General features: G+C 33.6%; 7 protein-coding genes across 15 annotated transcripts in view; 2 read left to right on the forward strand and 5 right to left on the reverse strand.

Moving 5' to 3' along the window:
- Positions 1-3,124: 3,124 nt before the first annotated feature.
- On the forward strand, positions 3,125-12,322 carry LOC132708723 (uncharacterized). Of its 2 annotated transcripts, XM_060681267.1 has the most exons (16): positions 3,125-3,623; positions 3,681-3,816; positions 3,947-4,270; positions 4,327-4,560; positions 4,702-4,866; positions 5,353-5,526; positions 5,605-5,741; positions 5,800-5,994; positions 6,048-6,408; positions 7,825-8,448; positions 8,704-8,857; positions 8,955-9,399; positions 9,845-10,043; positions 10,847-11,050; positions 11,101-11,587; positions 11,865-12,322. In XM_060681267.1, the coding sequence occupies exons 1-16, from the start codon at positions 3,310-3,312 to the stop codon at positions 12,143-12,145; spliced, it is 4,434 nt and encodes a 1,477-aa protein (XP_060537250.1). In that variant the 5' UTR covers positions 3,125-3,309; the 3' UTR covers positions 12,146-12,322. The 2 variants fall into 2 exon arrangements, with proteins under 2 accessions (XP_060537250.1, XP_060537241.1); XM_060681258.1 differs by having other exon boundaries at positions 5,353-5,741.
- LOC132708752 (dnaJ homolog subfamily C member 17) lies at positions 6,421-7,730 on the reverse strand. The gene has a single exon (XM_060681312.1). The coding sequence runs from the start codon at positions 7,472-7,474 to the stop codon at positions 6,629-6,631; it is 846 nt and encodes a 281-aa protein (XP_060537295.1). The 5' UTR covers positions 7,475-7,730; the 3' UTR covers positions 6,421-6,628.
- A 137-nt stretch (positions 12,323-12,459) lies between the features above and the next one.
- On the reverse strand, positions 12,460-16,129 carry LOC132708732 (translation initiation factor IF-2, mitochondrial). Of its 2 annotated transcripts, none has more exons than XM_060681281.1 (8): positions 15,969-16,129; positions 15,792-15,906; positions 15,129-15,741; positions 14,749-15,042; positions 14,288-14,487; positions 14,071-14,239; positions 13,034-13,513; positions 12,460-12,716 (listed from the first exon to the last, which is right to left on the reverse strand). In XM_060681281.1, the coding sequence occupies exons 1-8, from the start codon at positions 16,046-16,048 to the stop codon at positions 12,544-12,546; spliced, it is 2,124 nt and encodes a 707-aa protein (XP_060537264.1). In that variant the 5' UTR covers positions 16,049-16,129; the 3' UTR covers positions 12,460-12,543. The 2 variants fall into 2 exon arrangements, with proteins under 2 accessions (XP_060537264.1, XP_060537272.1); XM_060681289.1 differs by having other exon boundaries at positions 12,555-12,716; positions 13,066-13,513.
- A 232-nt stretch (positions 16,130-16,361) lies between these two features.
- Positions 16,362-18,759, forward strand: LOC132708744 (NSFL1 cofactor p47). Its single transcript, XM_060681302.1, has 5 exons — positions 16,362-16,534; positions 17,148-17,440; positions 17,739-18,021; positions 18,220-18,419; positions 18,468-18,759. Exons 1-5 carry the CDS (start codon positions 16,433-16,435, stop codon positions 18,685-18,687), a joined length of 1,098 nt encoding a protein of 365 aa, XP_060537285.1. The 5' UTR covers positions 16,362-16,432; the 3' UTR covers positions 18,688-18,759.
- Positions 18,760-20,456: 1,697 nt separating this feature from the next.
- On the reverse strand, positions 20,457-23,435 carry LOC132708344 (homocysteine-responsive endoplasmic reticulum-resident ubiquitin-like domain member 2 protein). Its single transcript, XM_060680633.1, has 3 exons — positions 23,147-23,435; positions 22,665-23,077; positions 20,457-21,859 (listed from the first exon to the last, which is right to left on the reverse strand). The coding sequence occupies exons 1-3, from the start codon at positions 23,279-23,281 to the stop codon at positions 21,406-21,408; spliced, it is 1,002 nt and encodes a 333-aa protein (XP_060536616.1). The 5' UTR covers positions 23,282-23,435; the 3' UTR covers positions 20,457-21,405.
- Positions 23,436-30,857: 7,422 nt separating this feature from the next.
- LOC132708343 (facilitated trehalose transporter Tret1-2 homolog) lies at positions 30,858-56,452 on the reverse strand. 4 transcript variants are annotated; one of them, XM_060680630.1, is made up of 4 exons: positions 56,186-56,452; positions 55,109-55,175; positions 39,596-39,786; positions 30,858-32,043 (listed from the first exon to the last, which is right to left on the reverse strand). In XM_060680630.1, the coding sequence occupies exons 2-4, from the start codon at positions 55,115-55,117 to the stop codon at positions 30,870-30,872; spliced, it is 1,374 nt and encodes a 457-aa protein (XP_060536613.1). In that variant the 5' UTR covers positions 55,118-55,175; positions 56,186-56,452; the 3' UTR covers positions 30,858-30,869. The 4 variants fall into 4 exon arrangements, with proteins under 4 accessions (XP_060536613.1, XP_060536614.1, XP_060536612.1 ...); XM_060680631.1 differs by lacking the exons at positions 39,596-39,786; positions 55,109-55,175; positions 56,186-56,452 and adding exons at positions 32,115-32,432; positions 32,488-32,606; positions 32,829-34,253; XM_060680629.1 differs by lacking the exon at positions 55,109-55,175.
- Positions 56,453-67,112: 10,660 nt separating this feature from the next.
- LOC132702169 (putative phosphatidate phosphatase) overlaps positions 67,113-71,140 on the reverse strand; it is a 17,690-nt gene continuing 13,662 nt past the window's right edge. For all 4 annotated transcript variants that reach the window (XM_060670648.1, XM_060670665.1, XM_060670656.1 and 1 more), the window contains exon 4: positions 67,113-67,539. In XM_060670648.1, coding sequence (XP_060526631.1) covers positions 67,273-67,539 — 267 coding nt within the window. In that variant the 3' untranslated portion in view covers positions 67,113-67,272. The remainder of the gene's footprint in view (positions 67,540-71,140) is intronic.

The raw sequence follows: 71,140 nt of genomic DNA on the forward strand, positions 1-71,140 counted from the left end.
ATATAGGCATAAATAACAACTATTTATAGGTGGTAGGTAAATAATAATATGTATATTATATATATATATATATATATATATATATATATATATATATATATATATATATATATATATATATATATATATATATATCTATTATTATATATTATATATACCCTTGTATGTACATAATTTAAAATATACACATTACTACATATACTTAAATTTTTATTTTACAATTTTACCATAGTTTTTAATTTTTTTTCTGCGGGTATCATCTTGCAAAGATTTTCTTTTTAGACTAACGTTATATTTTGCTTTTAAATTTCTGAAGTTCATATGAATTATGGTTCTCAGCTTACAAAAATCTTTAACTAAACTAAATGGTAATTCTTTTTCTGTTTTTAATATTCTTTTTGCTAAGTTTTTTTTACCATTCCTTACCTTTTTCGAAACGAATCACCATGATGAGATTCAAAATAAAAGTTCCATTTTTTATTTTTTATTTCAAAAAATGATCAGAAGGCTTTATAAGGCCCCCATATGATAAAGGTAAAAGAAATGTATTTTTTTGCTTTACCTATATTATTACGTGTAATATTTTGAGCTTACCTCCTAACTAATAACACCGCTAATAAGCAGCACGAACACAAAACTTTTAAGTCTTTATTTAATGTTAATAATACTGTTTCTCTCAGTTCTCGCCACTCAAGCGCATACAATTTTAAAGTATTTGTTAAAGCTTAAAAACACTGTTTTGTCGAAGTTTTTTTTACAGAAATACAACTAACACAAACATAAGCGCACTACTCACTAGTTTAAATTCTTTAATTGTTCAAAGAACACGAAATACAACGGTTTAATACGCCTTCAAACGCATTGACAGAATACACAAGAACCATTAGAGGACTTCGCTTACGTCACAAGCGACCACGTGCGATCGATAATTTTGGCGAACGTATGTCTTATGGGATTGGGCAATCCTATTAGGTTTACGATTCTTGGTTTATCCTATTAAAAGAAAAACAAATTTCGTAACAAAGATAAGCAATTAAAAATTGTAAAATTTAAAGCCTCTTTGAAACGCGCTGTCATTGGCTGTGATCGGTTGTGGCGTCAGTTCGCCCGTTAGACTACACACCAATCGGACGGAAGTATAGAGAAGCCAATAGAGAACGACAATGCGTTTTTTTGGTGAATTAAATTTTAATTATAGTCTTTATCCTGTCGCTTGCGTTTGCTATCATGTGTTTGGTTTCCAAAAGGAAGTTTGGAAAATGACCGAATCCGATTTTTTAAATGGTCAATCTGATAATGAACTTTTCGTGGATGACATCTTACCAACAAAACACCGAAAGTTTTTTTTTTGTTGAGGTTCATGGTGTTAAAGCTAGAAGGTTTGTTCATAGAAAATTTAGCCACTAGTTTTAAACCAATAAAATATTGTTAATGATAAAAATACTGTTTTTCTCAGTTCTCGCCACTCAAGCACATACAATTTTAAAGTATTTGTTAAAGCTTAAAAACATTGTTTTGTCCAAGTTATTTTTACAGAAATACAATTAATACAAACATAAGCGCACTACTCACTAGTTTAAATTATTTTAATTCAATTCAATTATGCGTTTCACAAAAAAAAAATGTTGGGCTCGACTGCTAGGATCATTCGCCCATTGCCGACTTCCGTCGAGGATTTTCGCTTCTGGTCAATGACCACCACGTGCAAAGAAGAAAAATAACCAATAATTTGCTCAGCTAGCAAAAAACGATTCTGACCGATACCAAAAAAATCGGCTTCCCCCCGCTTACACCGAGGACCATCCGGGCCCATCCGGCCTCCATACCGGCGTGAACAGGGAAAAACGACGGGGCCGACGACGATTATCACTTTAAAACATGCACTGAACACTAAAAACACTAAGTCCACACAGTGGAAACCGATATCAAACTTTTGAGGACGAATACAAGGGATTCTGTCGGGAGCGAACGGAGGTTAAACCGCCGCGTGCAATACTCCACCACAGAAATTATTTTAATTGTTCAGAGAACACAATTCAATTCAATTATGCGTTTTACAGAAAACTATTGGGCTCGTCTACCAGGATCATTCGCCCATTGCTGACTTCCGTCGAGGATCTTCGGTATTCTCCAGAGAAGGAGACTAAATTTTAAAGTTCTAAATGTCGAGGATTTTCGGATCTTCTCTAGCAAAGGAGACTGATTTTTGAAGTTCCAAATGTCGAGGATTTTCGGATCTTCTCCAGCGAAGGAGACTAAACTTTGAAGTTCTAAATGTTGAAGTTTTTCAGATTTTCTTTAGCGAAGGAGACTGATCTGTGAAGTTCCAAATGTCGAGGATTTTCGGATCTTCTCCAGCGAAGGAATTCTTTGAAGTTCTAGCTGTTATACATAATGATTAAAACAAACCCAAAGACCATGAGCTAGCAAATCCAAAAGCGGTTAAGCAGATGCCACATGCATCAAGGAATCTAACCACAAGTCGTGCAACAAAATCCATACATCCAGGGTGAAAAAGGCGTGAACAAGGAAAAACAATAGGGGCCGACGACGATTACCACTTTAAAACATACACTGAACACTCAAATCACTAAATCCACACAGTGGAAACCGATATGAAACTTTTGGGGACGAATACAAGGGATTCTGTCGGGAGCGAACGGAGGTTAAACCGCCGCGTGCAATGCTCCACCACAGGTTCAGAGAACACAAAATACAACGGTTTAATACACCTTCAAATGGATTGACCGAATACACAAAAACCGTTAGAGGACTTCGCTTACGTCACTAGCGACCACTTGCCAACAATAATTTTACGATTCTTGCAACTCGTCACGTAAAATGCTTCTCACAGAATCATCATATTCCTCCATTCATACTGGCCACCTGGATAAGGGATTAAAAGGGATAGTTAAGGGTTGTTCTTGTTCATCTACACTTTATTTGGCCAAAGCAATACAACGCAATTCGCCCAGCTTACAATTATGTTCTAACTTTAATACAAATGAGGTTAATGATTCGTGAATATTTTTAACCGATACCATAAAAAACACCGCTTCTTTCAAAATACGCTATTTTTTTATATGTTAAAAAACTTGGATTCTGTGGGCAGAATCGACCTGTCTCTTACAATGCCACCCACAGAATGGAAACGAACGGTTTACTTATTCTACTTCATATAAACAATTATATTTTTGTATTAGAAAACATAGTGGAAATTTTAATAATTTGTTGTAAAAGAATGCAAATATGTTTCAGCTGTATGCAGGATGCATATATTTTATCGAAGTACATTAAATAACATAAAAAATGGATTGTAATAAACTCTCTAAAACCATAATAAATAATGAATCCGAGGACGATAATTCGGACAATAACTTGGAAATTGACTTAGATATCAATCAAGGTGTTTCTCAAAATAACGACTTTCAGCTTATTGAAACTATTGAAGACGAAATTGGCAAAAAGCTCAATGAAAAGGCAGAAAAAACCAATTTAACTGTAACCAATGTGAAAACTATAATTAGACAGGTTCTTACAAATGAGCATGTTATGGCATTACTGAATAAGGATAAAAAGTTTGATTGTTTTTATGAACCCAAATTAACACGAGCAAAAGCCAAGTATGTTTCTTAAATTGTTGACATGAGCATTATTACGAATCTTGCTTTGTTTATCAGACAACTACTTTGTTCGACCACTGCTGCACCAGTTCCATGGGTTCCTCAACCAGCGCCATCTGAAACTCATGTTTTGGTAGCCGATGATTTACAAGATGATTCTTCAGGAGATGAATATATTCCAGGAGAAGAAGAAGTAAGGCTTGTTTGTCAATATATGTTGGGACCCAACTGAATTTAAAGGCTGTCTGTTGAATTTAAACAAAAATATTTTACATCCTTTATCCCAATTCCTAAGCTAAACAGTTTTCAATTGCATATTTTAGAGTGAAGAAGATCGGGATGATTCTATTGCCAGTGAATTGGATACAAGTTCCTTACCTCCTCCAACACCTCCTGCTGTTGTGTCCATGGAAGATAGCTCCACTCAAACTACACACTGGTCAGGTGATGGGGTTTTCAAAGTACCTAAATCAAAAACTGTAACTGACGAGGCAGAAACGGCAAATATAGCACTGAGAACAAGATCTAAAATAAATTTAAGCTCAACTCCTTTGGAGGTCATTGAAAAATCCTTCATTCCTCCCGATATTACTACAGATATGTATGACATGGACTGTGATGATGATGACTGGAAAGAATTTTTAAAGGTGTTGAAATACAACTAAAGCAATGTAACATTTATTGAATACATTTTTGTGTATAGGGTTTTACAGAACCTTTGGATGAAATAGCAAAACCAACAGAAGATGAGGAACAGGATCCAGAGTATAATATTTTGGCAGATGATGAAATTGATAACATTGAACGAGAAGAATTCAGAGAAGATAGGGCAGTAAAGATTTCAAAGAAAGAAATAAAGGAATTATGGGAGGAACTGTTTGAATACATTCAAAACATATCTGAAGAAATTGGTGAAACTGGGCAAAACACTACACAAGTAACTTACTTTTTTAACTGAGCCACAAGGAAATTATTTTTAACTACTACCAAAATGTTCTTTGGCTAATTTTTTTTTGAGTATAATTACAATAAATGTTATATTATTGCTTGTTAAAACAAAACAATGGGTAAATTCTAGGAGACCACACCTGTATTTTCTCAGGTAAAAGTGGAGTTGGAAATTGACAGTTTTAAACAAAATATACCTAGTGAGATATCCCAGCAAACTATCTCTGAGCAAAAAGTTATTAGTGGAATTATCAAAGATAATGAGGCTAACCAAAATTTTGAGTGTTATAGAGATGTGAGTATGATTTTATTGTCACAGATATTAAATATTATTAAATTAGTGAATATTAGAGAGTTAAATGATTATCAAACAAAAATAATTAATATGAGACCTAATAAAAATTCATTTCATTTGTTATATTCTATATAATTGCCGATTTACTGTCAATTAAGTTTGTATCAATTGATAACAATAATTTAACGGTGCCACTGCTTCTGTTTACTAACTTCTTTGGGTGCACTTGTGTAATATTTCATGTTCATACAAAAAATTAGTCAATGCAATATTCATTACCATTTTGATATTTGCAGAACATCTATTGCATTAAAAATAAAGAATTTGACTTGAATGCACTCTGTGTATTGTGAAATATTTTTAAATACTCCCAAAGTAATTGGTAAACATGCAATGAAATTTTTCTTATTATGCGGTTTTAATGTGCAGCCTCGATATTTCAAAATTGCCATAGGACTCTAAAATTTCAATTTTGCAATACTTTAGGAAAGTTCTGTTTTGGAGGCAAGAAACAACTTTGAAATAGTTGTTACTCACGAACAGCTCTGTATTATAGAACAGCAAATGCGTCAGCATGTGCAAATTCTGACGCAAAATTTTCTCCTTATGTATGATCATCCTGAACTTCATGAAAACTGTGCCCAATTAAAGGAGTATCTCGTATGTTATCATTATTATCTATATATTTTGAAATTAAGCTTTTTTAATAACAACACTTTAATTTACCCAATATTTCAGTTAAGTTTAAAATTCCTAAGCGATGGGAAATCATTTTCCCTATTCAGGCCGGTGAACTTAGAGCCTGCTTTAAAGTTAATCGAGTACTGGGTGGAACTGTTTGCTTCTAACGGAAATGAAGTAAAACAAGCGAAAGCGTAAGCTGCCTTACTCCTGATTTACTACTGTTGTCTAATTAAATTTGATGTATTTCAGTCATGTACGAGTTGAACTTTCAAAATCACTAAATTACAAATCGGCTGGCAATTATCATTATGTTAGTTCTTTTCCTAAGTTAATTGTGCAGACCATTTTAAATAGTGAAGTATTCCTTTATCCCTTTCTACTGCCAAAAATTCCTTTCAAATCGTTACAATTTATTGAAAAAGGATTTACAAATTCAGAAGATGAGTGAGTTCTATTTGGATTTAGGTTGATGATATATTTAATCATATTTTTTTTAGATTGATTGTTATGGGTTTGGAGCAATTTAGTGCATTATTAAAAAGTCAGTGCAAAAAACTGATCAATAAAAATGGACAAATTCCTATCAAAACCTTGGTTTCATACATTCGTGAATATATGATGCCACATCGTAATGAAGTGACAATATTGAAACATATTATGCAAAGCAAATGTCCAAGAAATGCTAACAATCCCATAAGAACATATTTCTTGTACAAAAAAGTTATATCCCCGGTTCACTATATTTATCCATTGCATCAAATTTTGCCCCTGTACATGCGAAACCCCGATGAGATGCCATTGCAGTGGAGAATTTTTTTAAAGGGGGAACACAATGGTCGAAAACAAAAATGTGAAATAGTAAGTTTTTTTTTTTATTTGGAAGTCCCTTCCAAAAAATAATTGCAAATTACAATTACAATTTTATAAAATAGTCATTTAAAAAACTTTTATTAAAAACAGATTAAATATAAGGCTATCTAGCTTTTAACCTCCAACATCTAGGTAAAGTACTGTGTCTCAGTAATGAAAACTACACTATTAACAAATTGTTCTTGTTCATTTCTAGTTTTTTAAATTCTTAGCTTTCCCTGTCTGCCTCCATCATTTGCGCTATTAGTCTCTTTCTTTCTTCTGCTTGCCTCAATTTCATTAATGTTACACTTTCAAAATCAGAGTCTTTTACCAAATTGCTTGACTTGCTCGTTGGCGGTAAGTTGACCCACTCAAGCTTAAGGGGATTTTGTGACAATCCCAGTTCAAAATCAACTGCCATTTGAGCAGCATTTTTATCTCTAAACTCAACCAGGGCACTTCCATTTCTTTTAGAAGAAACAACTAATCCTTGAATATCTCCATACTTGGACAGAAATCTATGCAACATTTCTTGTGTGTATCCTCCATTATTTGTATCACTTTTAAGAGCTGACCATTTAATTTTAACTCTGTGATTAGAACCATCACATTTTTTTGCATTACATTCTTCATTAATAGTATTTAGAACATTAAGAATTTCTTCTTCTACTTCCCTTGAACCTTCTTTCCTGAGTCTCTCAATTTCTTCTTTTAACTTTTGATCTGCTGTTTTTGCATCAAATACTTTTTTTTGAGCTTGTCTCTCTCTTGCCTCTAGATCCTCTTTGAGCTTTCGTCTCTTACCATCTAGTTCTTTATGTCGTACGGCAGCTTCTTTTCTCCCTTTTAGAACTTTATCATATGCCGCGCGAGCCCCTTGATCAGTTAAAATTTCCAATATTTTAGATAACTGATGAAACTTTTTAGCAGCACCAGGGTCATTAGGATTTTTATCTGGATGGCACTGTAATGCTTTTTTCCTGTAAGCCTTTTTTATATCGACATTTTCTGCACCGGGGGATATGTCTAATATTTCATATAAATCCATTTCTTCAACGTTTATTTCCTCCATTTTATAATATTTTTACTTAACATAAACTAAACCAACCTAACAATTTGAATTGATTATTATCTGTCAAATGTATATGTTCTTCTTCGTTTTATAGTGATTGCAATAGTCTCTAACCCTGGCCAAAATTGATACTTTGTGTTTAGTACTTTGTTTTTCTGCGTTAATAGAACAATTTATCATAGATAAAAAAAATCTTGGTTATAAAACGTATTTATTTTTGAACAAAAGCAAGACTTTATATTTCTCCAACCGGCAGGATTACACAAAAATAAACGAAGGTAGCATAGACGAGTTTTTGCGCATTGTGTAGGTTTTGTTGTGATTTTTTCTGGTATAGTATTTCTTTTTAGGATTCCTCGGCAAGAAAATTTTGGAGCTGTTGGTTGCCGCATCTTATTTTGGTCAATAATACCCTAGATGTCGCCAATTGTCCAGCTAGATCAGTCATTAATGGCACCATTCTCCGAAACAACAAAACTTCCACAAGAACCAGTCGGAACAATAAATTGATTTCTAAAAAACTCCAGAATTATTCTAAGCTAAAAAACTGCATCACTAGTATAGAAAAAATTACAATCATCTTAGTGGTTCCAATTAATGTGAGAAAATTAGTTCATTTTTTTGCACAAATCTCGGGGGATAGAGAACATTTACCTGATTTGGCTAATGATTTGAAGCCTTTGCAAAATATGCCCCTTTTAAGCACTCCTGCAAGTAAACTTGGTGAACCACAAAGTGCATTGCAAGATGGATGTGTTTCTTCGACATTTAACCTACCAAATACTGAATCCCTTAAAACTAAGAAAATAAGGCCATTGGACTTTTCAAATATCAGCTTTCATCAGGATGATTCAAGCACTGAAGTTGAATTTAGTACATCTTCAAGCAACTTTCAGATAAGTCAGACTTCACAAAGTACGAATTCTAATCTTCCTAGTCATGGTCTAGCAGTAAAAGATTTGGTTAGCGAAAAGGTAAAAATCTTGAAATTTGTTGAAAAATGGGTTTGTTCTTTTCTTGACATTCCAAGTAAATAGAGTAAAAAGGACAAATTTCTTAAAACGCAAAAAACCCTGGAACAAAATATTAATTGGCATTATAAAGATTCAGTATTTCCTTTGCAGAATATTTTCCCACATATTTCAAGTTAGTAAATAGAAAATGTTTTGATATATGCCCGATATTAATACAATTAAAGAGTCTTAATTTATTTCCATGTTGACTTTCAGGACACTTCTATAGCTTGCTCTACCCCAAAACCTATTCCAAGGAAAGAGCCCTCGGGTGCAGAAAAAAAAAAAGCTAGGATCCAACGTGAATTCCTAGCTAATTTATCAATAGCAACTCCTGAAGATCCTCAAAGTGTAAAAAATAAAGATGAATGTGAGTAAATATCATATTACATGACTTTGTTACTATTAATTTAAAAATATTAAAGAAAAAAGGTATAAAAAGTAACTATAGGTTTATTACTTTTTAGTGTTTGCCATCGCGTACTATGACAAATTAAGAGAAACTTTGGATCTTGAAGATTACCACAAAATCTTGCAGATTTTAAATGAATTTAAAAATGGGGATGCCGTTGATTTGTATCGTAAAGTTGAGCCTATATTGCAACCAAAATATATGGAGCTGGCAGAAGAATTTTTACTCTTTCTAAAGGAGAAAGAAGCGGCATTGGTAGGCCAATTGATACCATGGTTTACAGTAACAACGAGGGTGAAATTTTTGAGAAAATTAGAAATTTACTTTAAAGAGCAACCCGCTCAGTTAAAGAAGATTTACAATATGTTAACTGAGTTAAGTGAAAGTGAAAATTTAGACATGGAGACAATCAAACGTAGTCTATTGCCTTTGCTAAAAGGTAATGGGATTTTGACAGATTTATTTCTTCAGAATTTTGTAGAGGAACGACCTCCTGCAAGGTAAGAAAAGTAAAAACCTGATAGGTGTGTTTTTTTATAATCCATTATATTGTTATTAAAAGGACTATTAGGACATGAAGAGAGGTTTGTGTATCCTTGTATATATTGAAGATAAGAAGGCACATCATAAGGATCTTATGTAATAAAGGGAAAACAACATTTTGGAAAATTGTTTTATGTTTGACTCTTCGAAGGCAGGACACAAAATACAATAAAATTTACAAATATTTGACTCATTTTCTGCTTTATCTCTCTTCTACAATCTCTTCAATCACCATCTCAAATGATTTTAATTTTACATTTATATTTCACTGTTTTAATGCTACCTTGTTGGTAAAAGATTATATTATAATATAAAATAATGTGGTTGTTAATTTAATTTTAAAATTTATTTCAGTATTTTTTTTACCTCCAAAAAGAATTACTTTTAGAATTTTGGTTGTAGTTTATTACAAGGGCCTTATGAAACCATAAACATTAACAAAGAACTTACACGCGGAGATGATGAGGAATTATATGAAAAAATAGTGGTTCCTAATACAGAAGAAAAATATGGGGGGATATCATGTGACTGTCATTGTCACAAAATTGAAGATAATGAATATAAGTGTAGATACAAGCATTGTATATCCTGTGGTCTAAGGGTAAGTCATATTGTCTAAAGTAAGGTAGATTTGCGGTTTCCAGACAATGTCACTAAACCCCCCCCTGACCAAAATTACCCCACCTGAATCACAATCAGTAAACCCTTCATTCTTCACCCCTGGAATCAATGAACTTCCAACTCACCTCAAACTTTTCCAAAGTTACCAATGATTATTATATACACGTTCAACTAACCAAAAGTAATATATCATAATACTTTCCAAAATAATCAATAAAACAATTATTTTGTAAATTAATGATTGTTGAATAAGACCGCTACGTTTTAGTAAAGTTGAGATCTGAAAATAATAAGAAAATTGTTATGTGCATTACTATTCAATAAAACCTATATGCAAGAAAGGAGGAAAGGATATTAATAAAACATTGGTTTTACCCTATGCATTTAACTTTATTAATTATTAATTAATATAATATGCATGTTTATTCTATTTCAATTTACCTATTTTAAACACTATTTGGGGGTATTTATTAATGATGCTTTTTTTTTCTATTTCACACACAACTATGTTTCGGTTAGTTCAATGTGTTTATAATAATAATCAAGAATTGTCGTCCGTCTCTAAGTGGGGTGAAAAACGCGGAGTGAGAGTCAGAGTTAGGGGGTTCACTTTTGAGGAGCGGAAGGGTTTACTGGTTTGGATTCGAGTGGGGGCGGGGCGTAAGGTGAGCTTGGTCAATGGGGGGTGCAGTGAAGGCGTGAACATGGTCGAGAATATATCCTACTGTCCACAACAAGTAGCTGAATTTTTTTTTTATGACGCGTCATCTCTTTTCACAACAGTTTGTTCAGGGAAAAGTATTCATTCAAACTGGTCGAGGTATGCAGCCGGCATGTATCACTTTTAAAACGAACCCAAAAGCAAATCATGTTGCACGGCTAATGGGTAAACAACCTGCGACCGTAACACCGAATCGAAGAAAAAGACGTGCAGATTCTAGTCCAAATAAAAATACTGGTTCGAGCGGGAAAGAAAATTTGGATGAGGTAAGTGTTTCATAAGCTGCTTTCAAAAAATTGAAATGTAACGAGCACAGGATACAGAGGATGAAGAAGTAGGAAAAAGAAGAATAAAGAATCGGTCAAAACCATCAAGGAAAAGGATAAAAGTGTCTGACACTCAAAGCGGGATCCAAAAAGTTACCTCCTCAAAGAAGTCTCTCAGCAAAGGTTGCGATACATCAGAAATTCCCAAAAATCCCAACCTTCGAAGAAGATCAAATTCTGTAAAAAAAGGAAAAAGGGAGACAAAAAAAACTTCTAAAAAATCTGAGAACTTGATAGACAACGCAGATAAAGATTTGCGTTTGACAAGTGAAGATAAAACTGTGGTTAAACTGCGCGAGGAATCAGTTGAAGTGAAGAATCTTGAACCTGTTGAAACTGAAATTAAACAAACAGTTAGAGAACTGGAGTTTGTTAGACATGAATCCGGAACATCATATTCATTAGTTGTTGATTGTAATAAACAGCTCACAGAAAAGTCACTTACACCTATGCGACTCACTACTGAATCAGAAAGTGGTGAGTTCTCTGCGTTATTTTTTCTAAAACCTAAGTGTGAGAATTTATCTATTATTTTAAAATTCATAAACAGAGATTAACAAAGTTATATTTTTAATAAGTTATATATTTTAATAAGGAAGGGTTAGTCTTACTCCTAGGTTTTGATTTTTATTCATTGTCCTAAAACTTCGCTGAAGGAAAATAATTAATGTAACCACACTTGGGGTCTTTCCCAAAAGCTTAAGTAATCATCTTTTACATTACCCATAGTTCGCATAGTTTTGCTTATTTGCAGAATTTTGCGAGGAATCATCACAGGACAACTATGAATCAGACAGTTCTTGTTCATCAATGGCTAGTAATAATCAATCCCAGAGTGATAGTAATACAAATGATGAGCCACTATGGGGAAGAGAAGAGGACACCATTATATTAGAGACATTCCAAAGGGAAGATGATAAAGACTATGCGCTGCAAATAATCTGTGACAAATTGCCAAACAAAACCATAAGTCAGATTAGAAGTAGATTTTCAACACTTATGACATTGCTAATTGAAAGTTTAAAAAGTTCCTAGCTTGTATATTATCCTCGGGTTAGGTTTTATTTTATAAAGGGAAGTGGTTAAAATATGATTTTACAAATTTATTAGAATTTGTTTTTTATTATATATGTTTTGTATTAGTAAGTATATTTATTTGTTAAAGAAATTACTTCACTTATTTAACTTATAATAAATTATTTGTTGATTTTATCGCTTCATTTTCCAATTACCGAGTGGCATTTTTTCTAAGAAAAAGTTTATCCACATACTCTTTGGCGTGTTAAACAACTCCATCAAAAAATATATAAATGTTACCTGCCAAATCATATCCAACTTGCCTCAATTGTGGTCAGACTTATTATATTACAATTAATTTGCGGATCAAGAGTGAACAAAAGCAAAAACAAATTTAGTCCGCAAAAACTATATTATTAAAATCCCGGATCCCAATCGGTTTCTTGCGGTACCATTTTGCTCTCAAAACATATCAAAATATCGCCTTTTTCAAAAGTTACGGTTGTGTCAGCTAACCTAATGCCACATTCTGTATCGGATTTTATAACTGCAACTTCATCCTTTAGGTGTCGCATGGAAGAAAGCGGCCCTAAAAGAAATAGGTTCCTTAGATAAATAATTGAGGCAATTTAAAACTTCAAAACTAGCGAATAAAAGCAATGCTAAACCAATTTTCAAAGTGTTTAATTTTAAAGCGTTTTTGTGTTTTTGTATAGCCATTATTAATCAAATGTTTTTAAATTACGATCATATCGTGCATAAAAAGATGGAACATATATATATATATACATATATATATATATATATATATATATATATATATATATATATATATATATATATATATATATATATAATATTTAGTCAGTCACGTTTAAAATCAATGCAAAACGGAATATTTCTTACCCTCATATACAACGCAACCATTTCGTTCTAACCTGAATCTAGCACTTTTTTTTAATATTCCCTCAATGCAAATGCACCCCGCAATAGGAACCTTTTTTCTGCGCTCGTTTATTTCGATCTGCTGTAGCACCTCTGCCTTTCCAACAACTTCCTCAACCTCTTTCTCCGGCAGTCTACTGTTTATTTCTCTTTTAAAATCGTCAATTAATTTATAAATCACATTGAAATGCCTAATCTCTATGTCCAACTCTTTGCCAAGGTTTTTTATATTGTCATTTATATCAACATTGAATGCGTATATAATACAATTAAAAGTCTGGGCCAGTTCGAGTTCATTTTGGGATATTGCACCTACACCGTAATGAACGATATCCAGTTTGCATTCATCAGATTCATAAGTGTCCAGAATTTCTAATATGGCTTCTAAGGTGCCATCCACATCAGATTTGACAATAATATTTAGGGATGGTGGCCCATTTTCTGCAATACGTAGAGAAACATAAGTAAAGCAGAAAAAATAAAAATATATATTAATAAGTTTATTCAATTTTTTATAAAATTAGAAAAAAAAGAACAAAAAAAATAGCATCCAAAGGCTTTCACTGATCACTGAAACAGACGTTTTCGCCCAATTATTTAATTTGATTTGAAAAATACCATTTAAGACTTGTTTTATTCCTTTTTTGATAATGAACTTTTGAAAGTTGTTGGATTATCTTTAACACCATAGCTATAAAGTATAGAATTCTTGAAATGTTATTTATGCTTCATTGGTTTCTGATAATAACCATTCATTACTTCAAATACCCAAATTGCAATTACATAATTACTAATATTCAGCGTTCCTGCAAGGGGGTACCTGGTACCTTGAATACCTTTTTACTTTTTTTTTATAAACTCATGTAATTGAGTTTTTCAAAATCTTTACACCAATTTGATTTTCTATTTATTTGATTCATTGTTAGATATTTCCTTATTGACTTGATGTAACTAATTAATTAATTATTAACTCAAGTTATTAAGAGTTTAAACATTACCTTTAATGAATTCAGGTTGTCGGGGTCCTTCCCTCTTAAGACGTCTTCTCCCCAATTTCCTTTTCTTTTCCAATTGTTCTCTATAAGCAAGATCGTGCTCTTCTCGCTTTTGTTTAATTATTTTTTCATCTTCCTCAAGTTTTTTCTGTTCTAATAGCTTTTCTCTGAACTGTAATCATACTTTTAAACAAAGCAAAACTATTTATACAATCGCTACCTTTATAACATCTTTTGCAAGTCCCTCATTTTCAACCTCCAAAATCAACTCTCCAGCTGGAGGTAAATCTCTCCAACCTTCGATTTCCACGGGGTTTCCTGGAGTCACACTTTGTAAAACTTGACCACTAGCATCTCTCAATAGTCTCACTCTTGCGAAAGCTGTCCCAGCAACTAATATGTTGCCCCTCTTAAGAGTACCTTTTTAATGAAAATTCTAGATAAGAAAATGTTAACATCAACAATAAATAATGAAATGCAATTTATAGTTTATTTTGTTTGGCAACTGCATTATTTAAGCAATGGCTTTTACTTAAATATATATCTACATGAACCAAAATATGTAAAATTACTAAATAAACTAATAAACATTTGACAGTAGTAGAGAACATTTTTAAAGATTGCTAAAAAAAATTCTAAGACAATTAAAACATATTTTAATTAAAAAAAAAATAGACATACCCCTTTGTATTACAGCAGTACATAATTTCCCTCTCTGATGATGGACAATACTTTCAACAACAACTGCTTCAACAGGACCTGTAGGATCACCACCTACTTCAAGTAATTCTGCTTGTAAAATTAGAGCCTCAGTTAATTTATCTAAATTTTGCCTTTTTAAAGCTGAGATGGGAACTGCTTGAGTATCTCCTCCAAGTCGTTCCACTTGAATTCCCTGCTCCAATAACATTTTTTCTGCTCTCTCCACATTTGCCTTTGGGGCATCGATTTTGTTAATTGCCACCAATATAGGTACTAAGATTAATCATGTTAAAATTTAGTTTGAATTAATACAATAAAATAATCTTTCTTTTTATTACTTCCATTATCAAATTATTCACCTTTTGCCCTTTGTGCCATATTAATTGATTCTATTGTTTGTTCCATAACACCATCATCAGCAGCTACTACCAAAACAACAATATCGGTAACATTTGCCCCTCTAGCTCGCATTGAAGTAAAAGCAGCATGTCCAGGAGTATCCAAAAATGTTATTCTAGAACCTGAATCTAACACAACAGAAAAGGCACCAATGTGTTGAGTAATACCACCAAATTCCTGATCTACAACACTAGAATGTCTTAGAGCATCAAGAAGTGTTGTTTTCCCATGATCTACATGTCCCATCACTGTTACAACTGGTGGTCGAGGTCTTAACATTTCTTTTGTTGGTGGAGGCCTAGCAGCAATATCTTTCACAATTTTTTCCTCTGCCTGGTCAGTTGGCTTTGCAATCAAGCGCATTCTCTTGCCAGCTCGTTTCAATGCATTTTGTAAAATAGCAGTGTCATTTACGGGAAAATTTGGATATTTAATTTCATTCATAAAGAGTTTCTGAACATATGCAAAATCTTTGTTTAATACTGATGCTATTTCCTTTAAAGTTATACCTTTCCATATATCCACTACTTCCCATTTTGGTTGAGGTTTATATTCAATTACTTTTGGCGCTTTCTGGAATGTTAGTAAACTGAGAAACCACCTGCCTATTGTATTATTTTTACCTTCTCTTCTGCAGCTTGTCGCCTTTTAAATGCTGTTATACTGGTATGAAAGCATTTTGTTCTGCTACTAATAAAAGCTCGAACTTGACAGAACTGCAATAACAGGCGAATGGAACTGAAATCGAGAACATAAAATAATAAATCTAAAACAATTTAATTTTTTGCATTTCCATTTACCTGTAGGAACCTATTTGTTTTTTTTGATTTGTTACATTTAAACAGTTAAAAAGCGTTAAATATTTTATATAGCGAGCCATAGATTAAAAAATTCTATTAAAACATTAAACATTAAATAAAAGTTTTAGGTTAAAATAAAAGCATCTTTGCACTATTGCACATGTGAACTACAGGAATTGCAGATTTGTAAAAACAGAGAATATAGTTACAGAGACCATTATCGAAATATATTATTTTTTAACATTTATTATTTTATGTTTGTAGTTAAAAGTGGACTGTCACACAATTTTGAATTCAATTCTGCAATCGTACTAAAATTATTAATTATATTTATTGTCAGTTATATTTTGTCTTTACCGTTACCAATTATCCGAATATATTTTTTTAAACTATGCGTTTCATCCTGAGTTGACAGTTTCATTTGTTGTCGAACCTTGAATCGTTAAACAAGAAATACAAAGGCGATGTCGGAAAAAGAAGAAAAATTACAACAATTTGCTGCTATTACAGGTGCCAGTTCTGATAGGGCTAACTTTTTCCTGGAATCTGCTGCTTGGGATGTGGAGGTACAAATTGATATGCGTTTATTTTTTAATGAATAACATTTTTAAATATTCTTGGTGGTTCTGTCTTTTAAAGCAGGAAAACAAAAGCTAGAAAATCGATTATTTTAGCAATAACGAGGTGTGCTATTACTGCTGAAATACATTACATGAAAAATGTTTGGAGAAAGGCAAACTTGGCCGTTTATTTTATCATTTGTTCTTTTTTATGGTAATTTGTTTTAGACACTTCATACTACGTGGTGTTATGCATAGCGAGTAAGTTTTTAACCGCAGTTGAGGATGGAAATAAATGACCGTCCCCAAAATTAATGAAATCTAAAATAAAGCAGTTCAAAATTTCAATTTATCTTTACTTATAGGTTCTAGAAGTATAGAAGTCTAGAATTTTTTACATTTAATTTTTACATTATAATTTAGTATCTGTTAACAAAATGGTATATTATTGTCCCAAAACCTAAATCATGCATCTGCTTTGGAAAGATGCTGTTTTCAAAATGTGTTTAATTCAAATAAGATTTAAGTAATTAGTATACAAATTTGTGCTTTTTCGGTAATAACCAAATTGAGAATTCTATTATAATACATGTTAATTTCACATTTTTTACTGTGTTAGATGGCTATAGCCAGATACTACGAAAATGATGGTGAAGATGTAGAGTTTGTGGAAAACAATACCCTACCACTTTCAACAGATCATCCCAAATTAGAAACACCCCACAGTAAAACAAAGCCAAAGAAATCATCCAATTTTGCAACTATTAATACCTTAACCACATCTAGTGATGAGGATGAAGAGGGACAAGCTTACTATGCTGGTGGGTCTGAACATAGCGGCCAACAAGTGTTGGGACCTCCCCGTAAGAAACGGGATGATATTGTTGCTGATATGTTTAAATCTGTGCAGGAGTAAGTAACCCATATGGGCATTCTATTTTAAACTAAAACTTTTATTGCTATATGGAGTCTACTACATAACCTTTCACAGTTTCCTAATAGTACATCATTTGCACTTTAATAATTTTTGCTTTTAATTGCACTGCATAGATGCATAATTTTAACAATGCTATTTATTTATAATATAATTTTATCCAACTTTAAAAAATAAAATAATTATGAAGAGCTTTTTTATTAAGAAGATAAAGTATCTTTGGTAATGTCTGAAGTAATTTATATTACCTCCCATTTTATTATTGTTATGCTTCAGGCACGGTGTTGAAATTTTGGAGCCAGGTGCTGCAGCTTCTAGTTCAGCACGTGTATTTGGAGGTACTGGTTATAAGTTAGGCCAAGATGACTCGACCTCAGAAATAGTTCCGGGGGTACAAACAGCTCCACAACCACAGGAGGTGACTTTAAGATTGTGGCAAAATGGATTTAGCATCAATGATAATGATTTGCGGTCATATACAGATCCTGCTAATAAAGATTTTCTTGACAGCATAAGGAGGGGAGAAATTCCACATGAATTGAGGCAGGGAAACACTGAGGTAATATTCTTAGTTTCTATCATTATTAAAATGGAGTACTGTGAGTTACTTAAAGCAATTTATTAGTATTTATGAGAATATTTGAAATATCCTTTGTTTTACTAAGACATAATGGTTTATATCGAATGTATGCTGTATTGAAGTCTTGTTTATGTTTTTGACAATAATATCCAATCTAAAAAAGTTATGAAATGCTAGATACATTTGGCTATGGAAGACCATAGAATGGAAAATTATCAACCTCCGAAAGGTAAAGTCAAACCATTTCAAGGACATGGATATACATTGGGAAGTCCTGCTCCAGTGGTTGTTGGTGCATGCAGTGATGAAAATAAACCAGCGAATGAGGAACGAGCCAAAGAAGTTATCAAGTTGGATAACTCAAAGCCAACTACTAGGTAGGCTTCCAGAAATGAATTTTTTTAATAAAATTCAATTTTTTTTAGTTTGCAGATCCGTTTAGCTGATGGATCGCGTCTAATTGGACATTTTAACCAGGAACATACTGTGGGGACCATCAGAACTTATATTACAACAGCCAGACCTCAATATGAGAGGCAGCCTTTTAACCTAATGTCATCGTACCCTTCCAAAGTTTTAGATGAAACATTAACTATTAAAGCTGCTGGACTGTTAAATGCTGCGATTATGCAAAAGTTAACCTAATAAATAGTTACTAAACTTAGTTTTTGTTTGTTATGTAATTTAAAATGAATATTAAAATCTTCATATGTTGGTATATCATCTGGTATTTTATTATATTAACATATATATGAGAATCGTTGAGCCATATAGGTACTATATAAATTGAATATGAACTCATTTATCTAGGCCATATAAAGCAAGGAACTTTTAAAACAAAATCAAACTTTTTAGGGTCGACATTCTATTTGCGCATGCGCGATCCATTTCTGACCTCGTTTCAACCATGTACCTATTACTAGTAGTAGTAAAAAAGAGAAAAATATGTCGAAAAGATGATAGAAAATTATTTTAGCGATAAATGTTACTTTATGGGCGAATGGACCAATTCAATTTGTTACCCCTATTCTATGGTTATTCGTCTGAAGTTTATCATTGAGGTGCGTATAAAACTTGTATGAACAGTTAAAAAAGATATTAGATAAAGTTTTTAGAAATGCCTATTGAAAATATCGAAACAGTACCGCAGGATTTACCAAATAGTGACGAAGAAAGAGTGACAGCGGAGCCTCAGGTCGAGGTGGCAAGAGAAATTACTTTAACAGATAAATTAAATAAGCGTCTTTTGCAATCCTTTCTTTTAAGAATTAACCAGACCGCTCCCTTTGAGTCCACAGAATATCAGAGCGTGCCCGTGGAAGACACAAATGATTTTCAAAATAATTAAAAAGACATGGCTATACAGCATAACCTTAAATTCCGAGCATAAGTTTTTGGGAATTGAGGCTTATTAACAAATAGCCCTCTTTTTAGTTTATTATTAGATAATGTCCGACGAAGAGTCTTTGATAGGAGATATAATAGAACAATCTGAACGGGAGCAAAATGAAATTGAAGATGTAATTCAATATAATGAGGTAGAGATTGAAGATCCAGATGCTCAATCTGAAGGTCAGAATGAGGATGCCAAATCTGTGAAACCTAAAAGAGTTATAAAGAATCCACAACCAAAGTTGAATGAACAGACCTTGAAAACCGCAAAAGGTCTTGGTGCTATAGAAAAATGTTTTGAGAGAGTTAAGTTTAAGGGTCGAGAATATGAAGAACAAGATTTAAATGTAATAATGAAGACCTATGAATATTGGTGTCACAGAATGTTTCCAAAATTTCCGTTTGATGACTGCATTAATAGACTTGAAAAATTGGGTAGCAAACGTGCCACACAAGTAATTAATAAAAGTCTTGGTGTGTACTCAATCTATATTTCTGTTTTTTAGACATATGTCAAGCGAATACGTCATAATCTAATTTTTGATGAAAGTGAAATAATCCGGGAAGATGACGAAATTGGTGAGGAAGGTATCACGGATGTAGTAACACTACACAGTGAAGAAAATGAGACAATTGCTCCTCTTTCTAATCCAGATTCATAAAAAAAATGCTTGTTTTAACAAAGTTTCTAATTTTCTTTTTCGAATTACTTGTGTATTTTATTAATAAAAAAAAATAAAAATATATTTAAAACCAATAATAAAAATCAGTGATTTATTTGAACCAAATACATTTTCAATCAAGGCTGATGACTTGTCATTTTCTATTGATTTTCTTTCTGCGAAGCTTAGGTTTATTGAGGAGCAGACTCAGGCAAACAAAGTGACAAATGTTATATCCTAATTAAAGGAAGTAATTAAAATCAAATGAAATTTTATTTTGAATATTGGTAACAGAAAACAAAAGTGTATACAGAAAGGTACACTGGGCATTTTACAAAAGCAAGGTTATGGCAGTTTGTTCTTAAAAACAGATCTTGATGTTATTTAATAAATAATTGAAATTATACAGGCAGCTCAGAACTTCGTTCCCAGATTGTATAAACAATACAGATCAAGTGACTCCCATAGAGAAACAGAAAGTACTATTGAATGATAAAAAAAAAACAATTTTTCTCTATTAATGTAAGTGTTTATTTTTTCATGATAAATCACATTTGTTTTTAAAGCTGTTTTAAAATATATATACACACTACAATCTACACAGATTTTTTTTTAAATAAACATACTAAAAATACTTTTAATACAGATCTGGAAGAAAATTCTGAGAAACTACAGTCACATCCATGTGGACATACAACGAGTGAGTAAAATAACAAGAAATCTAATCACGACTATTAACAAATATGAAAATTTACCAAAGAGATAAAAGTTCCAAACATGAAAACAAAAGTGAATGGTTCAAATAATATAAACCCCAGTATAGGAATAAATGCAAGTGGTTAACATTTTGATAAAATTTTAGGGCCACCACCTTTGGTTACTTATTGGAAACAAAATAATGCAGCGTGTAAGGTCCCATTGAATATATCATGTTAAGATAATAAGGCAGGAAACTTAATCATTTCAGGCATTTAATTCATTACTCAAATCAACTGTGACAGAACCTCGTTTGTTTAGTACTTGAAAAATAACCCTTTCACTCCAGTGGGAATGAATCTCACGTCCTATAGTACTGTAAACTAATATCAATTCCAAATAGTGGAACTTCTGCTGTGTATTATTTGTTGGTACTGTCTCATATCAGGTACTAACAAGTTTTCTATCGATAAAGCTTTGAATACAAACTTTCAAGTATATTAAAATACCAAAAATTCCCATATCAAAAAAACCACTTTGTTATTGTGGAACAAGAAAGGAGTAAATTAATGTCTATAAACTTTTATACCATCACACACGCAGTAGTTACATCTCACATGGCATTTGGTATTTCTGGAATGAGTGATGCAAAGAATGTTGTAAAAAATGTCCACGCTACTGTGAATCGTGTGGGTGCTTGTTCTTCTTGAGGTGCTGGATTTGGTGGTCCATTAATATTATTGTTATTGTTATTGATGTTTCTGAAGAAGCCGACTTGATACAAATACAAACTTATACCAAGGAAAAGAACGGCAACAAAACGCAGTGGACTGGAATAGAAGTATACAACGCTGAACAGTACCATTGCCCGACTTAACATGTAAAATATGTCCAACCAATCGCGGTCGTGATTGTCCTCGGCCATGGCTGCTGGGACACGCGGCACCCCAACGGGTGGTTGTTGCGGTTGTTCTGCTTGATTGAGTCCTTCATTTGGATTAGGATTAATATCGGGTACTGTCTGAGTTGGAGGCACAGGTATTGCAGCGGGTATATTACCACTAACACTGTAAAGTGAAACGCCAGTTTCAGATTTAACAAACACAAATTCTACTTTTTACATGATGGATAGCAAAAAAATGCACAATTGAAAATACCTTATTTAAAATTTAATGTGAAACAAAGTTTTTTTGAAATTTATATAAATATATATATATAAATATATATATATATATATATATATATATATATATATATATATATATATATATATATATATATATATATATATATATATATATATATATATATATATATACTCTTAAAATGGTTTATTACTTTTATTTAAAAAAAAGCGAATTGTTAATCTTAAGTGGTAATTCAAAAACATACGAACGATTTGTTAAAATTCTATTGGTTACTATTTTTAAACTAGTTAGATAAGCAGAAAACCTGATAAGAGCCTATGGATATGTTTGCCAACGATATTACTAAACAATGAACAACTAAAACATAATTTTTTTATTCTAGTTTAAAAAAAATAACTTCCCTCTTGAATCCTGCTTGTGATAAAATAAAAAGAGTATATATTTATTTGAATCAAAGAATGATGCAACAATTAACAATACCAATATTTTAATTGTGTTATATGTAAGTAACCAGTAGTACTTCTCTTTTAAATAAATACATAAATCAATTTACAATAACAGAGCTAAATTAATTTAAAGGTCTTTAAATTAAGCTATTCAAAGTTATGTACAGACTAACCCCTGGATAAATATTATGAAATTAAAATTCAATTCTCATCCGCACACCTTAGTTAATACTATTAATCATATTTGAATTTTTTAGATAATTTGAAGGTAGACTTACACTTGCATATATTGGGTCATATACTGCATATATGCCTGCTGCATCCATGCCAACTGCATTTGATATTGTGTTAAATCCATTTGAGGAATTTGTTGAGCATTCAAATTCATCCAGGGTAGATTAGGAACTCTGTTATCCCGCATATCCGATGATGCTGTTGATTCAGGGGATATATTGTTACTTGTGCTATTAGCACCACTTGCCATATTATTTGCTCTATCATTACATTGGTGCTCAGTAGTTGAACTGTTAACTGGCACTTGCTTTGGTGTAGACATTCCTGTGTAGTTCGATGTACAAACTAAATGCACTGTGTGTGTATCTTGTCCTTCGTACTGTCTCAGAATGTCTTTTAAAACTAACGAGTCACATAAGAGTTGTCCCGAATATATAAGTTTCTGCTCGTGCTGTGGCTAAAAGTGATAAAAAAAACACAATGATTGATAAACATACAGGCCAATAATTGGAGGTAGATAACTTACAGGCTTATTCGGGTAAACTTCTGATAAGTGTTGTTTTAATTTGTTAATAGTCCATGACAGCTCGCACTGAATTTTTTGATCTTCTATTTGTTGATTTGGAGCTTTCACTATTAAGGTGACGGGTAGAGATTCCATTTCTTTGGAACTGCTTCCTAATGACAAAACTAACTATTGTAAAATGACTGACGACCTTACACTTTTTGTTTTTGACTGTTGCGTAGTTAGCAAATTAATTGTGTATCCTAGACCTTCCTACTTATATTGCCACCAACGACAAGGAGCAAGTGATGACAAACCACGATAACCAATATTTGGCGAAGTTCTATTGGACGTTGATCATCATTACCTCACGTGACATGTGGCGACATAATTACTCGATAACATATTCTCTAATCGCTTAACGTTATTTCGTTGCAGGTAAGTAGACAATAATTATACTTTTAGTTAAATTTTATTCAATTAAATATGTTTTATTTACATTTTCAAACCTTAGCGTAGGCAACCAACAATTTAGGTGTGGAACCTAGATAAACAGCACTAATTTCGAAAATGTCAGAGATATTTTGACTTATTCGAAAGTAATAGATTGTTAGAGAAGACCAACAACTGTTTCTTTAATCTCTTACATTTCAGATTGGTGAATAATAATAAGTGTCTATACCACGAACAATGTGAAAAAAAAAATTTTAGCAGTTTTTTTTAATGAAAATTTGTATGACTTCGTGTGTGGTTGTCAAATTTAATATAAAAACTTTTCTTGTAGAAAAAATTTAAAATAAATTAAAAGCATTAAACTTATTTGCAACTTATAAATATATTTTGCTAATGTAAAATAATAAGAGATTGCCGATATTTACTTGAGATATATTTCTAATTAAATATAAGTGAAAGAAGAAACTAAAAGAAAACTGAAAAAATGCTATGTGTGCGGAGACTTTTTTGACCGACTGTACTTCTGACCAAGGATTAATTTCACAAAATTTACTTCTTTTTTAGAACATTCTCATCGAAAAACAGAGGGATTTATTCAACGCCAGATTTTGATAAATAATACCGAAGGTTTTAACAACATTCCATTAATACACAAACAAAAAAATACACGGGTATTCCAAATAAAAAACCAGTAAACACTTGTAGTAACTTTATTTTCATAAATTTCTAGTATAAACTATACAAAAGATAGCGTAAAAATTATTGTCCAAGCAATGCTCTACTTCTATTTAAAAATTTTCTGGAGACATTGTAAGAACATCACAATTACACACTGACCCATCGCAATTAAAACATTGGAATGAGTATTTTGAATCATCTAACGTCCATGTAAGTATAGTAGGTATTATTGTTTGCTTCGAAAAACATTTTAATAATGTAGAAACTGCACCTTCGATGAAATTACAACTGTAAGTACATAACATTTTTTATTTATTTTCTCTTATTTGGTCGATTCGGCATTTAAGCAAGACACCATATGATAGTAGCGCTTGCTTTGTTTCGCTCATATAGATACCAGATAAATTTTATGGTGATAACAAAGGTACTTCCTGTACTGTCAGTTGGCTTCCGCTTCGGCTGTGGCATTTTTAAGTTAAGTGCGTGTGTGAGATCACTGTTAAAACAATGTGTTACAATTTTACTATATTTGCGGTCTTTATATTCAATTTATCTAGTACCTATATTGTTTCGCTAATAAAACGCTTTTACTCTTACCTATATATTATTCGAAACTTTTAGGTTGTTGTAAAAAAGTATAATAAACTATATTACTATTTATTGTCTATGCATTCGAAATTGAGCAATGTATATTTTTTTAAAGTTTACTGGAACTAAATCCTTATGTTTTTTAAGTAAATTATATCTATTTGATTTAAGAATTGAAAAGGATTAAAATTCCATTTTACTGTTTTAGTATGTTTTTCTTTGGTATAACTTCCCAATTTAAAAAGAACATTTTTGCGAATGAGTGATGTGATTTTACACGGATTTTACTACTACTTTACTACTGCTGGTCTAGCCTAAACAACCAGTTTCCCAACTTCAAAAGAATTTGATCTGTGAGTTCCCAACCTTTTTGTCTCTAATGGGCGTTTTACAGCAAACCGACAGAACGACAACTTGAAAAAAAAAAAAACGAAACGGCAACTTTTTTCAGATTTTTTGAAGTTTTTTCGGCAACTTCCAATTTTCAAACAGTGTGCCTGTTTTGTTTTTCGCTTAAAGTATGCCATTTCAAAGAGTTGCCGCATGTATTATAACTCAGTCAGTTTAGTTTAAACAGCAATTTGTACGATTATTTGGTTTCTGTCAAGACTCCGAGTCATGGGGAGTAATTGCGCAGTGAAGAGATTTTTAATTTGTTTGTCGCCAAACAAATTAAAAATTAAAAAATCAACACCATTAAAACTGTTTGCCTAGTGTCACTGACAGAAAACAACAGCACAACAGCAACTTATAATTGTATTTTGGTCTAAAGCATGTAGCGACTAGAGATACAGAGGCTATGCCGGTAGGTATTATAAAGCAACTATGAACAAATTTTTGAGAAGGTCCATTTAAGATGCTCATCCGCGAAACTTCAAACCTCGTTTTTAAGCAATGATCTTGCAGCTACAACAACCAACATGGCCGCTGACAGATCGTGAATTAGTTTGGATGCAGCATTAATACGACAGTATTTTTTCAAAATATGTATAAAATTCTGAGAAAACGAGTTGAAATATGTCTAGCCGCTGTTTAGAAATAAAATGACGCTGATGATGGGTGAAATGCAGAGGGATGCGCAGAAAATCATAGCTTCCCTACGAAAATATCAATGGCGCCTGCTGCGCAACAATTTTTAACGTAGTAAGGCCACTATATTATCTAATTGCTATATGGTCTAAACAGTCATTTCATTCTATGGAGGTGTAACTAAACAGCAACTAGTCGGTTTGGTGTAAATCCGCCATAAGACTAACACTGATCTCATATGATTCCTGCAGTGTTAACATCGGGAACCCCAGACCTATTCTAGTCGAGTGGACTACTCAATTACATAATAGAAACCGTTGTAAGAGAAAAGATCTGCAGATCATTCTATCTTCTTTCGAATTCGCGCAGACTCAGAATACAGTTTTAGTTCCGTTCTCGTGTGCACCGGCGTGTTGAGGGGGGTTACGCGGCGCGTGATGCGCCGAACGTGTCTGGACAAATTCCAAATCGCACAGAGTCTGGCCTGGGAGGTTTCTTATGGGTCCCGGTTTGTGTTTTTTGTTGTATAATGGCAACGGTGACATTTTAATTACCTATTTCAATTTTAGTTCCGTATAAACCTTTTCTTCATATTTATTTGCACCTAAGAGATTGTCGTTACTTTTATAAACCATAATTAAGTTTTATAACGGCAAGCAACATATTTTCGTTGCCCCTAAAAAAGCTATCTACAGTGTCGATAAACAACAAACAGAAAAAGTCCTTTTATTTTAGCGTTTTATTCCCCGTCCTTGTCATTGTGTTTTGCTTTTACTATAAAGTTCACAGCAACTTTGATATCTATTAATATAACATATAACTCAAAAACTTTCAAATTTTTCTACCAACGAATCAATTTTATTTAACACAAACAAATTATCGAATCATTTTAGATTTTACTCTTCGTAAATCTATAGCGGCGTGATATAAAAATATGATATAAAAAAATAAAATGGAGAACAGTTTTTAATCCATTATTTTTGAAGGAATATGTCTTCAAGTTTTAGGAACAGTGCTTAAAGTAATTATTCTTTCTCTTTTATAAAGATATTTATGTCAATTCGAAAGCGTTACAAAACCTTTTTATAAAATGTTAGTAAGCAATACCAAAGGTTTTATATTTTTATAGGTATTTGTTGGACGCTTTACAAACTTGTTTTTCTTGTAAATCTATAAAAACTGTTATTAAAGCTTAAAAACCCCTTATAAATATCCGTTATAATAAAACCTTAACCTGTGACAAATGTTAGTTGCCAAAACATGTCTTGCCCAGCAGACAAAAATTTAGATTGTATTGAAGCACTTCAATTAGAAAAAGTTATATGGAACCCTAAACATTTAGACCAAAAGGAAAGAACTATCGTGCGCAACTCATGATCTGGTGATTTCTATCCATGGCAGATTATGGGAAACTAGTCACCATCCGGGTCAGAGATGGTTTAGGAAAGGTTTTGAGTTATGAATTTGAACGAAGCACGTGCTGTATTGACACTTTTGGCTTTTAAAATTGCGAACTGAAGCAAATCACCAACCAAGCTCTTGGTTTGACAAAGCACGTGTCGTGTAACCGCCTCTACTGTCATTGTTAATGACATTGATATAGTGCCCCATGCGTCTGCGTGAATACAAAAGTCAAAATTTAGGTGGGATCTGCATATTCTCCATGCTGCAAATGGTAAAGATTTAAAAAATCTAGTTGGATATCGAATTATAAAAACCTCGCGACATACGCTTCAACAATCTGGCCCGACGTGTACGTCCACACACGCGTCGGTCCAAATATTGATATGGATAATAATAAATATTTAAAACAATAGTAGTTAAAACAGCAAAATGATATCAAAAAACGTCATTTTTATTAAATAAATCAATTATATAGGTATTACGAGAATATGGAAAGCTCCAATCACCTGCAATCATTTACTAATTCCTACAGATTTTTTTTATGATGAAATAGGAAAGCTGATTTTCGAAACTGATTATGGTTTGGGCGTCGCTACGTACTACGTCGTAGTAAATTGGTGATAAGAGATGTTGTAAGTCGATTTACGTAGTATTTGAGGAAAACGCAATTTTTCAGAATATGTATATGAAATGAAACATCAGTTAGAAAACTGTTGATAATTAAGTAGTAAGTGCCACTCTTTTTGGAAAGGAGTCCTTTACTTTTTCCAAAAATTTAATATATTAAGAACTACATATATCGAAACGTTGGTTGCAATTTTGTACCCGCTTTTGCCTGATTGATTTAGTCATAAATTTCTTTTAACCTAAACTGAAATCGTAGCATAAATGTCTCGATATAGTTACGAAATTTACTTATTTAACTATTGTGCTATTCTATCACAGATTACAGTACAAAGAAAGTTTCCACAAATTGAAGAACAAGGACAGATTTCGTACTCGATCGTATATGATACAATTGGGAACTACAAAAAATATAGTCTGCAATGATTCAAATTCCTTAGAAATTATCCAAATTCTAGTCCTATGCGGAAAATAATTTTAATTGCTAAGCCGCATTTAATTGACTTTTTAGTTTTTTGTAGCTCAAAACATGATAAAACACCTAAACCTATTGAGCAAGCGTGAACAATTCTACACACTATAGTACATAAGCAGTTTTTTTTGAGGTATAAATTCACAATGTACGACTAGTGATTGGCTGAGAAACACCAAATTGCCACAATTCTTAGACTTGTCTTAATATAGCTCTCCTCGATTTTATCGCTATTTATTAACCGATAAATCATAACTCTAAAATATTTGATTTGAACTTATTGTCGTATTTTGATATATTTTAGTGGATATGCTATTAGGTCAAAAATAAGTTCGCAACGAACTATTTTGGGTTTGTTCTACGGTCTATGGATTATACCCAAATCCTCTCTTGTATACTTTGTCATGGCAGTAGTCGAGTTTTATTGGTAAGTCTCAATATGCAATGTCTAATGTGGATTTCGTTTAATTTAAGTACATATTTTCTAATACAGCAATTTTTGATATTTACAAAAGTAATGTAAACGCAGCGAATAATCTTTGAACTATTAAAAATAATATAATTTAAACATATAGTCATAGTTATAGTTTTGGAATTTTTACATAAAAAGCACCCATCGACTCCACTGCCTTAAACATATAATAAAAAATGCACTAGCAACAGTAAAATATGCATTGCAGGTATTTTTGATCGATTATTAGGTACAGTCTTTTGATGGTTGGTGGATGTTTAAAAACAAGTGAAATTTTGTTTTGGTTCTTTCAATTTCAATTTGGCATTCTAAAGAACTTTTATATTGAAACAAACAAAATGATAGTGGGAACATTCAATAACCTTTATACATCCATATCATCAAAGTTTTTTTATATTGTTTTGATTTTTTTAGTTGATGACAGTCGTGATCACGCCATAAAAAATTTTGAAATGAAACTTGACATTTAATATTTCGTAACTTTTTTTCTAAGTCGATTTTTTTTGTAACATATGCACTCTTTTTGTACAATTTGACACCGATATTTTCACTAAAAACAATTTATGGCAATCATACATATATTAAATTATCCAAATTCTCACTTGAAATCGTTTAAAACTTATTGAATGTTTCCATTTGCTAGTCCATTTATTTAAAATGCAATAACTATCTCGACTCAGTTTTAAACATTTTGAATAGTTCATAGGTAGCAATTTTAGACCTGTTCAAGGTAAATAAAGTAAGGTAAGATAAAAATCCATTCCAAATTCGAAAATTATGCATCCAATACCTATCTAAATGTGGTCTGGTTCGCAAAATCGAAGTAACTATTTTACACAATTGCGTTATGTTTACGAAATTTTATAAAAAATCTTTATTTTATTAATAACAATTACAAACCTGTGATATTGGGCAGTAAATTTAGAGAGATAATGTATGTAAAAATAAAAAATAAACCAAATCCAACCAAACAATAGTATTTGCCTGATTTATCCCCACATTCAATTAAGTATTTTTTAGATAATAATTTTTCAACTATATTGTAATTTATTGCTTTTTTTTTGGCTATTATACTTGCTTAGTTTTGAATTTTTATTTTTTTAAGCTTTTTGCCCACCACTATTAAATCTATGGTAGAGTGGGTTTTACCATAAAATATTCCTAAAGAATCGTAACAGTTCGTTTATTCCTACACAGCGTAAAACAAACAACCAGAACCTAGAATTTTCAGAAGCAATGCAACTTTAGGACGCTGATTAGTTTAGTACTGTTCTGTACTGTGTTTATCTTTTCTGATTTTTTGACGACACCTTTTGTTCTTTCCTTTTTGTCTGTTGATTTTTGTAATAATATATTTTAAGTAATATCCTTAAGTCATCAACTTCGAGTTCGTCATCGACGTGAGAAAATGAAGATTGTGTAGAGGTGGATTTAGACATTATTTTAACTGAATCTTTGCAATTATCATGGTAAAACAGACTTGTGGACAGTTTTTATCACCTTCATAAGCCAGCACCGAAAATGTTGAATTGCAGGAGAGTTGATAATAAAAGTATTCAAATAATAGTGGTAAAATATAGTCCAATTTTACAAACCCGAATATACCTATGCCCATGCTTCACTGAGATTTGTGGTGGTTATATAGATATCACAGATGGATGCCAGAGGCTTGTAATTGTTAATCAGAAACAAAGTTTTCGACATACTGTTTTTTTTTGTACCTACGAAGAGATATATATTTTTTAAATCGCTTAAAATACGCAGCGAAATCGGTCTTTTAAGTTGAGTTATATCTATTCTACGTACTTGAGCGATAACTACCCTAGAAAATCCTTCGGAAAAATCTATAACATCTTATATTGTCAGTGATTTACGCTACAATTCCCAATTTCGAAAAATTATCACTCTAAATATTGTCGGACAGCGGCTTATTGTCAAATATCAGATCACCTGCGGATCGGCTAGCAATATCTTTCTACCACGTTAACGGACACCTTACTCGGCCGCTTGCAGGCCGCCTGCTGTCATCTTCCAGTGTCAATTTCCGTCAGATTTCGACCTTTGGTCTCTGGTACGCAGCAAACGATAAAACACAGACCACATACGGATATGAAAGCGTATAGCCAAAACGCGCCGTACAGGCCGAAGAGTTCTTCGAAATCGACGAATGTTTTTACACCGACGAAGGCACATAGATAGCTGAAACCAGTCGCTAAGGCTGTACCTAGACCTCTGTGTTCTAGTGAAAATAATTCGCTAACGAGTAAGCACGAAATTGGACTTATGCCCAATGAAAACGCTACGGTAAACACTAGTGCGCATAGAAGCGGTATCCAATCCAAATTCGGAACCGGATCCGGACTCGCTTCTTCGTAGTAAGCGAACGAACCAAAACACGCCAAGGCTAGAGACATTAAGACACTCGACGCTACAAGCAACGGCAGTCTACCGGCAGAATCTACGAGGAGACACGAGAGAAGTGAAGACAAAAGCTGAACGACTGCAACCGCTACGGCTGCCGCGTGGGGGTTGGTACCACCGAACGTTTCCTTGAACACGTTCACCACGTAAAAATTGAACGCGTTGGCGCCCGAAAAACGCTGGAAGAACATCAAGCCGCAGGTTATCACGGCCGGCGTGCGCAGCGATCGCAGCAAAAGTTTGGGATCGGATTTGTGCTTGTTTGCCAACACGTGGGCTTGCAACATGGTCAATTCCAAGTCCGCGGTGTTGCCACGTAACCATCTTAAAGCTTCCTCTGCTTCGATATGTTTTCCCCTCAACACCAACCACCCTGGACTTTCCGGTACGTTCCACATAGCTAAGCACATGGCTGCTGGAGCGAAAGATATCAGTCCGGCTAGTTGTCTCCAGTTTAAAAAAGCTCCGGCTGTGAACGCGACCAGTACGCCGACGTGACCGGAAATTTTTAGAAGGGCACTTAGACTTCCGCGGATACATGGAGCGGCGATCTCACTTACGTATACTTGTGCGGACAGTTGGACGATGGCTACGAGGAAACCGCTGGCAAACGCGGAGAAACACATTACTTCTACGCTTACAGCGAAAACCGTGACTATCCAACAGAGCGATAATGGCAGTCCAGCGGCTAGGAGGGTCCGCCGTCGTCCCCATCGCATCGCCACGCCGCCCAGTGGCGCTCCGAATAGGGCTCCCAGTAGGGACAGCGAAGCCAACCTGGAATGTTCCGTTATTATTTGATTTATTTATTTTTTTGTAAGTCTAGCCTTATCACTACTCATACTTACCCATATATAACTTAATTATCTCAAATAGCAAATAGCTACAGGTATATGAAGCGTTATGGGAAAAAACAAGGAATGTCACATTGACTGTCGTTTGAGATAATTAAAAATTTAGCATTTGGCATCTTTAAACCAAGGTATTAAGGAAATGATATAAATTTATATTTGTTAAAGAAAAAGTATAATCTAATAAATATATGAACACAAATTCAAATTTTTAGAGAACAGATAAAAAAAATAAAAAAAAATCTTAACTACACGAAAAAAACATTGAATGTTGCAACGTCACAATGTGGAGCTCTGGTTGCACTTCGAGCAAAGCTAAAAAATATCACTGTCAATAATAAAAATAATGAAAAAAAAAAGGTTTGCTTACTAGGTAAAGTAAACCCTAATTGTAAGGTAGGGTATTGCAAAAGGCCTGAGCATCACGTTTACAAAACCTCATCAGTGTCATCAGATTTTTGTATTTTGCAGCAGGAATCAGTAATAGATCTGAAAATTTAAAATCAAAATGATAATATTTTTCGACAGACTCACATTAAACAAACTTGTCAAAAATGTATCTTATTTTGATGTGTTATACGCTGTACTTGTTTTGCAGGCACAAAGAATCGGATTGCCAGTATGACAACAAACAGTTTCTAAGCGCAAACATTTTTAATATACTTTAATCGAAATTGTTGTATCTGTAAAAACACACACATTATAACTTACCAGTATTGGTGTTTGGTATTGGTATTTAAGACGGGCGCCCCCCGCTGGCGTTCAAGCACTTAGGCCACCAGATGGGCCTGTTGTGCCCCCAGACCGCGGTAGATTGTGTCCAGAATGCTGCTCCTCCTGTAGAAGGTCAGCAACTCCTTTAGCCCAATACCCTGCACTGAGTCCGGATCGATCAGGGCCGTTCCGAAGACTCCAAATTTTGCCATGTCAAAGCAGGGCACTCGGTGAGCAGATGATACGGGGTCTCCTCCCAATCCACATGCACTCCGGGTCGTCACCAATGCCTCCTAAGCCTGCAATGTCCTGTGTAGGCCCCGGTTAGTACCCTACACTCCCTTCTAAGTAGTCCAAGCAGCTCCCTGGTCGGAGGGAGGGCCTTGCCTGCCCCATTCCCAGGGCAACCCTCCAGCCCACCACGGCCCATTCTCTTACCGGTATAGGCGGGTATATTTTACTGCAGTAATAGGGTTTTATGTCCAGGTACCATGAAAACTTGTTAGAAAACTAATTAGCCTGGGATGCTCCCGGGTGGATTCTATTTGTTTAATCTTCTGTATGGGAAAGGGGATTTTTTTAACATATTTATCACGTAAAAATACGTCCCATTTTTTAACCATAACTTGTTTCACTTCAACTATTTCGAACGGTGATGACTTTATCCTAGATGTTCTCAAATGTTCGAACCAGTCATTCGGGATTTTCATGTGCTTTTTTAAATTTACGAGCCCCATATTTTTATCATATTCCATATAGGAATGCCCTCCTTCAGGGGATCGGATTATTTTGACTGATTCCAAAAGTTTAGTTTTATGTACAACATGATGAGTAAAGCGAAATATGGAATAGTTTTTCTTTTCACCGCCTGCGGAGTCCCAAAATATGTGTCAATAGTTTGCATTGTTATCCATAAAATTGGTGACAATGGAATAGGAACGCTTCAATTGATCCCTTCTTTGCAACTGTTTGTGGATATGTATTAAAAATGGATTGGCCTGTAGGTAATGCACGAATATTTAAAATGCACATACAGAACTGCCGCAGATAGTACATAGTCATTCATTTTGACGTTTGGCAATGAAAAATTTTATTTGATAGTCCAGAGCAATTGCATTTTGTATTGTTAATTTACAAATTTCTTCAGCATCTCTTTCAGAATTTAAGGATTTTAATATTGCCTTGAATTCGTCACATGCTGAACATGTATCCGATCTTGGATATCCAGAGGACAAATTAAACTTTGTGTTAAAAATATGCCCTTATGTAACGTAAGAAACTTAAGTAGTCGGATATTTTTCATTAAACAAGTTGAACATTTTTGTAATGTTAAAATTTTCGGGCAAATACTTTTTTAAAGATTCATGCAGGCCGTAATGAGATAATCTGGTTATGTACTTATATACAGCTTCAAAAGTTACGTCAGGCAACGCTGGTCTTTACCAGAAGTCCCTGTTGCTTTTACATTTTTCTGTAGGTATTCAATTTTGCCCTTATCGACAACATGAATTGACTGGAATGCTCTAAAACACACACTTATTTCCTCTGCAACTACGCCACGTTTTACTCTAAGTTTATAGGAAAAATATGCATCGTGAAATTTTGCGTTTTCTTCGGCTTGATGAGGTCGTCTTCTCTGAAGCGGTACTAGAGACATAATTCGAGCCAAATATACGTTTTGTTCATCTTTTGACTGCAAAATATTAACATATGTTCAAACTTCTTTTCTTTCTACACTGGAGAATTTTTTTTGCCAATTGCATGGCGGCCCTCAATGAGACTGTAGGCGCATTTTCTTCATATCGTCAACAACCAACCATTCTTCCAGTTTTCTTCCTCTTTCTCGTACTACCAGCGTTATTTTTACACTCACTACTATCAGAAGACATTTTTTACTGTTAAGTACCAATAAATATTAAAAAAAAAAACAAGGCACTGCCTGCCCTGCCTCGCAAAATTAATTAAACGATTAACAATCGTTTATTTTTTGTTATGTTCTGATTGATATTTCAGTGGACCCTCCTTGTTCTTACCTCTTACGCATGGACATTCCTTGTTTTTAACCTTTGCACTCATATTTTAAATACGCATATTTATGAGATTAGTTTTTAGCTGCCAGTGTACTACAAATGGTAGATATGCATTATACCTTTTAGATGGCGGTATTATTTCCATTTCTTAAAAATTGTGACATTCCCTGTTTTTTCCCATCACCCTTAGAAATATACGGAGAATGGATAAAGGCTGGCCTTAGCCCGGGACTATACAATGCGTTTTTGTGGGAAGGCTGTCTTGAGGCTATACATATGAGCTAGAACGGAACTATCTATGTCACGCATGCTCGGTTCTAGTTGTGCAACATTTTCAAAAACGAAAATCGTTTGTACTCTTGAAACGGCAGATTTGCTTCAACTTTTAGCCGAAATCATTTACATAAATGAGGATTGAAATATAATATTTCCGTAAAAATTGATGTTTTCTCTGAAATGTAAGTGTTTTTCTGAACATAAAAATATGACAAATCTGCCTGCGGAAAGAAATTTTAATAACTTTAGAATAATTAAAATTACTTTTTGTTTTGGATTTTAAATATTTTTTTGAATATAAAAATGCAATAATTTTTCGGTGGAAATATAAATGTGCATATTTTAAAAAATATTAAGGATTATTGAGGCCAATCATAAATGAAAACACTTCGGTATGTGTAATAACGTCTAGTTTTTATTATTATTATTACAGATATACCTGTACTGGAGCTCTTTTATTATTGATGTTAGATTCTTTTTTTGTAGAAAACTTGCATTTTTTTGTTCTCATGTTTTGGTTAGCTTCAGTCTTATTGTAACTGCTTATGGTTATTCCAAAGTCCCCAAAATGAAAATGATGTATTTCCGAATTGCAAAGGCACAAATATTTATTATGCAACAAGTGCGGTAAACGGCATTTGACTCACGGGGTTATTTGACACGAGCGAGTTTTTAATAAACGACTGAGTTAAATGGGAAACGAAACTGACGTGGTAAAGTGACGCTTCCCGCACGCTAGATCGGTGGGTAATTAGGTATTTTACAGACGGGAGTAGAAAAATACTATTTTATATATGTAATGGGTGTTTTTTTTAGATGTATAGAACTTTAAGTTGGCATTACTGTTCAAGATGGCGACCGATTTAAGAGACGTTAAGTGATTTATTCTCAGTTTGGTTTGGCAATTCTTCATGAATAGAGTCACGCCTGAACAACGCTTGCAAATAGTGCAAATTTATTTCGAAAATAATGGTTCTGTGCGTAATACGTATCGCGCACTACGTCCATTTTATCGTCGACAAAATCGTCCATCAGAGCAGTTAATTCGATTAACCATGGAACGTTTTCGCACCACGTTTACTCTTATTGATAACTCGCATCCCCAGAGACGCCGTACGGTGCTTACAGAAGAAGTTATTGCTGCTGTAGAGCGTAGCATTAAGGAAGACCCGAATGAGTCCATCCGCCATCGAGCACAGGAATTGGATCTGTGTCCATTCACTTTATGGAAGAATTGAAGCCAAACGATCATCAAGTAAGGCGTAGATTCGTCGAATGGGTCCAAAACGAGATTGCCGTTGTTCCGGATTTTCATAAACGAATTTTGTTTAGCGATGAAGCGCATTTCTGGTTGAATGGCTACGTCAACAAACAAAACTGCCGCATTTGGAGCGAAGCTAATCCTCAAGTGTATGTCGAAACACCGTTACATCCAGAAAAACTGACTGTTTGGTGCGCTTTATGGACTGGTGGAATCATTGGTCCGTACTTCTTCAAAAACGATGATGGTCAGAACGTTACAGTCAATGGTGATCGGTGTAGAGCTATGATTACTAGCTCTTTCATTCCTGAATTGAATAACCATGTTGTCCAGGAGATGTGGTTTCAAGAAGACGGCGCAACATGTCACACAGCTCGTGCCACAATCGATTTATTGAAAGACACGTTTGATGACCGCCTAATTTCACGTTTTGGACCTGTGAATTGGCCTCTTGTGATTTAACACCGCTAGACTACTTTCTGTGGGGAAGACAACATTCGCCGTGTTATTGCCGATATACGGCCACAAATGTTGGAAAAAGTCATCGAAAATTGGACTTCCAGATTGGACTACATCCGCGCCAGCCGTGGCGGTCATATTCCAGAAATCATTTAAAATGTAATGCCACAAGATTATCTTTCGGATAAATAAAATTCGTGTCAATCGAATAATCCATCGTTGTTTTATTGCAATTTAAAGTTCTATACATCGAAAAAACAACACCCCTTATAACTGATTTCGCCAAAATGACTTTTTTCCTAGCCAACAAAAAGGAGAAGAAGATATTTTGTACATCCTTTTTATCCCAGACATGAATTTAGTAAAAGATTTATGAAGTTTTATGAAGATTTACAAAAATATGAAGAAAAATGTTTTCCGGTTATCAACATATCAAACTAACCAGCACTCCGCCGATTTTTCTTCTTTTCATCTTTTTGGCTTCTTACAAAATGGGCGGACACTCTTGAATGCATGAAATAAATTTGTCCGCATCGAACATAATTGCGCAAATAAACTAACTGTAACCATACAGTATAAACGCTCTCATATAAATGTGTGTTGTGTTGCCTTTCAAATCCCGCTGTCCTGTCTTCCCGTTTACCGTCGCATTCCGTCGATGCGGCAAAACTGTAACAATATGAACGGCCTCGCAACTGCCCCGCAAAAACGCATTGTCTAGTCCCGGATTTCAAATGTTTATTTGACATTAGTGAATTTTTAATTTAATTATTTATATTTCAAAATAATTCTTTGTTTCTTGACTAATGCAATTTAAGCAAATATTTTAGAATTAGACAGTTCTATTTGCTAATAAATTTTACGTTATTCTTATTTGACCAATTCATAGTCAAACAACGATTAACTAATATAACAAACCAAAATAGGGGATTTCTGTAACCCAAAAGTAAGAGCTTATTCTGTTGAACATTTATTTTTTTTGAAAATTTTACACTCGTCAGACCAAATAATTCTTTATAAAAAGTTTTATCTTTCATAAAAAATTGAGGGGGTCGTTGAATTCAAGAAATTGTAATGTATATGATGTGTAGTTTTTAAATCTTATCCGGGCAAATTTGGATAAAGCTTATTGAATTTACTGCATGTTCTTGATTGATTGATAAGTGCTGCCTAATTGAACGGTCAGATTATTTCACCGTGGCTTACTCCTAAATATTGCATTATTCTACTTTTTTGCTTTTAACTCCAAAATGAATTTATTACCGCGTTTGAAATGTATACGATAATTTACGTTTTATGTCATAATATGATATACCATCCCATTGTCAAGCGATAAACCAAATTTCACATTTTAATCCGAAATGATTGAAAGCTCATTATTTCCATAATCGATGCTTTTCGCAAAATTTTCTGAAAAATAATTTCTATTTCACGATCAAAAAATTTAACAATAAACTTTTAAACAAAATTTACGACATTCAAAAACCAACATGGCCGCTGACAGTTAGTCAATTCCTCAGTTTTCCAGCATTTTTTCGGTAGTATTTTGTCAAAATATGCCTCGACCTCAGTAAATATTAATCGCAAATAATGAGTTAATTTCGTAGAGACCTCCGAAAGAAAATGGTACAAAGTTTAGATTAAGCGTATTAAATTTTGAATTTAACAGATTATAGAATGGCTGCAGGGATTTTTTATTCGAATTTATTGCCCAAATTACAAATAATTATATATTGAAGTTAACTTTAATAGAAGCTTTAGATTTAAATTTGTAGTTTTAACCTGTTGCCTGCATTTTCTTTTATAAATTCAAGAATTCAAGCGTTGTATTAAAATTCTTGTTTCGGTTTAAAGCTCTTCTAAGTTTAAGGTTTTTCGGCAAGATTAAACATTCCGATAAAACTGCAAAAATATTTTATTTTATGTTCAATTTATTTTAGAAGATAATCCTAAAGCAAGATAAGCTGATTACTTCATAATTTAAGCAGTACTCCTGATCATTGTTGGCATAATTAAAGAGAGTTTCCACTGCAAGGGAAAGTAGGTTTGTTATGTGTTTAAAGAGAGCTTCGGTGTAAATAAAGCGTACAAATTCCATGAAACTTCAATTGGAGAATCTGTGCTGGTACAATTCTGGAGAGAATTCAAATCCGTGAAAAACAAGATGTTACTTTAATAGCATGTAAACCTTCCTTGAGAACAGTAGCACATTGACATGAATTCAAGTTAAGAGTTTGTGCGGCTCTTCAGCGTTCATTTAAATCTCACTTCTCCCAAAAACACTAAAAGATGACTACAGAAACGAAGGAAATTTTGGCTCATTAGATGGTTGTAAACCCTTTGCGAATAGATATATACCATATATATACCAGATATATACCATATATATACAATACCATAAAAAGCTACAAGAACACTACACCACGCAAAGTGACAGGTACAGTGCAAGCGTGGGTTTGCAGTGGCAGAGCTCTAGAGAATGATTCATAACTTCTACCTACAAGGCATTGTGTACAAAGCAGACCCCGACATACATTGTCTAAATGTATGTGTTCTGTAGTCCAGCTTTCTTTTTATGTTCTGTAATCATGCGTTGCCACTTTTGACGTTTTCAAGTAGCAATGATTAAAACTACAGTGATATAAAACGCAACAATAATTTAAGCCGCTTATTTAGTGACTGAGTTGTCGGATCCCCTCTTGTAATGTCAATGAGCGAACCGCAGTTCTATTACAAACCAAGAAGCTTGTTGACCGCTGACCGGAAACGCGTCTGCATCACGTTGTTGTAGGGACGCTATAGCCGGAGAGCTGTAACCTTTACCCAGACCGGAAGCCAGCGATCCCAAAGACACTGCCAGGGAGGCGAGGAACTGACCGACGTATTTCGTGGGGCCGGTTACGAATAGTTGTTTACCGGGTCCGGCCAGCTGAAAAAAAAAAGATGTAAATTTATTTGCTAGGGATGTTTAGAAATTTCTGGGCATTGCGCTATAACTGAATTACACAGAACTTATATTCAATATTATTGGTGCCAGACGAGTGTTGACATATTTATGCAACTATCTAGTGTAATATTGTTCAGTCTGATTTAGGTGTTCGCCTGATATAGACGCGTTTTCATTACACTATTTATGTAACCATGGAAGACGCAGTATTGATGGAAGGAAGGTGTGAATACATCAGAAACTATTAAGCGTCTCCAAGGATTATTTGGTGAGTCTGCAGAATCTAAAAGTACTGTGGGAGATCGATCATTTTAAAACCACTAGAATATTACTAGAAGCTGAACCACGCAGTGGGCGCACAAGCAGGTTGAAAAATAATAGAAACATAACTGACCTGACAGGCGGATTGTTATTCGTCAAATTAGGTGCTCCTAGGGCAAGTTTATGACATCTTGCATGATTGCTTGGACGTTAGATTGCTGTTGTGTCCAGAAAAGAAACTTAATGGGTCCGATACTTGTCGTCAACTTCAAGAGGTGTTAGTCTGTTATTGTAATGAATTTTAGCAACAAATAACAACCACTGCTGAAATGTGGATTCCATATTTACAAAGATTTGGGCAAAGCTGAAGAAATGCTTACTGTATTCGGGGTTGCCAGGGGAATATTTTTATTTTCAATATACTTAGGTTATTCGAACATGAATTTCGCGTACGTGTCTGTTATTGTAACAGGATAATGCAGGCCCACACTACGAATGAAAATGTTTTTAACGATTCGCACCCACTTTAACCCTTATTCCGGATCTGAACCCTACGGAGTGTTTGATTTGATTTGAAAGTTTAAGGGACGTGAAACATGTCATAAAGAGATAGATTGGGGACGGTTTAATTTTTTTTATCGTATTCAGTTAAATGTTAATGTTAATAAATATTGAAAAACTACATTTTAATATTGACGAAAAATTAAAAAATAAAAATATTACTAAATTAACAGAACTTTTGAAAATATTGATTTGGCAAACGTGTTGCTATTTAGGACTCCCTTCTGTAAAATACTCCCGATCTAGCATGACTTTCTCACGTGAGTTTCTTGACCCACGGATCCGAGCCACTTCGGACACTTGCGGGATATTACCGCACGGCTTGTTGGCTATTGTAGTTGCGCTGTTTTGCAAAAATGTACTCAAAAACTAACGGTCGTACGGGCCCTAACAACTAATTGTTCGGACGATGTACGAAATAATACCAAAACATATTTATACTTTTTTGCCTTTTCCATTGAAAAATGAAATCACGCACTTATTTTTATACTAAAAAGTGCTATCGTAATGAATTATTTTTTTATTTCACATAAATTACATAACAATATATCAAAAACATACCGAATTTGCTGACAAATAAATATTCGGACGCATTTAAATCTTTTTTTGGCATGGAATCTACCAAAGTCTTGCAATATTCGGGGGTGAAAGTGTTCCAAAATTCGGTGATTTTTGCCTTTAATGCTGGAACTGTACGCTGAGGATTGTTACGCAAAGTCTTTTTCATCCGATGCCATAAAGTTTCAATAATATTCAAGTCGGGGCTACTTGATGGCCACGATAAAGCTTTCATATTATGGTCCCCAAACCACTTTTTTGTTGTTTTCGCAGTATGGCAGGACGCACCCGTCTTGTTGAAATATAAAATTTTCATTTCCAAAAGTTCGTTCTATTGATGGAATCAAACTTCTTGATAAAATTTGTTGCTATTTTTCTGCATTTACAGTACTGAACTCGTAGTTGCCAACCCCTTTTACACTCATACACCCCCATATCATAACACCCTGGGGAAATTTTACCGTACGCTTTAGACAATCTTTGTGAATCTTTTCGAAAATCGCCTACACACATATCAAATTTTGATTCGTCGCTGAAGATAACGTTACCCCACGTTTCCGTTGTCCAGGATATTTTAGATTTTCTCCATTCCAAACGTTTTTTCTTCTGAATAGACGTTAATAATGGTTTTTCCTTTGCCTTTAACAAAAGTAGATCATAGAATATTAATAATTTTTATATTGAAACAGGAAAAATTGTAAACTTACCTTATAAAAACTCAAACCAGATTTATGCATCCATTGTCTACAACATTCCCTGGAGATATTTAAGTTTGCCTCGTGATTCCATTGGGCTTGAATTTGTCGTAACACGCTTCGTCTGCTAGTTTTACAAATCTTGACCAGAATACGACGATCTCTTTCAGTGATTTTACGGGGTCGGCCTGAACTTTTAGCACGAACGCTAACACTAGCTGTCTTTTCATCCTTTTTTATATTTTATAATATCCCCGACTGTTGATTTTGCAATACTCAAGTCATTTAAAATTTTTGCATTGATTTACCTCTGCAGTACTGAGATATGATAATTTCTCGCACTTTGTTGTTTGTTGCAACACCACGCGTCATTTTCTTATCAACTATTATACAAACTTGAAAGATACAACCCGAACTGACATCTCGTTTAGCACTTACGATTACGATTACGCATTACGATTAGCACTTACTGTGCTATCGTAATGTGCGTAAATTGATTATTCAATCGACAAAGCAAAAAAAAAATTAAATAGATATAAAAATGTGTTTTTTATCATTTTTTACATCGTCCGAACATTTAATTGTTAGGGCTCGTAGAACAAAAATCAGGTGTCTACAGGTTGAAATGTGGATCTTGTCCTAAAAATTATATTGGACAAACAGGTAGATCCTTTAAGAAACGCATTAACGAACATATAAGAGCGTTTAAAAACAATAGTCTAGATTTTAATTATGCTACACACTTAAACACAGAAAAACACATTTTTGACGACAATTTTGATATATTACACACAGCCACAAAACGTAGAAAATTAAATTTATTGGAAGCCATGGAGATTAACAAAATGAGACATTCAAATATATTGCTTAACGATCAATTAAATTTAAATACCTCTCTTTTATTAAACTTAAATTCTCCCAACAACATTAATTAAGATTTTATGTTCATTTTTCGGTATATATAGTAGCAGGTAGTTTGTAAATATTACATTTGATAAAGACACGGTGTTGTCGAAACAATTGTCATGCCAAAATATATTATTTCGTGAAAATCTGAACTTTTAGTTCTTGTTTATTTTTATAAATGGATTTTCATCAAGTAAAAGCCCCCTCAGTTCGATTCTTTCATTATATATTCACTTGAAGTGATCGACTTATCACTTCAAATATAAAATAATACTTGATCATTTTCCACAAAAAGAGCAAATTAAAATTGAAGGGTATATTTCTATAGCTATTTTCGAATGAATATATAGAGAACAGAATTGTCAACCAACAGCATCAATTTCACTGATGAAAAAAATAACTCCCTCATGAATTTAAGTCGTATTCTATTTGGTATAAAGCGCTCAATCTAATTCCGGCATCACTCCGCAAAGCATTTCAAAAAGAAACGCCAAACAGTGTCGCTGAAAACATCGGGGCAACAAAGTTTACTTTAGACAGTTTAATCTTGTCGATAAATTTTCTAGAACCGCGAAAAGCTTTTAATGGTGATTTGAAAAGACAATGTTGCTGCACTCCATAGACCACTGTAACAAGTAAATGGCGAAAGTTTAGGGCCGGATAACTTTGGATAGAGTACACATTGCTAAACAGTGTAGAAAATTACCGTATTTATGCATGTAGATTACATTGTTCAACGTACTCCTATATAATTGAAAATGTTTTACCCATTTACTAGATTTTCATAGCTAAGATTTTAACATTTACACATCCAAGCTATATGGGAATGCCAATGCTATTGTTCTACAGGCACATGTGCGCTTAGTTTGTCTATTTCGAAAAAATGTTATTGATGACATGGCTGGATGAAACTCAGCCTTACATTTTGTGATTTTTATACGTTGTGATGGATCTTAAATTATTCTGTACTGTGGTATTTATTTGTTAGTAGTAGTTAGTAATTTTTGAAAAAAATCAAAAAAGTTCAAGACTGCAATAATAATAATGTAGACAAAATATCCTTTAGTTTTCTCCAGCACGGTATTTCTTTGTTTGTTATTTCTGCATGCAATAATAATAAAATGAGAAACTCGTACTTTGAAAAACGTGTTTTATTTTGCATTACAAGTAACACACAATATATACCAACGCAAAGCGACTTAAAGACTGTCTTATCTTACGAACAGTGCGCGTATTTATACAATTAAAGTTGCTGAACAAGCATATATCTCTCGATACTATTCTTTATTAACATACTCGTCATAAGTGACCATATAACTCCTCCCTCCTCAAGTTTGAGAAAATCGGGGTTAATTTTCGTTCTATGCCCACCTTTACATTTTATTTTCTTTTCAGGTAATAATAATAAAATGCACTAATTACTATTAGTGTAATTATAATAATAGCTATTACAGTAATTGAAATACTACAGTTTACCAAGGTTAAGTGTTTTAGATAGTGATTTACTAGGTTTCTAGCAGTTTCCGTGTCTTCTTTTATATTTTCAACATCAATTTCTCTCAACTGTAGTGGTTCGATATTTTGAAGCAATTCTTCATAAACAGCTATTGACGGAAGTTTTAGTCATAAATTAATTATATCTCCTTTGTGAGAATCATAATTATTATTTTTAATTTTAACATTACACTCTGAGCGCAGAACTAAAAATGATTTGTTTATTATTTCGAGACAATTGGAATCAGCGGACAATGATTAGATAAATTAATTGTTTGTGGACTACAGGGTTCGTTTTTATTGAGCAGATGGCTGGGGCATAAGGATATGTCCTCAATTATATGGCAGTTTTCGTTTAGGTTAAAGAAATCTTCTATTGATTTCAAAAGATAGGGATTTTTTATAACGGATATTTTATTATTAATTGGTATGGGTTATACATGGTAGAGGTCATAAGGCTTGTTAGAAATGAGTGGTATGGCTGCGTAAAATATAATAAGGTCATTTTTGATTGTAACGTCAGCGTGCGCCACTGCGTAATATTTAAATATATTCTCAAAAAGAATTCGTGTTTTTGGGGTCAAGTTTAGAGATAATATTCTTAACTTCTTTATATTTAAAAATAGATTTATTTTTATGTCCTTTGTTAGCCGTTTAACGATCGTCTGGGTTGAGGATACGTCTTGGTGTAGGAAGAGTTTTAATTTATGGTCGTATCTTTGACCATCATCTGAGTCTAGAGTTCCAAGTAAATATTTTTGTGCCTTTCCAAAGAAATTAAAAAGTCCTATAATGATCAATAAAGACTTTAATAGATTCCGCTTGGTCAATAAGTAAGTATTTAAATTATCTAAGGTAACATTCATTCGTAAAAGCGTTAATTTCGTTAATTTTAAACAACCTTGTAAGTTGTAACTGTTTCCTTGATGTACTGGTAACAGGGGGTTTGTTATGTCTTCGATTTTATATTGGGCATTTATGATTAGCGGCAGCAGAAGAATTGCAATTCATATACCTGTTCATATCATATACCTACCTAAAATTACAAATGATTGTTAATATCTTTAGGGTGTCTTTGATTTTAAAATTGAGACAATTTATATTTGGATTGTTGTGTTAACTTCCGAGGTGTGTTTATCAGTTGATTAGTACCTTCGGGTATTTCGAGGTCATTTTTGCCTTTTTTCATTTAGTTTTGCTAAAACTTTTTCCTTTGTTGCATTAAGTTTTGAATTTTATTTTCATTAAGTTCCTTAAAGACACCAGACGCAAGTTTGTACACATAATCTGTTTGCAATTGATTTAGGCTTTTCTCGAAATTTAATTGATAGTTCAGATTTCCTTTTAGAATTTGGAAAGGATAATTTAATATTGCGATATTCATTGGAACGTTTTAGTACGATGTTCGTTTTTTAGAGCGACTAGACTTTCCTTAAGGGTAGAATGGAATCTTTCGATTGGTGAGTCTATATCTGGATTATAGGGTGTAGTGAAATGTAACTCGATTCGATAGGTCTTATACGTCTAGTACTAGGTTACTTTTAAAACTTTGTGCGTTATTTGTAGTAATTTTGCTTGGTGTTCCATGACCTGAAAAGAATTTAGTTAAGCTTTGACATATTTCGACGGAAATTTCATTAACTGGGTATGATGCTACAAATTTAGAAAAGTTATCTATTATTGTAAGATATTTTTGTCCTGATATCGAGTATATATCCATATAAATATATGTTCTAAGGGTTTAGTTCCGATTGGTGTAAACGATTTTATTAGGATGTCTATCATATTTCGTTTTTTGGAATATTTCGCATGTGTTAACGAAATTTATTACTCTTTGCAGGCTTGGCCAATAATAATTTATGTTTAATATTTTTTGTTTTTTGTCATTCCTTGATGTGATGTCTTACTATTATTTTTTTCTGTTCGTTTTGATTCTCTATATCTTCGAGTAACGTATTAGAAATGAAGAGTTTAAATGCATTATTTTTAAACATTTCCTGGAAGGTCCTTGTAATTACTGATTCTAGTTCTTTATTCGGGAAATGTAAACAGTAAGTGTCTGGGGGTAAATTGTCTCGTAGAAGCTTTTGGATTTCTTCCATTGTTGGGTTTTTGTTAATGTACATCATCGGTCTTTTCTTGGTGTCAAATAATATTCCTGTTCTTGCATGAGGTTGTGTTAAATCAGTCCATTTAAATATAATATGGTTTTTAAAGGTATTAAGAACTTTATTGACATATGGAGCTCCTATAATTGGATTTTCCATACATGAATGTACCGTGTCCGTTTCAGAGTTGTCTACCTTTTCTCGAGGTTCTTTACTTGTAGATGGCTTGTTTTCTTCTTCTAGTCTTTCGGGTTGTAGTGTTTTTTTAACTGTGTTTGGAGGTCCTATTTGAATATCCGAAATTATCTTAATTTTGGGTTTCTTTTTCGTCCAGTGACATACGAGTATTTCAATATATTGATTTTGGAATAGGTGATTAATCGTTGATTTTACCTTTAGGCTATCCAATTGGTCTAGTCCATATTCTAGTTTGTGGATCACTATTCGTGTAACATGATTCTCTATTGCATGGTTTTTCATATTAATGAAGGTTTTGCAAAGCATATAGTAAGTTAGTTTTAGGTTAGATTTTTCTTTAGTAACTAGATAATAAATAAAACGGTTAATCTTATTGTCAAATAATGTAGCTACTTCTCCTGGTATTAGCGTTTTGAGCGATAAGATATTGTAAGTTGTTAAATTTTTGTTTAAAATCTACAGCAATACCTTGTTCCATTTTTAAATCGGCAGCGACACAGTGCGCTAAAGAATAATTTTGTTGATCAAAAAAATTTGCTTGAATTTCCTTAATTATCTCCGAGTGTTCGATTGGTTTCTAATTTTGTTCAAATTTTTCAAAATCATTCAGAGCTTTTTGCGGTTTTTCAAACAGGTTTTCCTGTGATTCGAAGACGTGTTTAATTTTTTCGTGCCATAAATATTGGTCATATTTTTCCTCGTTTTCTTCATATACAGCTGACATATGTGTTAGTGGTGGTTTTACTAGGTCTACAGTGTGTATTTCTTTTGGTGGTCGTGAGAGGGCGTCAGCGTTGACATTCTGCTTGCCTTTTTTAAATTGAATAGTGTATTCATATTCCTGAAGTTTTAGTTTCCACCTGACTAATTTTAAATTAGGTTTTTTAATGGAGAAGAGCCATTGTAAAGGTTTATGATCCGTTACTTTTTACAATTTTACAAAACTTCTGGATTCCTCCTGCGTCAGTTTTTGCTGAGTCGAACTTGTTGACGTTTCGCCAATCATCCTGTTGGCTTCTTCAGAGCTTCACTGAACAAAAGTTCTAAAGAAGTATAACGTCAAAACCAGATTTACCACTTGTCCAAAAATCTCTCAACATCTTCGGTCCGTCAAAGACAAAATTCCATTTGAGATGCCAAGAGTTTACAGCATTCCATGCAAAGAATACATTGGAGAAACCGAAACAACTAGGCTCAAAGAATACGAAAGAGAATTACGACTAAGACAAATAAACTCATCAGCTATTGTCGAACACACTCATGAAACCGGACAGAAAATTGTATTCGATAAAACTAAAATTCTTGCATGTAATCAGTTCTTCTACCAACGAAAAATCCGAGAGTCTATGGAAATCTATAAACAACCTAACAATCTCAACCGCGACTCAGGTCTCTACCTGTACAAGCAACAAACTATGAAGAAGTCAACAGGATGATTGGCGAAACGTCAGCAAGTCCGACTCAGCAAAAACCGACGCATGAGGAATCCAGAAGTTTTGTAAAAAGTATTACAGTAGCCTGTGGAAGTTTCTTTGAAAAAAAATTATGATCCGTTACTATAGTAAATTTTCTACCAAATAGATAAGGTCGAAAGTACTTTGTAGCCCACACGATGGCAAGAAGTTCTTTTTCTCAAAGTAGTTAAGCTCTGCAGGATTAAGCGTTCGGCTCGCGTATGCTATCGATAGATCAGTTCCAATGGTTCCTTGTGAAAGAATTGCTCCGACTGCGTAGTCTGAAGCGTCTGTTGTTAAAACGAAGGGTTTATTGAAATCCGGGTATTGGAGTATAGGATCATTGGTTCAGATATTTTTACAAAGATTAAATGCCGTAATAAACGCTTTATCATGAGTTATTTCAACGTTTTTCTTTAAGCAATGCGTCAATGGTTTAGTAATTTTAGCAAAATCTTTTATGAATTTGCTGTAATATTCGACAAGAGTGTCTGAATTTTAAAATTTTTAATGGCTTCAATTTGTCTGGGGTTTGGTTTAACTCCGTCCGGTGTTATCACGTATCCCAGGAATTCCACTATTTTCTTTAGTAATTCAGATTTATCAAACTGTATCTTCATATTGAAGGATGCAAGTCGCTCAAAGACTAATTTTAATGAGTCTATGTGTTCCTGAAGACTGGTCGAATATATAATGATGTCGTCCATATACACAAGACATATTTTTCTTTGTAATCCACGCAATACATTGTTGTATATTCGTAATGTCTATGGTGTAAGTTAAATGCTTTTTTAGGATGCTATCAGGATCCATTTCGATTTAGTGGATTCAACTGTGAAATATTGGCATCGTCCTAGTCTATCCAGTATGTCAGTGGTATTAGGTATTGGGTATTTATCGTCCATAGTCTTCTCATTCAATTTTTTGTAGTCTATAATGAGTTTCCATTTTCTACGTCCAGATGCGTCTGCTTTCTTTGGTACAATCCACACTGGTTCTTTGGTTCATTTCTTCTATTTGCCTATCGACTTCTTGTTTATGGACATACGGATACCTATATGATTTCGCATGCACGAGAATTTCGTCGCTAGTTTTAATTGTGTGTTTTACTTCATTTGCAAAAGTTAAAGTATCTCCGGGTTTACGTAAAACATTTTCGAATTTTCTTATGAATTTAAAAAGCTGTTCTTTCTCTTCCGAATTTAGTTATTCGTGTCGTATTAAATTTCCAATATCATTTTTTTGAAATGTTCGGTTTCTATCATTGGACTATTGAGAACTGGTATTTCTAAATTAAATATTTCAAAGTTGTTAAGGTCGAATGGTTCCAAAGGTAAGTTGTTATTAACACTACCTACGAGGGCAATTGATTTGTCTGAATGGTTAGATATATCAATAGTATAGGAATTATTTGTAAACGTAACAAGGGTTAGTTGTATTTCAACTTCATCGTCACGATAGTAGGGTAGATTAGTCCTAAGTGTTGCTTTTTGTATAGTTTTTGGAGGAATTTCTACTACGTAGTCGTCGAAATTTTGTCTATATTGAAGGGAATTTCTATATATTGGTTTTTTAACTTTGCATTCTTTAAATCAATATTTAGATTTAGTTTACAAAGATCTTTGATTCCTAAAATACCGTCAGAATATTCAAGGAATGGGTATAGAATAAATTCAATTGGTTCGGTGATACCGAAGCATGTAAATAATGGGATAGTTGCTTTATGTGTAGCGTTCTTTGAACCTGCACATGTTTGAAGGGTATTTACAGATTTAATTAATTCGGGGAAATAAGTTTCTGCTAAAGAGGGTCTAAGAAGAGATGCATGAGAACCTGTATCGATAAGTAAACTGATTTGATGTAGGGTAACTGGTTTATTTGAAAACTATTTAGGGTTAAACAGGGTTTGCTTCGTCCGAGGCTACTCACTGAAAATTTTCCAATTGATCAATGATGTTATTTTCCTCTTCGAACTGTTCAACATTCTCGTAGTTTGTGTCATAATTACAGTAATCATCGTATTCGTTAAGGTCAGTGAAGTGGATTTGGGGTTCGTCAGTTTCGGGGTTAATGTCGCTGTTTTCACGTTCTTGGAATGTAAAGTTTGGTTTACCCGTGGGTTGGAAATGATTATATGTTGGTCTTATTTGAGAAAATGTCTTTTTAGGTTGCATACTTACACCTGACATTGGTTGGGGGTATTGATTTTTTGAGTTCTGGGGGCTGTTTTGATTAAAGGTGTGGAGTTGCTGAAAGGGTTGCCTGAAAAATTGGTTTTCTGGCTTAAAAAATTGATTTTGAGGTTTGAAAACTTGATTTTGTGGTTTGATGTGACGTTTGATTAGGGCGTTTGAAAGGTAAATTCGATTGTCTATAGGGTTCAATTGGTGGGTTGTTGAATATTCTTTGGGTATTTAATAAAATATGATTAATTGGTTTCTGTATATTGTCCGCATTAGGTTATTATAGTAGATAATTATTTTTTAAGCGACTTTGACTTGTTAGGATTTCGTAATTTGTAATAATGTCAATAGGATTATCTAGATTTTGAGGATTTTGAACTATAAGTAACGTTCTCCACTCATTAGAAATATTCGCCAAAAGATTTTGTGTTGCTGTTAATTCGTTTTGAGAAATTAATATTGCTCTCGCTTCGGCATTTTGAATTTCAGAACATATTTTTGTATTAATTTTGGTGACTAACGCTTTGAGTTTTTGGATATAATCTTGAGAATATTCATTTTTCTTAGCTAAAAGTATTAATTGTTGCTGAAGATTTGGACGAGTGATTGGACCATTGAATTTTTGTGTTAAAGCTAATCTTATCTCGGCCCAAATTGTAAGGTCTGGTCGAGTTTATAAAAAATCTTCGGCTGTTCCTAGTTTTTTTGATTTAATTGCTCAAATAACATATTCTTGTTGCGATACATTGTTGGTAAAATATCTTGCGTGAAAAATGTCGATTTGTTTTATAAAAGAATCCAAACAAGAAGGGGTACCATCAAAGGATTTTTAGCAAACTAAAGGTTGATCTCAAAGCGTCGGCCATTGCACTTATAGTTTCAATTTCTAGACTAGTATTTATAGAAGTACAATTATTTTCGTCTATAAAATATAATAGAGAAATATTAGAGTAAAGTTCGTCTATATCTCGCGGTTGATTATTCGTGGAATTATTTCTTCGAGTTAAGTAATATCCGATAATCTAGTCTAGTCTAGCAAAGCTACTTAAAGACTGTCTTATCTTACGAACAGTGGGCGTGTATATATAATTAAAGTTGCTGAACAAGCATATATCTTGTGATATTTTTCTTTATTACCATACTGATCAGAAGCGGCCATATAACTCGATTATAGAATGCTATGTTTACATTATTTCTTTTAACCCATGCGAGTTCGGAACTAGTTTTTAATGCGTACCGACGACAGGTTAAAAAGTAGGTTACGACATTTGAGCACGGGCATTAGGTATTAGACGGTTAGATGAAAAAGAAACGTGGAAAGCAGTGCCGCTAACTCTTTTTCTTTAAAAAGACGAAAAACGGGTCATAGACTAACTATTATTGTTCACATACTAAGTGACGAGGGGCAGCGTAAATAAGAGAAATATAGTTTTGTTTAATTTCCACAAAGTCGGACTGTATTTATTTCCTCATCCCCTTAGACTAATGATAAACGAACCTACAATAATTTTCATAAAGAGAATTTCCTAACATAAGTCATACAACAGTGACCTAATTTTATGATGATTAGACCCCCTATAAATTTTGAAAGCAAAATATATAATAGATAAAAAATATCTCATCTAGGTATTAGTCCTGTGACTTAATTAGAATAGAACAATAGGTATCGGAGAAGGTGAAAATTATCGGATATATATTTTTTCATTCGATGTCTTTTATACTGTTCGAATTATTTCCTTTCTATATTATACATAATACAAAATAATTAATACGCACGCCCATGTTACATAACCAAAATGCCTTCTATAACCCCGGTTGCTGTTTTCGTGCTGTGCCAATCGACTTTGTATTGACTAAACGCGTTCAACTCTATTAAAGTGTCACGCCGTACAGTCAGATTAGTGCCGCGAGCTAATGACTTGCCTTTAATTGAATTTCCGAACACATGACATTTATTTCATCCAGCATAACGTTTCCCATTCCGAACGATGTCGTAAACTGGAAAATGGAACTGTTATTTTATATATTTTTTTATGAAACGATAAATCCCAGGAAAATGTAATTTTGGCTTTATAGTGGGGTAACGTTTTTATAACTAATTTCGGTATTTTACTTTATCATAGCTTTTATTGGATTTGAAAGATGTTATCCATTGCAAGCAATTATATGGCGAGTATTATTAAGGGTCAACATCGCCATGTCACTGTACCTTAAGATATCCATTGCTAATATTTAACGATTTGGTTGGTTGCAAAATTCCTGGAAAAACATAACGGGCTTGAAAAAAGATTAATCACCACATTCCCTAGATGGATTAGCTTTATACCCTTGTCATTAATATAAACAAAATGTTGAAATTTTGAAGACTTTTTAAATTCGACATGCGCAAATCATGGCAAAAAAATTAAATAGAAATGATGATGTGTGACGTAAAGCAGTAAGTTACACAACGCACCACCACTTCGACTTGATGTTTATTTTAACACAGCGGCGTTACAATGTTGTTCCGATATTAACAATTACTTGGTGCTAACACGACCAACCCGACACTGGGACGCTCTTGGTCCAGTCAGCTCGTCCTATCCTGACTACTATGGGATAGAAAGATTATAGATTATCTCTAAATCGGCAGTGTTCTAAAGAGAACAAACAAACAAGGCTTCATATCACTACAGGTTACACTCTATGACAAGTAATAGGGCAATCTCTTAAATTACCGTCGAAGGCAACAAATTATCATAGATAAAACTTTCCTTAGCCAGAACGCGTCACAGCTAAAACTTTCGATAGCCAGAAGGCATCAAATGAGCCCAAGCTAAAATAATATAACGCTAACCTGGCAATTAAATTCATCAAATATCACCAAAGTATTTTTAAAATTTTCTGAAATCCATTTTTTGTGCCAAACCCGCATCAGGTACGCGGTTGCTAACATCAACTTAGTAGATTCAGCACACAATTTCTCTCCACTTTTATTTTTGCCTCTCCACTATAGTTTAAATCAAATAAAATTTAAGTGAATACAGTGAACTAGTTTGTTTCAACCTCAACTTAAAATCGCAAAATATTAGCGACAAAGCACATACAGCGTAACGCTTTTGCATCGACTTGATGGACGTAAGGTTTTTGAAAGCAACAGGTAAACATTAACCAACGTACAATCAGCAACTTCTTTTATGTTTAGACTTTGTAATCCATAGATATATTAAAGGCAAAATTTGAAACGGGTATCTTCTGCTACGATGGCATGTAAAAGCGTACAATATTTTAAGTTTTACTGAAAACCCAGCCTTTGCGTACTTTTACTTATCCATTAAATACGGAAATGATTTTTTTTTAAACAAAAATATACGGCAAGGAGATTGTGTTTTTATACAACAATGTGTCCAGCTTGGCTTATTTGTGGGGGCAAAGTAGAATTTTTAACACCACACCATATTGAAATAACAATTTAGTCTTGTGTAAAGGGAATTCGCAACAAATGCATTAATTTACCGACATCATAGCAACCAGGAGACTTTTAGCTAAGCTATCCCAAGAATGGCGACCAATAGGATTCCAACCATTACCGACTCATCTCCCTCTCCTCCAAAGCAGTTATAAATTAAGAAATTAATTATAGGGTAACCGAATCTGCTGCGGACACATTTGAGAGAAATACCTAATAACGCGACAGCACACTATCCAGAAATAAGGTCTCTCGTCTCGGTAGCGTTGTCTTCGGTACTTCTTTTTAATTTAAAAGACAATGGCACTCGCGGTTAATCAAAACACGGGGTCAATCCCACTTGTGATGCTAGATTTAGATTATTAATAAGTTTATAATTCGCTCGGGTTTTGCGAAACGAACTAGATGAGTCCATACGGTTTAAGGCACGTTGCGGTTCTTTATCTCAGGCTTACCTTCGCAAGGAACCACCACTTGGACTTGATATTTGATTTTAACACAGTGGCGTTACAATATTGTTCATACATTAATAATTAATTGGTGCTAACGACTATTATTTTGTTTACCATCCAATTTAATCAGTAAGTCATAGGCTGGTTCTTCTTGTAAAAAGTGAGAGAGATAGATAGAGACATTTCTAATTCGATAATTTAGTGAAGCCAATTATAATTAGTTATTCTATATATATCCCTTGATTATTCAGTGATGTTTGGCGAAACCTATAACAAATTGACCGAAACAACTTTCTGAAAAATGAAGTCGGACATCCGAACTAATTGGACTGTTTGTGCTTTGATTAACGATTTCCGGACTCCGATTGCGTGCAACTTTTTATGGTCATCGCAAACTTTCTGGCCAACAATTTTCCCGAAAATTTCCGCGCGACTTTGATTAATGGCGTTCTGAACGAAGCGAACGATATACGGAATATCTAATTTTCTTCGAAACGATTTGTTCAGTGGCGGAAAGAACTATGCACGCCGACTCGATACTTTTATACAGGTTTCCCGTAAAAAGCATATTTCGAAAATTTCGCCCGCCAATGCACAAAAAGCAGACAGAATCAAATTTAATTTCCCAAAACTCAATTTAGTGGAAAAAGACCGATCAATCAACTTGACGGGTTTAACTTCCCCGAATCGTCCCATCCAGTTCCGTTTAGTTTTTTTAACCCCATTCGATAATGATTAATTAATTGAATTCTATAAATTTGCATATATATGATGCGTCTACTATTGATATTTGTGTTCAAGTTATTCGCAAACGCGAACACCAAAAATATTGAAATACAATAATCCTAACATTATGAATAATATACTAAGTAGTAATAAGAAAAGAAAAAAACTTGCTTCAAGTGCCATTTGTTCAACATGTTAAAGCGCTCAATTTTTTTATCGTTGTTTCTATAATCGTACATAATATATCAAATGTTACTTACATATCTCATAAAATTTTAAACTGAAAGTGTCATTGCGCGAAATTTCTGTTTTTTTTGTTTTGCTGCACTGAAAAAAAATAAATTGATAAACAATTGAAAGCATTATAAATCCTGGAAAAATAAATCAGATAAACCGAGAGAACCTAAACACAAGGGCGAAAATTTTCATTTATTCGAATGAAACACTCTGTTATTTAAAATTCTGAAAGATATTTGAATTTCCCTAAAATTTATTTAGATCTAAGTATAGTGAGATTTTTGAAATAATCGTCATTTTTGAAAACAATGTCATCCATGGAACCGAATTGTTTAACTAATTGCTCAATTATTTTATGTTCTACTAAATGCATATTTCATTAAAATCAAAGCACTCCAGTGCCGCTTTGATGAATCTTTTATCTTTTATCTTTTTGATGAAATTACCTAGTGGTTCAGTGCGAGACATCCCAGAATTGTAATAAAAAGGTTTTGCAAATTCTATGAAATGGATCTCCATTTGCAATAAATTAATTAACCAAAGTTTGCAATACAAAATATCTCAAACAATTGTACCCGTCAAGCACTTGAAACAGTAATTGAGTTAATTATTACGATTATTTATTCTGCGTCATTTTCAAAAAAATTATCATTATGAATTTTTAAATAATTGGCCGGCCGCTCCACTTAATAAAATAGCTTTTTTTCCATTTTTTTTATGTCAGAATCGCTAATTTTAAGCAATCTCTGTACGGTATAGAATAAAACTGGTCAAGATAAATTCACTAACGGAAAAAAAAAGTTAGCTTTCTGTGAAATCAAATCGCAATTACATTAAGCTTTTACTGTACCAGATATGTTTAGGTAAGTATAAAGCAAAAATAATTAGATAGAATGTAGTCAAATATACTATCCCAAATTATCGAGAAATTCAAAATCTATGGACAAAACAGACTCTGAAAATGGATCCGCAGCAGTGCCTATTAAAATATTATACGAGTGTTTCGTTCTTCGTTTAATGATAATCCCGGTCCCACGCGTCCGTATTTAATTTAAAAATAGGTTTTGCTATTTACAACTTAAGAAAAACTAGCGACTAACCTTGTGCGTGTAAAGATTCTGGCTCATACTGTATTCGTGACGAAGGGTAATTTATTTGCTACATGACGTGCACCGGTTATGGACCGAACTTCTCACGTATGTGTCATCTGTAGGTCTAGTCATCTGTGCCCAGACTTCCACCCCGTTCGGTAGCACAAACAGCTGCAGCCATTCAACCGTCGGTCAGTAATGGGATTGTCATGTTCCTATTTGCTCGTTCGTCGCGGCAGAATGTTGCCCGACTGGGCTGGCCGACTGTAGCTCCGGTTGTCGTGCGCGCGGAGTTCCTATCGACCCCGGAGTTTACGGAGCGCGAGTAAATTGCGGTAATTTCTACGCCAAAGCCGTGACTGTCGACGGCTTCCGCAATGAAAAAAAAAATAGACGGCAGGCTTTATTATATCTCCGATGATCGAGAGATGGGAAAATCGAAAAACTAGTCGGATGATTAGAGAACTTTTTTTTTTTAATTATTTCTTCAATGCATTTGTTTATGTATATAAATAAGGCATACCAATTATCAAAACTCAAAACACAATATCTAAGTCGCATAATTAAATAATTCAAGTGTGACACCCGGCTATTCCTTTTAAACGACGCTAAACGCGCGAAAATGATCGTAACGTCATACCGCTGCTTTTAGATCGATACGGCTACATGTTACAGTTATATGTTATACGTTATATGCCGCGAATTATGGTATTTACCTTTATTTTTGTCTCGTATAAAGTGTGTTTGTATTTAATCTATGCCAGTTTGTATTTCTGCTTAGTGTGCTTTACATGATAATAATGGAAGCAACAGAAAAACAATATTAAAAATCGTGCCATCGTGTTTGAGTCCAATCCGTAAAAGTCTAGATACACTTTTTATTCGTCTACTAGAAAATAAAAGCCGTCGGTTTTTGTCAACATTTGGTAGCCTTAAAAGTGCAAACATTTTTCTCGAACTTGCACTCATCCTATTGTTTGATATACCATTTGAATTTTAAAAACTAGAATACTTTAAGCTGATGACAATATTTTATTGGTTTAAAATTAGTAAGATAAACAAAGGCTTAAAAGTTTTGTGTTCGTGCTGCTTATAGGCGGTGTTATTAGTTAGGAGGTTAGCTCAAAATATTACACATAATAATATAAGCAAAGGTATTAAGTACATTGCTTTTACCTTTTTCAGTGGGATAAGTTACATCAAAAAATAGTTAGGTATGCCTGGAACAAGATGTGCCATATATGAGTGCAATAATAACTATTTTGATGAAAAAGCAAGTTCCCGATAATCGCTTTCCCAAAGCGAAAGATCTAATATCCCGAACTATTCGGAACGAGTGGATAGTTCGATGTAGAAAAAAGAACAAACTTAATTCGGATAAAAGCTATGTCTGCTCAGTTCATTTTACTGAAAATGATTACGACAGACACTTACAAAATGAGTTACTAGATTTTTTTTGTCTTGAGTAACACATTAAATTCACCACAAAATTTAAATTTTAGGTTTACCTTTAAAAAATATTCTAAAAAGAACTGCTGTTTATTATTTAACCAGAAGCCACCAACAGAAGCAGGATTATCTAGATCAAAAAACTTCATTCCAAAAATGCCAAAATAGAAGCTCAGCAGGTATTGTCTGAGCTTTTAGCAACAACATCGAATGTTACAAGTGAAATTCTAGAGAAAAATCCATCTCCAGAACCCATGCCAGAACCCCGGCCAGAACCCAAGAATCGTAAACCTAAAAAATACAAAGTTTTACAAGTAAATCGTTTTATTCGCTAGTTTTATGTATTTATGTGTAACAATATTTAATTAATATATGTATTTCAAGATAATACATATAAGCCAAACTTGATTGCAATAGTATTATTTTTACCTACCTGAGATCCTACTCTACGCTACTTCCCAATAAATATTAAATAAGTACTAAAACGATTTAATGTTGACATTAAATGAAAATAACAAGTGATTATCCAAACAAAATGCTATATTAGCTACTGAAAATACTCAAAGTCTATGAAAACTCGCCAAATACAGGACTTCAACTACGTCACAGCCAGCGAGAGTTTTCGCATTGCACTTGCGGAAAGATTTGGCGTTTTAGGCAATCCTATTAGGTTTACGATTCTTGGGATAAACTTACATTTATAAGCAATATTTTTCAAATTAAAATTTTGTTCAAGTTCAGAGCAGTATAAGCAGATGGTTACGAAATAATTTAAGCCTGGTGAAAATTTCTGCTATTGTCAAAGAACCGCTAGGAGGAGCTTAAACAGAATATTATTCGTTAAACAGGATTAGAAGTAGTAAAATATTGATAATATATAATAAAAAAATAAAAAATAAAAGAGAGTGTATTTAACAAAAAAACAGTTTTTACTAAATAGTGAAAGCACATGAAATAACTCTAAAAGAGCATAGTCACTACTTGGACTATAACCCTAATACTAAACTACTTTGAACTATTGTCTCTACTATTAACAATCACAAATATTTCCAATGGTCAAGTATCTCCAGTCGCCTTTTGCGAGTCGTATACCAGAAAATCCCAAGACGGCGACGACGGTATTGGCCAATACAAAATCGGCGCTTGTACAAAATGTCTAGGCACCAGCACCGTTTTGGTTTCAGCATGTGTTTGGGAATTTTGGAAAGAAAGAACAGGACTTTTTTTTTACCATGGATCATTAACTTCCAATCGAAGTCTGAATATGCTTCGACATGATTTTGACAAATGGTTTGATATTCACTTATCGCTAGCGGCGGTCAACAATATTTGGTTTCAACAAGATGGGGCTCATAATTCGAGAATAGTTCTAGAATACCTACCAAATAGATTTTCTGATAAACGGATAGGTACACATTCAGTGGTTTCCTGACAAGCAGGATCAACTGCATAACTCCAACGGCACTTGTCTTTGTGGTACATTAAAGACTATGTGTAGTGTAATGTAATGTAATTTTCAAACAGAGGGAGAATTACGTCAGGTAGTTACTTTCGAAAAATCGATGAACTCGACTCTTTTCGAAAGTATTCGCGCTCGTCAGTAAACTCTCTGTTTTTGACTTTTACTTCCGAACGATTTGATATAGATGATACAAATTTTGCTCCTTTTAAACCGTCCGCGTGCGGCACAAAAGTTGTAAAAATGGCAGCGGTCGAATCTCGGCGGCAATTTTTTTTTTCAATTTATATTTGGCAAGTAAGTAGCGTTTGGTCACCTATTGGAACCTATTACAACTGGGTAGGGGGGGGAGGGGGGATGGGAAGTATTTTTAAAAACTACTAATCTAAGAAAAAAGTCATTTCTCGAAAACAGTTTACGAGATAAAAAAAAATCGTGTATCAAAAGACTCGCAAGAACCAATGCAATAAAATTTTATTGGTGAGAATTTTTTAACATATGACTAGTATTCGCAAAAAATTGAAAATGGGGTTGATCTTTTCATGAAAATTTACCATAACTAAAAGAGTGCGATTTAGAAGTCAATTTGTTTTACACCAAAATATAGCTCGTGGAGACAGTTAAGCTATTGTACAGGGTGTTCGCGATATACCGTGTATTTATTAAAAAACGTAATAGATGCCCTAAATTTGCGGCAATCGACTTCAGATTCGACAGAGAAATAGAAGTCTGCACTCACATTTAAACCATTAAAGTTGTACTTGAATAAATATCGCAAAGTAGTTTTTTAAAAATTGTGACATTTTTTATTTTCTCCAAAACTATTAACCCTATCGGCAAAATTCTTTAACCAACAGAAGCGGAAGATCCAGTACTATCACTTTTATTTTAAGCATTTTTTTGGTTATATCCAGGGTTTTTCAATTATTGACAAAAATCTAAAAGACAATGTAAATTGTCCTTTTTCAGAGTAAATTATTAGCCCTAAATCAAGATTCTTGAACTAGTCCGCATTTAGAGGAAAAATCCAAATTAAAATCACCCATTCTCGCCCTCAATCTAGACGCCATGACGTCATGTACTATTACGAGATACTGTATAGCTTCAGAAAAGAAGTATTTTCTCGAAAAGCATTTACTCTATTGGAAACATTCATATACCAGGAAACGTGGGAGATTCAGGGCTATCACCTCTATTTCTAATATTGTTTGAATTATATACACGGTTTGTCGTTTATGGGTAAAAAGATCCTAGAAATTCCAGTTATGGATAGAGAGTTTCAGTTTTCGTCTATAATACAGGGTGCGCGAAATATTTGAAAAAATATAATTTTAAAACGCAATTACCAGTAAAAATGTTAATATTTACCAAAGTTAGGACAAGAAACCGCGATGAAATACTTCGCGCCCACCGAATATTTTTCGAAAGCAATCTTGTTTTAAAACATTTCAATTCATTCCACTAAATGTACTCAACTGTAGTGTAAGTGTGTAAATGTAGTTGTGTAAATATTACTACAGACAATACTATTTGCAAATCTTCTAGATTCCTTCTGCATGTTGACGTTTCGCCAATCATGCTCTTGGCGTCTTCAGAGCTTAACTAAAACTGGTTTGTCCACTCGTCCAGTGTTTGCGTCTTTCTAGAATTCTATACTTATAAGCTTTGTTTAATATCTATTCATCTGAAGGTGGTCAGCGTCTTTTCTGAACTAAATAAGATTACAGCTCTGTCTACCAGAGCTAAGCTAGCGATTTGTAATGTGTAGTGGTTCTTCATCTAAAACAGAAAACCTTACATGTCTTTATTATTGCCGGGTATATCTTCTCGTTTTTTGTCTTTAAATCATTTAATAGTTGAGGCAGCATTCCAACAGGTTCAAAGAGGCGTCGTTTCAGGGTAAAATCTTGTTATTGATGATTTCCGGCTTTTTATGCAGGTACATTAGCGAATAACCTTTTCACGTCAAACTCTGCGATCCTAATTATTGCGACAAAGCGCTGCGAATTCTTCACGAACGTTGTGGATCATTTTAGGTGCGGTTTGAGAAGGGGCAGAAGAAATCTAGCCAGCTCGTATGTAGGTGACTTGCGGGAACTTGTGTCTTATCTGCAAATCTTCTTTATGGATTTTTGGTAGTCCACATAGATGCTGTAATGTAGAGTATATGATGTATAAGTATAATTTTTATATTTCACATGAGCCATTTGTTTTTCTTTCTTGGCTTCTTCATAATTTGCCTATTATTATTGTTGATTTTATTTATTATTATCGGTATTATGTCAGCCTTTAGTATTTATATCACACACACAAGCATTGGATAGAGTGTACAAGGTCTGTTTAATCTAGAAGATTTGATCGATTTGATATCTGGAATTTATTAAACATTAAGGAATTAGGGATCTTTAGGGCACGTTAAAGAGTTAAAAACATTATTTTTTCTACTTTTTACAAAACTTCAGGGTTCCTCCTGCGTCGGTTTTTGCTGAGTCGTCAATCATCCTGTTGACTTCTTCAGAGTTTGACTGAAACATCCAGAGTCAAATGCCGTTTACCGCACTTGATGTAGAATATACTATGGACTTATGGTTAGTTAGCCAAATTTAGAGGTATCGAGAAAGCTGATGTTAATTAAATATTCACTGTGAGTGGTACCTGCAGTCGATGCAATGAACATTAATTTGTTGAATATTAAATATGAAGCAAGGATTAATAGCATCCCAGCGACTAAAAAATACTGTATGGAGATTATTTAAACCATTGTACATACATAAATATATATATTTCCTACTCACACAACGGCTACAGGGAACCATTTATTTCTCCGACGTCGCCGAGAACAATTTGTCAAGAATAATTTACAAGCCTCCCGACAGTAATCTCCAGAAAACCGTCGGAAGGTTTTCGCGACCAACAAAAACTCTAATTCAATTTTGACGTAGAACGTATTCGACACAGCGCGGGCCTAGAGCGTGACACGCGTTGCCAAATTAGAAATTCCAGTGTCATCTCAGGGACATAATCCGGCAAATGGATAACAAAAGAAGCTTGCTGCATACGAATTTGATGTAGTCGATACGCAAGTGCCACACAATAATAAATTTGTTGGCCATGTCTATAGACCACCGCAACGGATGGGGTATGGGTCAATTGCTCATGTTCTTAATGCACAAGTTACTATTTCCTGATTTTAATAATAATAACGATTTAATACCCACATTAAATCTAAGTATTCACTTAGAAAAGAATTAAGGGATCGTGTAATTATAAACAAGTCAATTACTCCACTTGAAGAACACTTGGAAAACCCTTCATTTGCTGATGATTTCCTGTGGCTACCTGATCTACAGAAAATGTCGCCCAATGTTGGGAAAAAGGAAGAGTAGCAACCAGAGCCATCAGCGCGAGCATCCGCCTATACAACTACCCTAACGGTATAGTTGTCTGTAAGGGTGGAATTCACCTAAGTCTAGGAATGCTGACGCCGGAGAAGCTGATTCGGCAACGATGCGCTTTTAATATTGTTGTCTATTCATTGTAGTTAGTTAGTGAGATATTTATCGGCCATAGAGCACAAACTATGTTCATCATTTAATAAAAATAACTTTTTAAAAACGCTGTTGTATCGAATAACTTAACTCACATTACAGACAACGCCGAATCTGCCATTCGGTGCTCTTTTCAGAGTGTAAAAGAGCTTTCAACAACAAGTGCATTTTTTCTAGTAAAATCAGGATAACTATGCTTCTTAGCAAATGTCTGTAGTGGATAGGTGCTCTATAAGATGCTATCTAGGGTTTCAGATGGCTGTATTCCAAAAACAAGATTCGTACAAGGTTGGAAAATATCGGAGAATTTAAAATAATATAAAATGTTAGTGTAATGTTAACAAGTTCAAAATTTCATGGAAGGTTCTTAAATTAGACATGGAAAAAGATATTTTTGAGTTTTTGCTGCGTATTTTATGTTATTGAGACAATCGGATTAAGGATTTCACGTTCAGACGATCGGCTGCGCGATCTCTGACAAAAAGTAATCTACGTTTTTTTTTAACAAAAATGAGTAAGGTTTATACATAAAAACCTGTGCATGAACATGTACATAAAAAATTAGTACAAAGTAACAATTTATTTCATTACATTTCTACATAGTATCATTATTAATATACAGAATATGAAATATAATGATAAAGTATCCGTCACTTAAAAACTTGTCACTATCGCTACTGTCGTCACCAAGTTCAATGATCTACTCCGCCACTAATAATTCTCGATAAATATTTTCTTCTTTTATAACCGGTTTTTCACACTTAGACCAGCTTTGTAGTGATATTACGTTTATGGTACCATCACTAAATTTTGTTGCAGTATTATTTCTTCTTCTATGCGCTTTAAACTCAGACCAAATCATCTCAACCCGGTTAAATATACAATGATACGGGGGTAATCTCAAGATTCCATGTCCGTTTTGTTGTGCTATCGAACCTATTTTGTAGTCTTTATTAAAATATTTTATTTTAAAGTTAATTTTTTCGTGTAGCTCTCTTCAAAATATAAATGATTTTCGTACAGAATTTTTTAAATTTCTCACGTTTCGTCCAAATACACCTATTTTGCTCTCAAAATTTTTCAATTGCATTTAAATAATCCACCCTCCATTGCGATTTTTTTTGAGATTCCATTAGCACTTGACGTTTATTAATTGTTTAGAACTGAAAATTCATTTTCCTCAAAAAAGTACGCAACGATTCTTTGGGGCAACTAATGTTTAATTATGTCAGAACTTTTTTATGCAGTTCTTCCAGGGTTAAAACACTATTCACTTTACAAGCGTCGTAATTAGATCTGCGTGTTGCTCTCGAAGTACCAGTATCTTCTCTCACTTTCCTTTTGACTATTCCATTCGCGACAATTTTTCTTTCAGTTGGCTTCGGAACATTGGTCATGTCACTTATTTTTACTGCTACTCCTACTTCCCTTTCTATAAAATATAAATTGAAAACATTCAAAACAATTTGTTTGACGGAACGTCTACTTCATTAAACGGTCTCCACATTTTAAAGTGTTAAAAAACAAGTACCTTCAACAAATGTTTAATTGTAAGATTCCAATAAATATTTATCTGTATTCTATGACGTAACTTTATCTACCGTAAATATAATCTAGTCTTAAAAATGACTGTTGTTGTTTACAAATCGAAGAACTATGTAGAAGATCCAAAAATACAAGAAGAAGAATCGACAGGCACACAAGACAAAAGTGATTATTTTCAAACTTATCTTTGAACTATCCAGTGAAAACAGTCTCGTAGGGTTAAAGCTCGAGAATCAGGTACATAAATACGTACTGACTGGAATTAAACTTAGATTAAACTCTTAAAAACGATACATATTTTCTGATGTTTAAATAAACGCTTCTACTTACTCGAAAATTCCATTTACGTTTCAAATAAAAAATTCAAGTTTCTACAAATATTCGTTACGGTCCATTTCAGGCAAGACCTACTTAATATAGAATAAACATCTGTTGGGATGGGTCTTAACACGGTCCTGCGATGGCCTGCGGTTGAGGTACTATAAAATACTTAAAACGTCAAAGCAATAAATGCACTATATTTTTGGTCGTATTATAATAGGGTTATAAAACTGAAAGATAATTTCAGTATGGGATCAAATTGAAAAATTTGGATCACAAATAGAAAGAAATCTCAATTGAACAATAATAAATAAGCTTTATATTAAAATAAAGAACTGTGGATTTTAATAAAAAAAAAGAATCTATGTGTCTCTTTGTAGGTAAAATTGGACATATTGTTAGACCAAATTATATTTTATCAAAAGTTTTAAGAAATATAAATTAGTAATAATGTTATAAAAAATTGAAAGATAATTTTTTTTGCAAAAAAGGCTTTTTATTTTCCCCGTTTATGGAAACCCCAAATTAGTTAATAAAATTAACATTCCTCGATACAAAAATGTACAGAAATTAATAAGTAGCCAACTTAACACAATTCAAAATAATTTCATACACAATTAATATAATAATATTTTGAGTATCAAGTTCTATGTTATCAAACTTTGAAGTATAAAACATGTCTTGTCTGGGTATTCAACATTGACTATGTGACTTACTTCTATAAGTATGATCTCTAGTTTTAATTTTGACTGAATATGCCTGGAATACATCATAAAATTACAAAAAAAAATATTTGCTTTTAAAGGTTATGCGTTGCTTGTTTTTAGGTAACATTTTATTGAAAATTATTTAAATTTATCCCAATGTTGCTTAACCCTATTCCAGACATACCGTCCAGATTCATACCAGTGAACCCGATTGTATGAGCTTGATAGAGTAGATAGTAGATATATGCATAATTGCTCACGATGGGTTTAATTATTCAGTTTAAACATTCAGCTTCTAATCGCTGAAATTTACATCCACACTCCTCCCACTTTTGCATTGTAGGTAGATCTTTACGGTCTTTTTTGTACCATTTATATGTTTGACAATGTTTGTTTAAGTACAAATACAAAGTATTACCATATAATATTACTTACAAGATTTTAGAGCGGCTATAGGTATAATTAAATTTTTATTGTGGTCAAATATTTTAATTTTCACACCGTATGCCTAAAAGTGACCGTCCAACGGACATTTTATTTAGTATTCACATGATGGATAAAATAAATGGAAACATGTTCTGTAGAAAATCGATGTTGTTAAAATCAAAACCAACCACCATAAAAAGACTTTTAAATCTAAAAAACGCATCCAGTACATAAAAACTGACAAATTCTATTAACAAATGTTTGCTGCAAAAAAAAAATGGACCACCTGTACCTGCACTGTAGTTTGCCCGTTAACAAAACCCAATTTTCGTACTCAATACAATCTAATTACGAACTCAGCCTTAATGAAGATTGACTATCGCAGTTAACTAACACGTAGATTGCAGATAATTCTCGTAATTTTCATCGATTGTTCGGATTTGCGTTCCAACAGCAGCATTGATAACGACTAGTTTGGCCTTAAAACAATAATTTATGCAATTTTTATGGTAAAAACGATTGGCTGATATTCTCTACAATATTAATACCAACAAAATTATTTTTACTGTAGGTCAATCGATTAACGATTAAGCCGGGAATAATAAAGCGTAAATGGTGATTGAAATAATGATAAATATTACAAAATTAGGCGCTGCTATTGTTCATTACAATGATATTATATCAAGACCCCAAGTCATTCGGAAAATGGTTATAAAAGCGCAAGTACATTTCGAACAAATAATTAAGGCTAGTGAATCAATCCCTAAATAGGGATGTAGACAATATGCTGAATAGGCATTTTTGAAGCCAACATAAAAAATAAGACTTGTCATTTCAATCTCTGTTTTAACTAATAAGATCTTGATGCGCCCGTCCTATTCAACAGTTTTCAGTTTGAATATGGATTTTTTTCGGCAACATTTTTAATTAATATACCATTTAACAAAACGAAGATATTTTATAAAATTGAATCAATTTCATAAATTTTCGCCACTTGTGGAGGCACTCAAAATTCTTAGACACGTTCTCATCCGTTCCGCAGCATGTTTCAGAATTAATTAAACGAATTTCAAACGATGAGTTTAAATGCTTTCACATAAGCAGCAGGCACATTGTTGCGAGGTTATTTTTTTTTTTCGCATCCTTTGCTTTGATAGAAATTTACATTATCACTCAGATTAATTAAAAAGTACAGACATATTAAAAAAATTATCACGATTTTCCTATTTACCAAGCTATTTTGAAAATTATGGACATCTCGTCATGCCCTCTTATGGTTTAATGCAGTGCCAGGAGCGCTTTCTACTTAAGAACTAGGACTAATTTGCTTTTCTACATATCTCGCAAAAATGCAATAACCGTACGTTTGGATTTCATATATGTTTTCATCAGCATGAGTCATTTATAAAATACGAATTGCGTTTGACAATCTCCTTAAAGATTTAAAAAAGGAATGCATACAATTATGTCAAGATGAAAAAACATAATGAAATAATTTTATTGAAAACGTCTTTTTACAATAAACGCACTAATATCACAGACCTACAATGTTACTGGAGCTACACCATCTGATCAATTCAAAACTCTATAGGTTTTAAAATCAATAAGTCAGTATAACCTAGTCAATTGAATCTAGAATTTTTAGGCATCGCAGAAATCGGTTCTGGATCTCTCTCGGGTGACAGTTTCAGTCATCACTTCTTTGTATTTATTTTCCGTAACTACGATTACATACATAGCTCCAAGAATTCCAATAACAGTACCAAACAAAACATCCCACCAATGATGTCTTCTGTCGGTAATTCTGGTCAGCGAACAAAGAGAACCCCAAGACACGCAAACGACAATCATAAATATCTTGAAGAAGCTTCCGGTAGTCTTCACTGGTAGCCGAACTTGAATGATATACTGTAACAAATCAATGTTCGATAATTCGAGATAAGATAAAAAGATTTTTTCAAAATACAGAAAAAAATGTTTACCAATTGATAAGAAAAAGCAAATTCGTGTGTGTTATATTAACATGGAAAACCATCCTTATCGTGAGTATGTATAGTACTGTTTCATATACATTTTTTTTTCATTCCTTAATTTTAAAATATAATTGTAAGTATATGTGATATCTTAGAGAATAAAATTGCTGAAATTCGTGCACATGAGAATTTGATTTCACATAAATCCAGCCCCAAATTCCTTAATATCCAAAGAGATGCTGTTAAATTTTTGCTTCTTACAGAAGAAGATATACATATACAGAGTGTTCCTTAATTGTGGACCAGCAAAAAACTGCACAAACTAAGAAACAGGTCTAGATACCTAAATTTGTTTTGAGTGTGTTTGAATCCTTAAATTTTATTAATAAATATTACACGTCCTACACCTGCACGGACATCTTCAGGCCTATAAGGGAAATTTTTAAATAAATAAATAAATAAATAAATACATATATATATATATATATATATATATATATATATATATATATATATATATATATATATATATATATATATATATATATATATATTCTCACGTATTGATTCACGGATGGAAAAATGTGATGACACTATATTCCGGGATATCATCCGTTCGCTCGTTGAACTCCGACTGGAATCCTGCATCCGACTGGAATCCTGCAAATCTTGCATCCGACTGGAAAGTGTTCGAAGTGTTTTCGGAGCGCGAGCATTGAAGATGCCAAGTGAGATTTTGGCGAAACGTCTGCAGGATTCCAGTCGGATGCAAGATTTGCAGGATTCCAGTCGGATGCAGGATTCCAGTCGGAGTTCAACGAGCGAACGGATGATATCCCGGAATATAGTGTCATCATATATATATATATATATATATATATATATATATATATATATATATATATATATATATATATATATATATATATATATATATATATATATATATATATATATATATATATATATATATATATCTTCTTCTTCTTCTTAAAGTGCCGGTCCTCTGTGGACGTTGGCTATCACGTTGGTCCATATTACTTTGTTTACTGCGGATCTGAATAGGGCTGTTGATGTCATTCCAGTCCATGCACGTAGGTTCCGCAGCCACGATATTCGTCTGCGTCCTGCCGATCGTCGACCCTCTATTTTCCCCTGTAAGATGAGTTGGAGTAGGTGGTATTTCTCATTGCGCATAATGTGTCCAAAGTATTCCAGTTTTCTGCGTTTGATGTTTGCTAGGAATTCCATTTCTCCTCCGATGCGCTCAATGACCGTTTTATTTGTCACATGATGTACCCACGAAATTCTGAGGATGCAGCGGTAGCACCACATCTCGAAGGCATCTATACGTTTGCACGAGGCATCGGTAAGGGTCCATGCTTCTGTCCCATAAAGGAGGACCGAGAGAACATAACAGTTCAGGACCCTTATTCTAGTGCGGACGCTGAGGGATAGGTTACAGATTATGTTTCTCATTTTGTTAAATGTGCTTCTTGCTTTTTCGATTCGGCACTTTATTTCTCGAGAGTGGTCCCAATCTTTGTTCAAAGTACAGCCCAGGTATGTAACTGTCTCTGCTGTTTTGATGGCTTCGTTGTTTGCAGTAAACTGTAGGTTTCCAATATCGTTTTTACTGATAATTAATATTTGTGTTTTTTTTACAGTTTATCTTCATACCGTATCCTTCCCTCGGCAGTGTCGGCCACAAGAACGGTATCATCCGCATATCTCAAGTTGTTTATAATTTGACCATTTACTACAAGTCCGTCCTCTGTATCATCCAATGCTTCCTTGAATAGATGTTCTGAATACACGTTAAACAGGAGAGGCGACAGTATGCAGCCCTGGCGCACTCCCCTTCCAACGCTAAATTCTGCTGACGTTGTTTTCTACTCGAACCATAGCCTTTTGTTGTAAGTATAGTTTTGCTAGGATCTCCGTGTCTCTGTTGTCCATTCCTGATTCTCGTAGCATTGCGATGAGCTTATCGTGCCGAACCCTGTCGAAAGCCCTCTCGAAGTCTATGAAATAAGTAAAAACGTCTGTATTGACGTCCCGTGCTCGTTGGATCAGCACTTGTATGGCGAACAAGGCTTCTCTAGTGCCAAGTCCTCTCCTGAAGCCAAACTGATTAGCACTTATGTTCTCGTCGAGTCGTTTGTAAATTCGTGCTTGTATTATATTGAGGAAGGCCTTTAAAGCATGACTCATCAGGCTTATAATTCTGTACTCTGAGCATTTAGTTGCGTTCGCTTTCTTGGGTAGCGGGATAAATGTTGACATCAGCCAATCTTTTGGCAGTTGGCCAGCTACATAGATTTTGTTAAAAAGGGTGGTTATCAGTTTTATTTGTTCGGAGTCCAGTAGCTTCAGGACTTCTCCATGTATTTGATCTGGTCCAGGGCTTTTGTTGTTTTTTAACCTTTTGATAGCTGCTTCCACTTCTTCTTGTGTGATGGTAGGCCCTTCAGTGTTAACCGTTGCAGCCACATTGTCTACGTTTTCCTCTCCAAAGAGTTTCTGCATATATTCTTTCCATCTTGCTAGTTTTTTGTCGACTTCGGTGATGGTGTTTCTGCTGCTTCTTTTATTTTCTTGTGGAGGTTAAAACTATCGTGCTTTGCCTGCAGTATCTCAATTTCAGCACATTTTTCTTGCAGCCACTGTTCCTTGGTCTCTTTGATCTTTCTCAGAACTCTCCGATGCACTTCTCCTTTCTTCCATAAGTTCCAGTATAGCATCCGTCATCCATTCCTGTCTCTTCGCCTGTTTATCCTGCCTCAGCTCTTCTTCCGTGACGGAGACTATGGATGTTTTTATTCTATTCCAAAGGTCTTCTATTTCTGTTCCGTGATTGCTTGTTTGTGAGATATTGCCTAGTTCGTTGTTAATTTTATCTCTGGTTCGCTGTAGTATGTTTTCTTGTTGGAGTTTCCGTACGTTAATGCGTTTTGAGTGCCTTTTTTTGACGATTTTCTTTAATCGGAGTTTAGTGCGTGCCAACAACAGATTGCGATCTGACGGTATGTCTGCGCCTGGGTAGGTTTTACAGGATACAACTGCGTCGCGATATCTTATATATATATATATATATATATATATATATATATATATATATATATATATATATATATATATATATATATATATATATATATATATATATATATATATATATATATATATATATATTAAAATATAAAAAATTATATTGTACCCTACAGTTTATGTTATTAAAAACTATGGTCGACTCATAATTGAAAACGTAATCAACGCATTCAAGGATAGGACTCTTTTTCGCCATGGCGATTTCTAAGCTCTGCCGATGAAGTTTTTTACTCTTTGAAGAAAAACAGTGGACAAAGGATGAGTAGCGAAAGCTGATTTGGTTTAGACCACATCAGCGTCCTTCTACTTTTTCACCCAACTTCGATGTTCGTGAACGCTAATCACAAATTTTACAATCTCCCCAGTGCAAAGAATATGGTCTTAATTAAAAGAAAAACAATTCAAAGGATCTTTAACTGCGATTT

The sequence above is a fragment of the Cylas formicarius genome, unplaced genomic scaffold (assembly GCF_029955315.1).
Source record: "Cylas formicarius isolate icCylForm1 unplaced genomic scaffold, icCylForm1.1 PGA_scaffold_10__41_contigs__length_53128322, whole genome shotgun sequence".
In the NCBI taxonomy this organism is placed as follows: Eukaryota; Metazoa; Arthropoda; class Insecta; order Coleoptera; family Brentidae; genus Cylas; species Cylas formicarius.

What these genes read in the sequence shown, in the direction of transcription:
- LOC132708752 (XM_060681312.1), bottom strand. Translation starts at nt 7,474, where the DNA reads ATGGAGGAAATAAACGTTGAAGAAATGGATTTATATGAAATATTAGAC.
- LOC132708344 (XM_060680633.1), bottom strand. Translation starts at nt 23,281, where the DNA reads ATGGAATCTCTACCCGTCACCTTAATAGTGAAAGCTCCAAATCAACAA. An exon ending in AAGTTTACCCGAATAAGCCT is followed by an intron (nt 23,078 to 23,146) that starts GTAAGTTATCTA and finishes TATCACTTTTAG; the next exon opens with CCACAGCACGAGCAGAAACT. An exon ending in ATGACCCAATATATGCAAGT is followed by an intron (nt 21,860 to 22,664) that starts GTAAGTCTACCT and finishes TTCACTTTACAG; the next exon opens with TGTTAGTGGTAATATACCCG.
- LOC132708732 (XM_060681281.1), bottom strand. Translation starts at nt 16,048, where the DNA reads ATGGCTCGCTATATAAAATATTTAACGCTTTTTAACTGTTTAAATGTA. An exon ending in TACTGCTGTAATACAAAGGG is followed by an intron (nt 14,488 to 14,748) that starts GTATGTCTATTT and finishes TTCATTAAAAAG; the next exon opens with GTACTCTTAAGAGGGGCAAC. An exon ending in ACAACCTGAATTCATTAAAG is followed by an intron (nt 13,514 to 14,070) that starts GTAATGTTTAAA and finishes TACGTATTGCAG; the next exon opens with AAAATGGGCCACCATCCCTA.
- LOC132708343 (XM_060680629.1), bottom strand. Translation starts at nt 56,212, where the DNA reads ATGAGCCAGAATCTTTACACGCACAAG. An exon ending in AGAATCTTTACACGCACAAG is followed by an intron (nt 39,787 to 56,185) that starts GTTAGTCGCTAG and finishes TTTTTTTTTCAG; the next exon opens with CTGGCCGGACCCGGTAAACA. An exon ending in AGCGGTCAACAAGCTTCTTG is followed by an intron (nt 32,044 to 39,595) that starts GTTTGTAATAGA and finishes GGAACATTCCAG; the next exon opens with GTTGGCTTCGCTGTCCCTAC.
- LOC132708744 (XM_060681302.1), top strand. Translation starts at nt 16,433, where the DNA reads ATGTCGGAAAAAGAAGAAAAATTACAACAATTTGCTGCTATTACAGGT. An exon ending in CTGCTGCTTGGGATGTGGAG is followed by an intron (nt 16,535 to 17,147) that starts GTACAAATTGAT and finishes TTACTGTGTTAG; the next exon opens with ATGGCTATAGCCAGATACTA. An exon ending in ATGTTTAAATCTGTGCAGGA is followed by an intron (nt 17,441 to 17,738) that starts GTAAGTAACCCA and finishes GTTATGCTTCAG; the next exon opens with GCACGGTGTTGAAATTTTGG.
- LOC132708723 (XM_060681258.1), top strand. Translation starts at nt 3,310, where the DNA reads ATGGATTGTAATAAACTCTCTAAAACCATAATAAATAATGAATCCGAG. An exon ending in TGTAAAAAATAAAGATGAAT is followed by an intron (nt 8,858 to 8,954) that starts GTGAGTAAATAT and finishes ATTACTTTTTAG; the next exon opens with TGTTTGCCATCGCGTACTAT. An exon ending in GGAAAGAAAATTTGGATGAG is followed by an intron (nt 11,051 to 11,100) that starts GTAAGTGTTTCA and finishes TAACGAGCACAG; the next exon opens with GATACAGAGGATGAAGAAGT.